Raw genomic sequence first — 57,433 nt, 5'->3', positions numbered from 1 at the left:
GAGCCTTATTATAAATAAGACATGTCACTTTTCTCTGCAAAACCCTAATCAGCAGAGCAGCTATTTCTTTCAGGTATATACTTTTCTTCTCTGTAATAATAATCCCCAAACCCTAACTTATACCTTCATGGTAGGTTGAGGACCAAAGATCTTCTCATTAAATGGGGGATCCTTGTTACTGTCAATTGCATTTTTTGCTCAAGTGTCCCGGAAACTGCTACTCATCTTTATTTTGAGTGTTCTTACACTTGTACTATCTGGAGAAAAGTACTTGAGTGGAGAACTAGAAGAGGACAATTTTGAACTGCCTACAAGGCTGATACATTGTCTACTGCAAGCGTATAAAGTTGTATATTGTTGTATAATGTTGTATACCGTGAAAAAGTGGTTGCGCGATGTAATTTAAAAATATATCTACGCGAATATAATTTTGTATGCTGGATTATACATTATTGAAAATTTCCCTACATTAATTAGAATGTTTCGTTTTTCTGATTTGATTCTATATATATTATTGTTTTATTAAAATACAAAATGTTAGATAAATAAATTGAAACTAAATAGATCAATGAAAGAAGAATCAAAATAGAATTAATTGAGATGGATCTTATACCTGCATTATACCTGCATTAATTAACTAATATATATCCTGGTCTAATAAAAAAAATTCATGCAATTTCTAGAGTATATGACGATAATAGCAGAGCAGAAAACCACAAATTAAATAACAATATATTAATCTTGATAAATAATTTTAAGTATTATGTTTATTTTTTCGTCGATTTTTTTTTATCTCTATTAGGCTAATGAACTTTACACCTTAAGTCCATTTCTTAAAAGAAATTCATAAATTCAAACCCATTTATTCAAAGAACAACTATGAGATTTACCTAAATAAAGCTGTATTTCTTATAAACTTTGTTCACTTGATTAAAGCTTATAGATCTTAAGACACTTTCTTCATAATCCAAGAAAAGTGTAGCTCCCACAATAAAATGGTAATAACTAATAATAAGTTGAAAAGGGATGGAGAATTATTTCCTAGTCGTAGGAAAAAAATGGAAGAGAGGAATACCATTAAGTTTTTTAAAAACCAAAAAATCTATGCAAACCGAACCGAACCGACAACAAGCAAATCGATAGATATTTATTATGTTTGGTTTAGTTTAATTTCAATAATTAAAAATTGACTAAATTAATTTGGTTTTGGTTCCAACCAAAAACCGACCCATGAACACCCCAAGTTACTAATAGCATATTTGGCCAGATTTCCCAAGGCCCAAAATATATTTTTTATTTGAGGTTTTTGGACAAAAAAAGTGTTTTTAAGAGGCATCAGAAACAACTTTTATACTATTAGATAACAATCTATACTGTCGACAACAATTTATAAATTTCTTCTTTTTCTCAAAACCAGAAGCAAAAAAAATATTTTGTCAAGACAAAAGTATTTTATCATAAATTTATATTCAGCAAACTATCCCTCTCTCCTGGGTTCGCTCATGCGCTGTCCATGGGGAAGAGGACGCGAAATCCATCACTGAAAGCACTACAAGCTCAGGAATTTGTTGCAATTGGAATGGGGAAACAGAAGAAGAAGGGGACAATGCAAAAATCAGTGCAATTGATGGCAGAAATTGGGAAAGAAACACCAAATACATCACCTAATCAAGTGAGGAAGGTGGTTCAGGAAGTGAGCAGAGCTCAATCTGGGTTCGACTAATAGGATTCCTACGAAGGATTCGGTCCAAATACAACTTGCAGATGCTGGGTCTAAACCACAACAGGCTGATTGGGAGGCATTGGCCCCTGCTTCCAGTAACAATAGTAAAGTTTCACGGGCAAAAGAGGTTGAGGAGGTACATGAGGTGGAGAAAAAGGTTCGATATGGGATAATTTTGATATTGCAAAGGTCTGGGTTCAAACTGGAGTATGTAGCGCCTGAAAAACAGGGCGAGTCCTCGATTTGTGAAATTGAATTGGAAGATATTAGTACAGAATTTGCATATTGGAAGAATGCTGTCGTATGTTATGTACTGGAGGCTTTTCCTCCATTTTTTGTGTTGAGTGGGTATATACAATGAATGTGGGGTAAGCATGGTATCAGTAAGGTGTCAATGCTAAAAAATGGGATTGTGCTGGTTAGGTTTGACACAATTGTGAGGAAGAATGAAGTGATTCAAGGTGGGATTTACCACTTTGATAATAGACCCTTTATTGTCAAGGCATGGGAACCAGAAATGGAATTCAAGAGAAGCTTTGTCTGTTGTGCCAATGCTGGTGAAACTACCGGAGCCTTGAATTCAAGTATCGAGTCCAAAAGACTAAGCAAGGGAAGGCTAATTGGAAAGCCCATTATGGTGGACCGAACACGAAAAAAGAAGGGATTGAGCTTTGCAAAGGCTTGTTGGTGGAAGTGGATGTAGATTCAATGTTGCCAGATAAAATCTTCTTCAGGAATGAGAGAGGTAATCTGGTGGAACAACTAGTAAAGTACGATTGGAAGCCGGATTTGTGTACTTTCTGCCATAAATATGGGCATCTTGAGGACCAATGCAGGAAGAAGCAAGTGTAGGAGAACAATCAAAGAGGGATCACGAGGGGAATGAAAAAAATCCCAAAAATGAAGTGTAAGTTGCTACTCAACACGCAGTTTGGAGATTCTGAGAGGCAGGCCCAGGAGTGGGAATACAATACAAAATAATGGAAGGCAACAAGTGGATCCAGAGGGAAATCAGCACAAGGATAAACAAAGGGATAAAGCTAAAGCAATAGGAAAAACTACAGGGTGAGTAACACCACTAAACCCTGTAAGAAATCAGAACAAACAACAGGAACAAGGTGTAGGGCCAAAAAATTCTTTCACTGTGTTGGGAAGGCAAGAAGTTAGTGTTACAAATCAACTTAGGAGTCCACCTATGAAAGGGGGAGGCAATGATGCATCTTCCCCTAATCATGGATAATAACATTATGTGCTGGAATGTTAGGGGTATGAATGCCCTTAACAAACAAAAGGAGGTCAAACTCCTTTGTTCTCAGGAAAATATTGGGTTGGTTGGTTTTGTAGAAACAAAAATAAAGGAAAACAGAATTGAACAGGTAGCTAGTAGACTGTTTAGTAGTTGGGGTTTGATAACTAACCTTGGTCAACATCTTAATGGAGAATTTGGATAACTTAGAGGCCTGATTACTTCCAAGTAACACTAAAGAGTAGCACAACTCAGGCAATTACTTGTGAGGTTGTCCACATAGCCTTACAAATAACTTTTCTAATGACTATAGTCTATGCTTTTAATACTAGGGAAGAGAGGAGATCTTTATGGAGTTATTTGGAGGGTGTGCATAGCGGAGTCACTCAACTGTGGGTGCTCATGGGTGATTTTAATGCAGTACTGAATATGGATGACAGAATAGGTGGATCACCAATTAGTATGGCTGAAGTGTATGAGTTTCATGACTGTGTTGAAGCATGTGGTCTAATGGAACTCCCATCTCGGGGAAGTAGATACACATGGAGTGATAAGCATGGGGATAATAGAATTTACTCTAAGATATATTGGGGATTTGTCAATACTGATTAGCTTAATGTACTGCCAGACTTTATAGCAAAATTTCTGCCTGAAGGGATTAGTGATCATTGCCCTATGAAACTAACCCTTCTAAATGCATCAAGAAGACAAAGAAGACCATTTAAGTACTGCAATGTTTGGGCCAGTCATCCACTGTTCCTAAATAAGGTGAAGGAAGGATGGGAGCAGGAGATTGTAGGATGTAGCATGCTTAAAGTGGTGAAGAAATTAAAGTAGTTAAAGAAGAACCTCATAGAACTAAATAGAAAACACTTTAGGATCATCTTGGTAGACGGATATGAGGATAGAGCGACCTTTGAACCTAGCGCTAATGAGAAGCATTACTTGTTGAATCTAAGTGATTCAACTTTGCAAAGAACAAAGTAGGGGTGGGCGTTCGGTTTTTCGGTTCGGTTTTTTCAAACTTCGGTTCGTTTTTTCGGTTTCGGTTTTTTGAAAGTGGACACCGAACACCGCACCGAATTAGTTCGATTCGGTTCGATTTTTTGAAGTTCGGTTTCGGTTTTTTTAATTCGGTTTACGCTTGTAAAAATAGTTAAAGTCAAGATAAAAACAGTTTGAAGTAATTACTTCTTACTTCCAATTTAAAATGCATTGTATCTTTTCTTTAATTATTTAAGCCAATATTAGATCATATTAAGCAGGTATATTCAAGTTTGATGCTAATCACCTTCAATACCCTTGTAGAGGAGGAGATATACCACCAAATAATGTGCTTCTTTTAGGACTAGATTAGCCTTAAGCAAGGCATCACAAAGCAAGTGAATTTAAATTAAGATGACTCAATCTAATGCCTCGGTAATATTGGTGGCATGTTGGATGAAAATTTTAAAAAGCCAAACTTAAACAACGATGCAATAGCATTAGCATGACCTTAAACTTTACAAAATCGGTAACTTATGGTTTCTTGCCATAAATCTTGATAAGTCGCTGCGGCTTGACAAAACACGAAAACAATTTGATTGTAAAATCATGTTGTAAAATTTAAACAAAGCGTAGCAATAGCATTATTGTGTGACCTTAAACTTTACAAAATCGGTAGCTTATGCTATTTGCCATAAACATAGCGATGCAATGACAACAAAACATGAAAACAATTTCAGTTGTAAAAATCATGTTGTAAAATTTGGGTTTAACCGAAAAACCGAAAAACCAAAACCGAACACCGAATTTGTTATTTAAAAAAATCGGAACCGAACCGAAACACCGAAAATTGAAAAATCGAATCCATTCGGTTCGGTCCGATTTTTCGATTTTCGGTGTTTATGCCCACCCCTAGAACAAAGAGGGAGCAATGTTAGAAATTCAGAAGAACTTTTTATTTGGCTGAAGTGTATTTACAACAGAGAAGTAAAGCCACATGGATTAAATTGGGTGATGACTATACAAAATATTTTTTTCTCTGTAATTAAACACAGGAAACTACAACAAGCTATTCTATAACTGAAGGACAAAAATGGTTACATGCTTTGATGTTTGTCATTGCGAGATGCAGTAGACTATTATAAAAACTTGCTGGGAAAAAAGGAAAGGGACAGAACCACAGCTTATAGTAGTCTTCTTAATAATGGCTACATACTGTCAATTGAGGATCAAATGAAACTGATTCAACCTTACCTTGCAATTGAAGTACAGAAAGAAATGTTTAGCATAGATAAGAACAAGAGCCCAGGTCCAGATGGTTATAGTAGTGGATTCTTTCAAGACTCATGGGAGATCATATGTGAGGAAGTAACTACAGCAGTACTGGATTTCATGGGAAATAGGAAGTTGCTCAAACAACTCAATTCTACTATCATAACACTGATCCCTACGGTACAAATCCCACAAGATGCTAGCCAATTTCGACCTATATCATGTTGTAATACCCTGTACAAATACATTTCCAAGTTAATATGCCATAGATTGAAGAGAGTATTGTCATTAGTGATAAGTGACAATCAGACAGCCTTTGTTAAAGGAAGATCCCTAATCCATAATATTTTAATATGTCATGATCTGTTGAGACACTACAATAGGAAGACAACACCTAGATGCATATGATATGGTAAGCTGGGACTTTATAGAGGAAGCACTAAAGGGGTATGGATTTCCTAGCTCATTTGTTCAGATGGTGATGATATGTGTATCCTCAAAAAAATTCACAGTAAAAGTCAATGGAGATGGGTATGGATATTTCGAGAGGAGAAGAGGGTTGAGGCAAGGGAACCCATGTCCCCCTTGCTATTTGTGCTTGTTATAGAGTATTTGACTAGAACATTGAGGAAGACGAGTGAAATGAAAGACTTCAGATTTCACCCCATGTGCAAAAACACAAAATTGACTCACTTAATCCTTGTGGATGACTTAATGATATTCTGCGAAGTTAATTTGGGGTCAATAACAAGGGTGATGAAGGCTATACAACACTTTAGTCAGGTGGCATGATTGGTGGCAAACATGGAGAAATCTAACATCTTCCTAGCTGGAATAGAAGAGGATATGCAAAAGAGGATTCGACATGCACGGGATTCTAAAAGGAACAACTATAAGATATTTGGGCTTACATTTGGCATCAAAGAAATGGAGCAAAATTGAGTGTTTTCAACTGGTAGAAAAGATAACAGCTAGGATTAACAGTGGATACTCAAAGACACTATCCTATGCGGGCATATTACAGATCATCAATGCTGTGTTTTTTTCCAAATACAATTTCTGGGGCGCTGTATTTATACTACCCCAGAGTGTTTTGAAGGAAGTGGACAGGAAGTGTAGAGACTACTTATGGGGAAGTAATGATGAAAAAAGGAAAGTAGCCTTTGGTAGCTTAGGATGCATTATGTGTACCTAAGAAATATGGTGGATTGAATATCAAAAGTTGCAGTAAATGGAACTTGGCTTCAGTGGGAAAGTTGTTATGGCAAGTAGCAACTAAAAAGATGTGTTATGGGTGAAATGGGTTAATTCAGTGTATATGAAAGGCACAGGTGATGTATGGAATCATGTGGTTCTCTAAGATTATAGTTGGTACTGGAAGAAGTTGAACTCTATCAAATCATTGATGATCAATTAGTACTCTAGAGGACAGTATAAACTGGCACCTAAAGGTGAGTATTCAGTAAGCTGTAGCTATGCAACTATCTTTGGGCACCATGACTAATTTGAAGGAAGCTGATTTAATATGGAGCTCTGTGTTGCTGCCAAGACAAAGGGTAGTAGTGTGGATTGTCTACAAAGATAGGCTACTAACAAAAGAAAGGATGACTAGATTGAATATGAAAGTTGATGATAGTTGTTGTTGTCTGTGTAATGCCCAGGTCGATGAGACACACAACCATTTGTTTGCTGATTGTAGATGGATTACTAAGGTGAGAATTGATCTCTCCAGCTGGTGTGGAGTACAGATCAGGAAGGCAAAGGCAATGCAAGTGCTGCAGTGGCTGAAGAGTAGAAAGTGGAAGCAACTTAAGAAGGAAGTGATAGCAAGCGTATGGGATGAAATGATATACTACACATGGCAGGCTAGGAACCGGAAGGTCTTCAAGAGCAAAACTATAAATACTGGTTTTGTAGTTACTCAGCTACAAAAAGAAATTAGAGAAAGAATAGAATGGCTTAGGAATTCAAGGAAGGCTAGAAGATGCCAATACCTAATAGGAAAACTTTGTAACTAGTGGAGTGGGATGTCTGTTTTTGTTTCTGTTGAGATCTAGCCTCTTCCTAGAAGATGGCTAAGGTTCTGGATGCTCTTTATTCTGTATTACTTTTGATGTTTAATGGTAATAATTCACAGTTTATTGCCAAAAAAAAAAAAAACAAAAAAAACTATCCCTCATTGATTCAAAACATGTATCTTTCAATTAAACACAATTTTTTTCTTTTGGTTCCATAGTGTTTTTTTTCTTTTTCTTTTAGTCTCTCTCTCTCTCTCTCTTTTTTTTTTTTTTTTTTAATCTCTGTCTTTTCTTTTTTCTCGTTGAAGTAGTTCATCATGTATATATAAATACTAGTTACTTCTCTCCGCACAAACTTTTTCTTCTTTTGGTTTCCACCGTGTTTTTTCCTTTTAGCCTCTTTTTAATCTCTTTTTCCTCTTTGGAATAGTTCATCAACTATATATAAATACGAGTTACTTATCTCCCCTTTTCATCTACTTCTCCTCTCCCTCTTCGAAACAATAAAGTATTGCTAGAAAAAATACAAGTTAATACTTTTCGCATAACTTCAAAGGCTTTCGTAATAAGCATTTAACATAATTTTTCTTTGTAAGTATAATGTGCCATGTTATTTACCTTTTCCGTAATTTGACACTCGAAAACTTTTTTTGAAAAGATTGGCCAAACACATCAATTACTACCGGGTCTCAATTTAAGTATCTTAGTTTGATCGGACACAAAGTTTAAGAAATAAAAAAGTACTTTTGAATCTTGTGATCATTGATTAAATATGCGTGTAATATACTAAAATGTAATTTGAATATTCTGTTCTTAAACTTGCCATGTACGATGTTTGATTTGTCAATTTACTAAATATAGAAAGAGATACTATTTTTGGGATATATCAAAAAGAAAAGTAAGATACTTAAATAATAAAACAGGGGCACGAAAAAGACACTCTCAAATGACTTGACCAAACACAAATTACTTTTAACCAAAAGTGTTTTTTCTAGAAAGCTATATATATATATATATATCTCAAAATAAACAAGTTTTACGGTTCGGCCAACCAGACTCTAAAATATTCACAAGCATGCCAAGAAAAAACTAGCCATCAAGACTGATTTTTACAATTTTTTGTGTTGTAAATGGGCCATTTGCACTTTGGTCCCTATTTTGTGCTCGTCTTTAATTTTTTCCCCTCAACGCCAACAGCTTTTTCGAGGGACATAAATTTATATTTTCGCATCATACTCTCTCTGTCCCAATTTATGCGATACACTTTCCTTTTTAGTCTGTCCCAAAAAGAATGATACATTTTTATATTTAGAAATAACTTAACTAAAAACTTCTCCTTCTAGAAGTTATGGCCCGCACCCTTAAAAAATTTATACCACGCTAGATATAAGTTCGATTTTGAAGGATAAAACTTTAAAGACCAGTCAATTTGAAGGACAAAAATTAAAAATCACCCATTTGAAGGGAGGCCAAACCGTTCAATTTCTTCATGTTAAATGGCATTTTTTTTGCGTGGATTGACCTTCATTTGGGGTGGTCTTTAATTTTTGTCCTTCAAATTGGTGGTATTTAAGTTTTGCCCTTCGCCTAATACCCCAACATTGTAGGTTCGAACCTCAGCTCATAAAAAAAATAAAATCCGCAAGGCAGAATTTTGCAAAATTTTGTCCATGCAAATTTTGCCTTAAGGCAGAGTTTTGCACTCTGCCTTGCTAATCCAAACTCTACCTAACGATTTTTTTTGTAAATTTTTTACTGAGCGGTGGTTCAAACCCTAAACCAAAATTTTTTTAGCGAAGGGCAAAAATTAAAGACCACTAATTTGAGGGATTAAAAATTAAAGACTACCCCCAGCGAAGGACAATCCTGCAAATTGCTCGTTAAATGGTAGTCTTTCATCTGGGCTTTTGGTTAAAACAACCGAACATATGGGCCTCGAGCATTTGCATAAATTAAGCTTTCAATAGTTACTTCTAGCTGAGCCCTATTATAAATAAGGCATGCTAGTTCTCTCAACCAAAACCCCAACTGGAAATGCGAACAATTATTGCGTTTATATGTATAAAATAATGTATCGTTGCACTTTGAGAAAAGACATTTTTTCACCCATGAAATTGCACCGAAAAATCACTTTAACAATTAAATTTTACTTGTAATTATTTACCCCCCTAAAGTGAGTTTTCGGTACAAGTTTAGGGGTAAACATGTGTCTTTTCTCTTGCACTACACCCCTATTTTGTGCCAGTCTTTAATTTTTGTACCTCATAACAGATATTGTATAATTTTTTCGCGGGACATAAGTTCATATTTTTGGACCATAATATTCACAAGTTATGTCCCGCACCTTTAAAAAAGGGATAATTTCAATGATATACAAGCCAACATCAAATATTCCATCCATGTAGCCATAATTTTAATTTACATCCGCATAGCTAACTTTTTTCCTCGCAACAGTGTTTATATACACGATATACAACATTACACACTTACTGTACACAATGTATCAAACTTAAATAAAAATGTATAAAAGGGTCATCTCGGTTAAATATTTTATTCAAATAGACATAGAGTGTTATTTTTCCCTTTAAAGAACTTATGTCCAGTTCGATTTTGAAGAACAAAATTAAAGACCAGTCCATTTTGAAGGTCAGTTCGTGCAATTTCATCCCCCCCTAAATAGGAGTCTTTTATGGGCTTTTGGTTATAACAACCGTACATGGGCCCTATTATTTTGCTGAAATTGGGCTTTAAACATTTTACTTCTAACTAAGCCCTATTATAAATACGATAAGTTAGTTCTCTTTGCAAAACCCTAATCAGCAGAGCAACTGTGTCTCTCAGGTATATACTCCTCTTCTCTGTTATAATTCTCAAACCCTAATTTCATAAAACCCTAAATTTTAGACCTGTTCTTTTAATTTTATTTATTTGTAGGTAAGGTTGGTGAACTTGTTGTAGGGTTTCAGAATTGTATCTAATCAAATGGCTCCTAAAGGTACATTTATTACTTTTTTTTTTTTTTTTGAGACTAGTTTAAGAATATGTGATGTGTATGGTTATTATGTTGTTGGAAATGTGAAAAGTTGTTGTCTTTATGTGTGTAATGATTTTGTTATCTGTGCTGTTTTTTGTTATATAATTGTTGTTGATAAAATTTCATTATTTCTGTTATATTTATGGCAAGGGCATGAATATTTTGAGGATTAGTAAAAAGACTATATTTGTCAACCAAAAGAATATGTACTGAGTATGTCTATTATGTTGTTGGAAATGTGAAAAAATGTTGTCTTTATGTGTGCAGATTTATAACTAATTATTGGAGTTAGCTCTAATCTATGATATTCTTTGTGATAATATTGGTGTTTGGTTAGACTTTTGAACAAAGATTTCAGCTTTTCTGTTATTATTTCTTGTAAGGGCATGAATATACTGAGGATTTGTATCCTTTGTTAGGGGTAGTAGTTTTACTGCTGTGAGGTTAAGAGTAATGTACTGCTTTGACAAAGATTTCGGTGTTTTTATTAGTATTTATGTCAATGGCATGAATGCACCAAGGGTTTGTATCTTTTTCAAAGTAGTAGTAGTAGTTTTAGTGTTGTGAGTTTGAGTAATGTAATAAGATAATGCTTGGTTGAAGCTGTTAAAACCTTTTCTTTTGATGTTGTTTTGGGTGTGCGGGTGGGAAATGGAGTTGAGTTCTTTTGGTGAATACACTTATTGCATGATGTTTTGTTGCACTTTGTTGAAATATTAGAAAACCTGTTATGAGTTGTTTTGTTTTAAACTGGAGCTTTAATATTTGTCGAAGCCTGAAAAAATTGGAGAGAGACAGGCCTAAGTATAGGGGGCTTGTATAATTTGTGCGTTTCTGGAATTTCTTTGGATTAATAGTATAATTCCGTTGATTATTGTTGTCTATGGAAAACTGGAATCTTAGTAGTTTTCAGAAACTTGAGAAATGAGAAACTATTATTTTTAGATAGATTTTTGCAATTTTTAGAATTTCCTTTTTGTTTGAGAAAGAAATTATTTATTAGGCTTGAATTATTTTGCTTGGCTCGCTTAATACTTTCAATGATGGAATCACTAGGGTTAGATAAGAGTCAATATTCCGATTTTGGGAGATTCTAACATCTCTCTACCTAAAGGCTTTAGAAAAGGAGGTAATTCATTTAAGACTAGGACAAAAACATAGTGCCTTCATAATCCCAAATAAACTACTCTCTGTTTATTTGATTCATGGGAGGCATATATTGATATTGGGAGTTCGCTGGTAACACCTTTATTTTTCTAGGGGGTGTTTCAATAGTACCTCTCCATACACCTAAATTTATCTTTGTCCTGAAAAAAAAGACCAGGACAGAAAATTGATGTTAGGGTTGTGTAGATAATAATATGGGTTCTAAATAGGCTTGGAGGTAAATTCAATTATAGTACTTGTTAGTATTGATTTGAAGAGTAAAGGTTGATTTATTTGCAGCTGATTCCACCAAAAAGTCAGACCCTAAGGCTCAAGCCGTCAAAGCTGCCAAGGCTGTCAAGTCAGGATCAACCTTCAAGAAGAAGTCACAAAAGATTAGGACAAAAGTCACATTCCACCGCCCTAAGACTTTGAAGAAGGATAGAAATCCCAAGTATCCTCGTGTTAGTGCACCTGGAAGGAACAAACTTGACCAGTATGCTATTCTAAAGTATCCTCTGACCACCGAGTCTGCGATGAAGAAGATTGAAGACAACAACACCCTTGTTTTCATTGTGGACATCAAAGCTGATAAAAAGAAGATCAAGGATGCCGTGAAGAAGATGTATGACATTCAGACAAAGAAAATCAACACTTTGATCAGGTATGTTTTCTGTTGTACTGCTCTTTGCTCCATAACAGTCTTAAATGATAAATTTCAAAGGTTTATCATATATAGGTAGGAGTAAGGTCTGCGTACACTCTACCCTCCCCAGACCCCACGTTGTGGGATTCACTGGGTTGTTGTTGTTATCATATATGTGATACTTTGATATGAAAATTGGTTGTCATTGACCATCATGCCAATTGATAGCAGAATGTCAACCTGCTCGAGGACTATTATATTTCCTTCAATTGTATTTTCTGTTGTTCGGCATATTGCCATTGTTATTCCTTTCTAAGCTGCTTTCTTATGTTCCCTTTGCAGGCCTGATGGTACTAAGAAGGCATATGTTAGGTTGACTCCAGACTATGATGCTTTGGATGTTGCCAACAAAATCGGGATCATCTAAATTAGTCTACCTGTTTAGAATTTTATGAGAATTTAGAATATTTTGATTTGAGTTTCTGGAAACATTTGAATGGAAGTGCCTTGTTTTTTGAATTCTAAATTTTGCATTTCAAAGACGTGTTTTGTTCCATATTATAAGAGAAATGCTCTAATTTTGTTTCTTAAATTTTTTCTGAAGAGGTTTCCATGATCCTAAATCTCAAGAGTCGAAAGGGTCAAGAAGAATGTGAGCCTTGCATTGGCTCTACGCTTTTATTGATTCACTTTTTGGGTTGCATAATTGTTTGGATGAAAAGAAAACACGTTTTCATGTGTTATTTCTTGGTTTTTAAACTACATGCTAATGGAATAGTTATATGGATGTACTAAAGATCTTGAGGACTTTTTAGTGTCTTTGTATGGTTATTAGCGATTACTGTGCTCGTTATTGGTACAATCATCATGGAAGCTTTTGTACAACACAAGATAGCCTGCCATGCGGTATCAGTTAACCAATAATTGTGTAACTACATTTCAATGTCATTTAACCTCTGCTTTGAAGTGAGCAAAGAAGTGAAGATCTTTACTCACCAATTGTCCTCACGAGTCGCATCTTAATATTATGGGCATAACTTCACTAGACTCCTTTTAGCTGATTTTGGTAAGTTTTTATTGCAGCAAATTTCAGCACTTTGCAATTTCTTTTGGGGCAGAGTTTTGATCTCTGTTCAGATGCCACAGTATATGAGTCTTACTGCATCATTCGAGCCTATTATATTGGCTACAGGTGTAAACATTTTTCATGGGCCGATCATTTTATCAAAGACCTCTTTCACAACCGTTTAACTGATTGTAGCTGATCTTGCCTCTATGTCTCAAGAAACTTTACTACGTATAGCTTCAACATATTGTTGCAGTTCATTGATACATATGCTGCGGTACATAAAGAATTACAAGGTGGACAGGGAAGACAGCTTCGTTTTCCCTTCTGTGTTGTGTATGTGCGGGAAATTGAAGTTTTGAGCTGTCTATCAAAATTCTTTAAGAAAATCAGTTTCTTAAATCTCAGGCTTGCAGTCATGTCTCGTCTCCAGTAACAAATACATGAATTTTGCATTTGATTTCAGCCCAACTACAACCAGGGACCCTTTTCCCCTTATTTCATTCCTTACAATCGACATGCTCCGCCATTGCCATCTACCAGCAGCAGAGTGTGCATTCGAGAGCATCACATATGATGAAACATCGCTCTAAAGTCTTAACACCTTTTGGGCAGCATATTCCCCTAGCTTCGTGTTTGAGTGAATCTGGGAGCCTCTTAACAATGCCTTCCAAAAGCCTATACCTGGATCAAAGGGCAAATCATGAATAAATTTCTCAGATAGCAACTGTGTGCAGCAACATTCTAGATCATTGTTTTTTAAAAGAAAATGTATGTAAGAAGCAGTCAACATTAGAGGCAATCCACTGAATGAGAGTAATATAAAAGAAAAGCAAGGCATAAGGCATACATCACTGCTCTCTTTCCGCAAACAATCACCAGGATAAATAAGCACCAGTTCGTCATCCTTCGTTCTGTTTACAGTAATCACAGCCAAATTCTCTTCCCAGTCATCCAGCATGACATTAGCACCAAACTAGGATAAACAGAAGAAATCAAAATCAGGTAATAATCCAAAGAAAGTATTATCCTTAAATCTTCACCATGCAATAAACCAGGGAAGGAAACAACAGAAAGTCAAATATCTAGACATAATTCCCTCCAAAAGAAATGAGAAAACAAGAGAAAGTTATCCACTTATGATCTATGGTGTTACGTAATAAACAATCAAAATCAATATGTCAAGACATAACAAGAAGGGCTTCAAAATAACATTCACAAACAATCTAATGGTTAACGGTAGCTATTGAATCCTGCATGGTATTGTTTTTCTGCATACCTGACAGAACAATGCCCCCACCTATCTGCACATCTGACGCAACAATGCCCACACCTTTTTCTTTTTTCCTTTTTTGATAACAGTGGTGGCCAAGCCACCTTGTGCGCACCTAGGCTATTCCGTCGAGTAACTCTGTCCACCAAGGCTTAAGTAGATGAGAAGAAATTGCCCAGTGTTTTTTTGTCTCCGCTGGGAGTCTATGTTACTCGGACTCTTCACTTTAAGTGCAACACCCGTGTCGACACGACATGGGTGTGGGTGTGGGATCCGTACCCGATCTGGTCAACCGATTTTGGATACTTTGACCAAAATCGACGGAGAAATTGGGGACAGATTCAATGATTTCTTTAATCAAAACAAAAGCTAAGGTGAAATTGAAGAAAATGGATACCTTGTATCTAGAAATTTCTATGTCACTCTTTTTCCTTTTATCTCCTTCCTGGATTCTCCCCTTTATCAATATTTTTTCCTCAAGTTTTCCACATAATATCTCATAATTTAGGTTTTATAACTCTATTTTTAGATATTTGAATTTGTTTTAGCCGAATCCCCGCACCCATATCCATAACTGGATCCGTATCCCCGAATCCTAAAATTTAGATCATGAAGGATCCGACCTCTAGATCCTCACCCGTATCGGACACCTGCACCCGAGTCCGAGCAACTTAGCTGGGAGTTGAACCCGAATGCCACACTTAACTCATCTCCAACCAAACAGAAGTCCTTGGACTTCAAAAGAGCAGCCTTACTGAAATTCCAAGGATCAAAAAACACATAGCTAGGAATACAAGATACTTTAACTATAGAAGTTCTCTCCAAATAATGGGGGAGATCATGGATGGCTTTCAGCAAGTAATAGTGTGTGCCACCACTCACACACTACGTTCTTCGGCATACAATCATCGATGGGTACTTCACAAGGACGTTATGGTCAACTGTATCACCTAGGCCAAGCTGCAACAGAAAGGGAAAAGGTAAGACGGAACATGGATGTAATATTTGTGGAAGAGTAATAATCTCTTGCACACATGACCATACTTGTTGCATCCCCAGCTATAACTCTTTCTGTCCTCTAAAATTCAAAGCAAACGATATCTTTAGATTACTAATATATAGCAAACATATATATTAACATATAGTGGCTCCCTATTGTCCAACTCTTACTAAAGCTGATCGATTTAACACACATTTGATAGTGATCAACAGGTAATATGATGTATCACATGGTTAGGAAACAAGTATATTCAAACTCACTGTCAAAAGCATATTTGCGACTCATAAAATTTCAAGAAATTTCAATTACAAATACTAGCTAGTCACAGTTGGGCAAACAATTGCTTGTACTGAGTTACATTCCAATAACTAGGTCTGAAATTGAACTAAGTGAATTCAAATTGTCTTCAAAGAAAATAAAACTCAGGTTGTCCAGTGGATCAGAGACTGAAATGCACTTCATCTTCTTGATAGTCTCGACACTTACCTGTCATTATAGCACTATGACGAGCTCCACAAGACACTACCTTGGCATTCTAGTTTTCCAGTATTGAGGCATCCACAAGCCTAGGTCATGTGTGCAACAGAAATCTCCTGTTGAGTTTCTAGATCCCTCAAACAAAAAAGGTTTACAATAATGCAGCCGCTAAACTGCAAAAATGTAGGGAATTATATCGTCTAACTAATTGGCTGTCAGAATGATCTATTATCCCTCAAGTGTCTGGGTACATTTAAAAGCCATAACACCTGGTGGAAGTCTTCTTGGATTGCAATTTAAATCCCACTTCCTGGCACATCTCGTGGTACGACTATAGCCAAACTCTTAGATGAAATTATAATTCAGCCTTAATTAGATACTATTATTGGACATTGAAACTGTTGAGTCCACGGACAAAAAAAGAAGTGATAAATCTTGGACGCACCTCTGCATGGTCAGTGCCTGTGCCTAGACCCAATTGGCCAAACTGATTTCCCCCAAAAGTATAGACACGACCATGATCACATAAGCACAGAGAATGCCATAGTCCACCTGCCATGGCTTCTATTCTAGTGTTCAATAGAGAAGACACACAAGTTGGCCTCAGCACGTCATTTGTATCACCTAATCCACACTGAATACAAAGAATGAGACTAGAGGACTGACATAAAGAAAAGCAGTGAACTATGAACCAGGCACCAAAAGGTTGAAACTGCAGGTGCAAATTTTCCGGTGTTTTACATCAATTTTAAACAACATTACATCTGTCTGCTAGTTTGAAAAAAAAACCCTATCTAGACTCGAAGTCCTCGCACTGTGGTTCTATCAAGTCTAGCTAAAGAATGACCAACTTTATTACAGTTTCTGGTCATCCCAACGGTCTCTATTCATCGATCATCCGAATAAGAGCACACTCGTCATGAAATATGACATTGGCGGCGGAGGGAAGAAGGACCAAGGGGGTTCGTCCCCCTTCGGCAGAAAATTACACTGTTTATACATGGTTAAAATTATTTTTTATGTATATATAGTAGACGTTGAACCCCCTTTTGCTTCTTCTTGTGTTTACTTTTTCATATTTTGAACCCCCTTAGTGAAAATCCTGGCTCCGCCATAGTCGAACAATAAGCTAACTGCAACTTTGTACACAACTTGTCATGACTCTATTCAACAAATTAAGTAATTATTGCACGTAGTGTATGCGTATCGGACAAATTATCTGCTCAATAATCAACAGAACTCTAGCGTCTAATGAGTGAGTCAAGTTGACCCTTGCACACAAGTTAAGGTACTTAAGCATGTGAAGTAATTTATCTCCAAATCTCATTGATCTCTAGTGAGGTACAAGTCCTCCACTTGAAGCAATGCATATATGCCTTTGTCCCCAAAAGAAAGGTCAAAAAATTCTTTTGGTTATAACAAATTAAAAGCACACTCTCAAATAGAATGTTAAGTTTGTACTTAAACACCTTAATTGTCCAGAGATAAGCAGAAAGCTCTTCCACTTCCCCACTACTCAGTATACCTGAACTTCAACCTCTCAAAGTATCAAAATGCTGATTGTATTTGTATCTCATCTATTCTATGTATTCCTCTTTCTTGTCAGAACAAGTAATTCTTGACTCTTACTATTTCCTTACTTCCTTGTTTGTATGTACAACATTTTCTTGACTTGTTTTTTTTTTCTTTTTTCATGTGACCATTGTGAGTGCAGATGGGACACAACTTATTCTAATTAACAACTGCCGAAGAAGCATATGGCCTGGAATTCTCGGCAATACCGGGAAGATGACTCCTAAAGATGGTGGCTTTCATATGAGAAGTGGTGACGAAGTAGTCTTCGATGTGCCTAAGAAGTGGGCGGGTAGAATATGGGCCAGGCAGAATTGTCACTTCAATAACACTGGCCAAGGCTCGTGCGACACCGGAGACTGTGATGGCCAGTTAAAATGTCAGGGGCTAGGAGGTAAGGCCCCGGCTACTGTTGTGAAAATGACACTAGGCGCATCGACTTCGCCTTTGCATTTCTACGATGTGAGCTTAGTCGATGGCTTTAACGTGCCGGTTTCAATGAGACCTGTGGGTGGAGGAATAGGTTGTGGCGTGGCGGAATTTGATGTTGATCTGAATATATGTTGTCCATCTGCACTAGAAGTGAAGGTTGGTGGATAAGTGGTAGTGTGTAAGAGTGCTTGTTTGGCTATACAATCAGCCAAGTATTGCTGCACAGGAAAGTTTGAAGATCCCAAAACTTGCAAACCTACTATTTTTGCTCATGTGTTTAAGGCTATGTGCCCTAAGGCTTATAGTTATGCATTTGATGAGTCTTTTAGACTAAACAGATGTAGGGCTTCAAGGTATGTCATTATTTTTTGCCCTCCCAAATAAGAGTTTCGAGAATCTGTATACAATTTTCCTGTACCTTAGGATTGAATGGAAACACATGTCCATCTAGAGGCACTTTGTTGTCCCAACTCATGTAATTCAGTTCTTACAGAAAATTAATTGAAAGCCAATGAACAGCAATATTAGTACTAGTTAGATTCCCACATGTAAAAACACATCCAACAGTTGATGTTCTAAATATACTATAACCAAAAAATACAACATTACACGAAAATCTCAGTTAAACAGCAGAGGAAAAGAAGAAAAATTGGAAGGATGACATGATGGAGAGGAAAGATGATAAATTATCCAGAAAACACTAGGCATCTAAGGTAGAGAGTATCTATAGTATCACAAGACGTATTAAACCAAAGAACCTGGTATCGCCTAAACATGTACATCATCATGCAGAGGTGTCTCTATTTTCTTCCCCAGCCATGGCTCCGCTGGTGCTACTATTATGCGCAGGAGGATCGTGTGAAGGTGGACCTAGGCCTAGCAATAAAGGAGCCTGTTTCTTTTCACTACTTGGCTTAGTATCCTCGTTCCTATTCGGAGCAAAAGCTCTCAGAACTGGTTCGAAATGCTTACTGGCAACATCAGGTGGTAATGCATCCTCTCCGGGGAGAACAACTAGGCCTTTCTCTCTAACAGAAGAAGGCTCATTGTAGCAGGTACTCCAGAGGGAATCTACAAGCTGCTTCTCTTCTTTGGCAGCACCAAGATCTTCAGCTGACACAGAGGAAATCCGGTTGATTCGGTTCTCAAGTATTTATTTGAGTTTCTCATTTTCTTCATTTGATGAGGAGCCAGCAACCTCTCCTGTCCTATCTTTGGCAAGCTCAAGAAGTCCTCGTAGGGCACCCTCTCGCACTTCTCCATCCTCACTAGAGGCTAGATGCGTCAAAAATAGGGGAAATCTTAGCTCAGTCACTACATTGCAGTCTGAATGATTCTCATTAAGTAAATAATGGATCACATTAAGGGCTTTCCTGCAAAAGAAAAAAACAATACCTATTAGAAAGAAAATATAAGAGAGATCGCTTTATTCATGGTTGATTCAGAAACATCTGGAACATGATATAGCGACAATAGTACCTTTGAAACCTCACACTCTCAGAACTCAAAGCATCTCTTAAACCTGCATAACCATTTGCGAGACGAAAAGCAGCAATGGCAGGCTTGTTGTGCCTGATTAAAGCTGGAATAAAGGAAAAAAACAAAAAGCTAATTGATCAGCGCTATTGGAAAACAGATGACATGACAACTAAAATTAAAGGACTCAATTAAGTAATGAATCATTAATCAACAGGAAAAGTACCCACATGAGATTGCACCAAGAGCTTTAGTGCGAGCGGTAACATCAGCATCTGAGGTGAAATTTGAGAGAAGAGGTTCTAGGCCATTAGCTTCCATTACCGGTTGTTGGCTCTTTGGATTGTTCTGAACAATCGTACTTACGACTTCTGCCACTTTGGCTCTAATGTTAGCATGGGAGTTCTTTAAGTAACCGAGAAGAGGCACCAATCCACCAATTGAGTGCAGATCTGCCAAATTAACAATGAAAGGAGCGAGCAATATGAGATTAAAACTTCTTATAATGGAAATAGCACATAATTAACCATCAAAGACTCCAACAAAATATGACAAGAAAAGGGGAGTAAAGAGAACAACAGCCCCAAGAAATGGGGACGGGGAGGACACAAGCAACTCCAGGAGTTAATAGTAAGGAAATAGCTATGAGCCAGTAACACTAACATTATATGAGTCTAACTGCATTCTTTGAGCCTATTAGATTGGCTACAGCTGACAGCATCTTTCATGGCACTGAAGCACCCGTGTGCCTGTGGCATAATCATTCATCAAGACCATAATACATCTTTCTCCCCATTTAACTTATCGTAGCTCATCCTACCTCGTTGTCTCAAGGAAGTTGACTAGGTATAACTTCAAACTTATTTTTGCAGTTCATTGATACATATGCAGCAGTATGTCAAGAATTACAAGGTGGACGGCCATTGAAACGTGGAGCTGTGCATCAAATTTCTTGAAGAAGATCAGTTTCTTGGCTCTTCATTGCATGCTCGAGGAAGTACCCAAGAACTTCATAAATCTCAGGCTTGTGGGCATGTCTCTTGTCTCCAGTAACAAACACATGAATTTTGCATTTGATTTCAACCCAACTACACCCAGGGACCGTCTTCAACCCTTTTCCCCTCATTTCATTCCTTACGATGGATACGCTCTGCCATCTTCCAGCAGCAGAATGTGCATTTGAAAGCATCACATATGATGAAACATCCCCGGGCTCTAAAGCCAATACCTTTCCGGCAGCATATTCCCCTAACTTCGTGTTTGAGTGAATCTGGCACCCTCCTAACAATGCCTTCCAAAATCCTATACCTGGATCAAAGGGCAAATCTTGAATAAATTTCTCAGCTTGTTGAAACCTCCCTGAACGTGATAGCAAATCAACCATACATGCATAGTGCTCGGATTTAAGCAAATTAGCGTCCTGATTTCTTGCCTGCTCGAAATACAAATAAGCTTCATCAACAAGACCAACATGATTACATGCCAATAACAAACCAAGAAGAGTAACACTATTCGGCTTAATTCCCATCTGTTTCATTCTTTTAAACAATTCAATCGCCGCTTTCCCCCTCCCATTTTGAGCATGAGCACATATTAGAGCATTCCAAGTCACAACATTTCTTTCAGGAAGTCGATTAAAGACCAAAAAACTATCTTCTAAGCTCCCACATTTCGCGTAAAAGCTAACAAGCGAATTGCCTGCAAAAACACCAAACTCACCACCCAAATACTTCACAGCACAAGCATGAAAACTTTTCCCCCTTCCCAATGCTGCCATATTTGCAGCTGCACTAAACAAAGAAGGGAACGTCGATTGATCAGGTACAACTCCTAGTCTCAACATCTCGATAAAAAGATTAACAGCCTCTTCGTTACGTCCTTTCTGGCTATACCCACTAATCATAGCATTCCAAGAAACAACATTTCTCTCCGGGATTATACTAAAGATGTCCATAGCTTCATCAAACCTCTGTTCTTTAAGATAACCACATAATAACGTTGTGTAAGAAACCACATTCGGTTCATGTGTATCGCTAAAAACACGATGACCTTCTTCAATGCTACTTAGCTTTACATAAAGATCCAAAAGTGAACTACCCACATAAACATTTGAGTTAAGCCCAAGTTTCATTGAAATGGCATGAAATTGTTTTCCTAAATGAGGGTCCCTTAGAACAATGGATGAGTGAACTACAACTCCAAAAGTGAATTCATTGGGTTTAATATCAAACTCAAACATTCTTGAGAAGATAGTTATTGCTTTCTTGTGTTGATTCAGTTTAGAAAAGTGGCTAATTAAAGATGTAGCAGATGCTACATTTCGTTTAGACAATTCATCGAACAGTTGATCTGCATTAGCATCAGTATTGAGCAAATGTGTACGAGATTTTGGGGTTCGGCTAAGGCATCTAAAAGTTGAACTTTGGACTCTAATATATACTGGCAGATGTAGTAAAGATAGTCTAGTATAAAGGAATGGGTACAAAGAATTCATGTAACTGATTCTAACTAGTATAGAAATTGAAACACAAATGGTCAATGGGCTAATATTATGGATTTTATGAGAAATGAATTATTGAACTGTTTCACAATTCAAAAACTCACAATTTCGGTCCCGTATTCCATGTTTCACAGCAATTAGTTGCTTCACTTAGGGTGTGTGTGCGGAAGGAAAACATTTTTTCTTAAGTTCGATTGGTCAAAATTTTTTAAAAATATTTTCGTTAAAAAAAGAAGTTACTCAAAAGTGAGAAACACGACTGCCTCAGGATCCTATTAACACATTCCACATTGTTTGTTTCCTTCACGTCAACCACCCTCACCCCTCACACCAACCCCATTGCCTGGCACTGGGGCTTTAGTCGTAGGTTCGTAGCCATCAATTCTTTTTAACTAAAAACGAAACCTGGGGAATTATTTAATCCAAAAATAAAATTATCTCAATTATAATCTCAAGACATATAACCATAGAATTATAATAGCGAAATTATAATCCCATTTTTATTAGAGACGTATATAATTTCAAGCTCTTAATATAAGGTTTATTTTAATTAATAATTCACAATTAAATAAATCTAATAATCTCAAAATTCATAGTAAGATAACCCCTATTTCTGTAACTTTCTATCAAACAAACAAAAACCTTATTTTGGCTCTCATTTACCAACTACTCCTCCCATGGCCGCCATTACAGTGCCTCTCACAACCCCAACCCGCCGCCGTTCCATTTCCGTGAATCCAATTCGATTCTCTTCTCCTTTCAGTCTACAATCCAACAATCTCAAATTCAGAGCCATACAGTGCCCTAATTTCCGCGTCACTGCAGCATTATCTTCAATGAAAATCGAAGCTCCTGAGAAAAGTTCATTCCTGGATCGTAAAGAAAGCGGCTTTGTTCACTTTTTCAAGTACCATGGCCTCGGCAACGACTTCATATTGGTAAATATAAGCTCAATATCGAATATTGCTTTTTCTAATTTTCCAGGAATTTGAAAAGGTAAAAGATGAAACTTTCTGGATATCTTTCCAGTTACATTGGTTAATAATATCTATTTTTTTCTAATTTTGTTCTTCCTTTTAAATACTAGTTCCACTAATGATCAAATTCACACTTGCTATGTAAATGCTTAATATCGAATATTGCTTTTTTCTAATTTCCAGAGGAATTTGCAAGTAATAGATAAAACTTGCCACATTTTGTTTCCCATTATCTTGGTTAACTGCATCTATTTTCTGATGTAAAGCTATGTTTTTTTAAAAAAACTAATTTTGTTCTTTCTTTGTGAATACTGGTTTCACTGATGATCAAATTCACAGTTTATCTGTTGAAATCTTTTGGTACTCCTTCGTTGATTGACGATACAAAGTTTAAGATGTTAATTTCCTTGTGTATGATAGAAGTGGTAGACTAGTAGTGGAAGAAAATACTTAGAATCAGTTGAAAAGTTAGTTTCTGGTTGACTGAAGGTTCTTTCCTCGATCGTAAAGAAAGCGGCTTTGTTCACTTCGTCAAGTACCAAGGCTTAGGCAACGAATTCATATTGGTAATACACACAATACACATATATATATTTGCAATGCCCAATAACGAAAATTGTTTTTTTTTTCTTTTCTAATTCCCTTGAATTCGGAAGTATGATGTGAACATAAAGATACTCTCTCCGTTCACTTTTACTTGTCGCGTTTATGTTCTGGAGAGTCAATTTGACTAATCTTCAGAGCTACATTGAATTAGATTAAATCAATATTTTAAAATTACGTTTTAGATGTTCGAAAATTTTACGAAAAATATTATAAATTGCAATTGTTCTCATATTAATATGATGAAAAAATACATCTTAAAATGGTGGTCAAAGTGAATGGGGGAGTAAAAGTTAGCCACATTTATTTCCCTTTATATTGGTCAACTGCATCTATTTTCTGATATAAAGCTATGGTTTTCTTCACGTTTTACTAATTTTGTTCTTTCTTTGTAAATGCTAGTTTCACTAACGACATCATATTGGTAATATATACACTATACATATATATATGCAACGCTCAATACCAAATATTGTTTTTTCTAATTTACGTGGAATTTGGGAGTATGGTGTGAAATGGTAAAAGATTAAACTTTGCTGCATTCATTTTGAGTTATCTTGGTCAATATCTATTTTTTGATGTAAAGCACAATATCTATTTTTTGATGTAAAGCTATCGTTCTTTTTTTTTTTTTTTTTTTTTTTTTCTTTCCTTCAGGTTTTACTAATTTTTTGTTCTTCCTTTTGAATTCTAGTTGCACTAAGGTAATGGTCAAATTCACAATTTATCTATGGAAATCTTTTGGCACTCCTTCATTTCTATCTTATATGACGGTGTTTGACATAATACAAAGTTTAACATGTTAATTTTCCTTGTTTATGATAGAAGTGGTAGACTGGTAGTGGAAGAAATTAATTAAAATCAGTTGAAAAGTTAGTTTCTGGTTGAAGAATTTGTTTGATACAGAAACATTACTTCAAAGTTTAACTTTAAAATTAAATAGTTAAAGGAATATGGATTCAATTTAAATTCTTGAATGTTGTTTAAATTATATAAAATAATAATAGTAGAATGATGTTAGATACTTTGAGACATCCAGAGTTGGAAAGAGTTCTATCTAAATTGGAACAAAAGGAGTATTTTATTATCTTTCCCGTGTTTCTTACTTTAAGTATGCTGAAGTTATCATATTCTAATTTAGTATATCCTTGGAGCTTTCTGTTTCTTGTTTATACTCTTTCTTGAATTACCTTATCCATCTTGCGATTCTCTTTTCATGTTGCTAAAATGCTGCTTCCTTATTCAATAAAATGTGAAAAGGATGGATTTTTACCTTAGTGATGGCTTGTTTAGAGATCGACCTTTGTTTTGTTGGAAAAAATGCAGTCTTTCTGAAGTGACTCAGAGAGATTTTAATCCCTCCGTACTATGGGTTGTAAATCCCATACTAGTTTGGCACTGAATAGTTTAAGTGCTGGAATATTGCCTCAATAATGTGCTCTATTTTATTTAACAGCTGATAGCTTACAGTTTAAAATGTCGAAACTTCATTATTTATCTATTTGATTAAGCTCACAATTTAAGGCACGGACACAAAAATCCTATGTTTGTGAATCATGATTAGCAGTCCATGACTGGCATTTGATATTTGGGGAAGTACATTAAAATATGAGGGGAAAGAGGCATTGCTCTTCTAGTACTTTGTTGTTTTTTCCCCTCTTTTTGGGTGTTTGATTAGATTCTTATCTTCTCTATGCTTGTTCTGAGCAGGTTGACAATAGAGATACAACAGAACCTAAGGTCACTCCTGATCAAGCTGTGAAATTATGTGATAGAAACTTTGGTATTGGTGCTGATGGGGTGATATTTGCAATGCCGGGTGTCAATGGGACTGATTACACCATGAGGATCTTCAATTCAGACGGAAGTGAGCCAGAGGTAACATTACACATTCCTCAAATTTAGAATTGATTGCATCTATGTCTCAGGAATGATAATTTGGCTTATTTTTTACCTTAAAAGTTGGGTCGTTGTGTCTGTATATGTATGATAGAGGAAAGGGCTGAATTGTGATGGAAACCATCTTGCTTTCGTTCGGTCTATCTCTATCTTCTTGGTTTCATATTTTTTGTTTGTGTCAATTATCTGTTATGCATGCCATTGCTTTCCCTTTTCAGTTCCCCCCCCACCCCCCACCCCCAAAAAAAAAAAAAAAAAAGAGATTTTAGGAGATCTGAAGAATCGTGTTTGCAGCAAAATATGCCCCCTTTTAATGGAATAAATAACAGAACATGCATCATTTTTACTTTCACGAAGTACAAAATTGCTCTAATAGTATGTAATTAGGTCTTCCTTATCTTTTCCTTCTCCTGATATAGAATGAAAGGAAGTCTGATAATTCCTCTCTGCATGAGTGACCACAAGTGCATTGTCAGTTATCCTCCTATTTGAAGTTGAAGTTTGTGATTGTTAACGAATAAATCCTTTCTCTATATGCAGATGTGTGGTAATGGAATTCGATGCCTTGCCAAATTTATAGCTGAGCTTGAGAACTCACATGGAAAACGAAGGTGTTTACATTCTTTTTGTTTCTCTATGTATAGTAATCTACTTTGTAGAGCCTCATACATCTGCCTTTATATTTACGTTTTTCGAAATTATTTTCTTTTACTTGTTTCTTTATGTTGACACCTTCTCGGGAATATGGAGCTTCTTAAAACTTACTTATTTGGTATCTGAAGGGGTACAGTTTGAATTTCCTTGATGAGTTGACGTATCTAAGATTAGCAAATATCATGAACCATCATGGAACGTGATAGTGCTTCCGTAAGTTTGGTCATACCTTTCACCTTTGAGAATTGGTCTGCTGCAGCAAAGGATTTCTTGAAAAATAATTCTCTGTACTTTTCTTCTTACTGTTACACCGTAGAATACCAATATTTATATGACCATATCTATATCTATTTCCTACTATAACTTGTATAGGACTAGGACAGTTATAATTCCTTTCCTAGTAATACTACCTCTCCTAAACTGTGTCAAATACTTACTCCTACCATAGAGCTACGTCGACCTCTCTATCATCCCCCCTCAAGCTGGACGTCGGTAGTGAAACAACTCCAAGCTTGCTTCATAGAAACTGGAACTGCTGCTTCGACAAAGCCTTTGTAAAAATATTAGCTACTTGCGTCAGGGAAGGGACATATTTCGTAACCATTGCCCTAGCTGCAACCTCTCTCTCGGACAAAGTGATAGTCCAATTCAACATGTTTTGTGCGAGTATGAAGAATCGGATTGCTTGTGAGATGTAACGCGCTAATGTTATCTGAATAAAGCACAGGCGGTGAGTCAAGAGATACACCAAGGTGTTTCAACAGATGGAGGATCCATGTTATTTCAGCGGCAAGAGAGGCAAGAGCATGATACTCGGCCTCCGCACTTGACCTCGCGACTGTTTGTTGCTTCTTAGAGGACCAAGAAATGCAGTACTTCTGTAATCCGAGGCATCAACAGGAGAGCCCGTGGTGGTGTGGAAGTCACATTTTTGAGATAATGGAGTATGGAGTGCCCTAGCTGAGTGCATCATGGTTCTTTGTAGAATATCTTGTGCATACTTAGCTTGGCTTAGATAAAGACCGTCAACATAAGGGACAACTTCAATACCCAGAAAGAAGTGAAGAGCACCCAAATCCTTTAAGGCAAATAGTGCACTTAATTGTGAGATAAGTGACTGCAAAAGGTTGCAATTACTTCCAGTGAGCACGATGTCATCAACGTACAGGAGTAGGATGACAATATCACCTCTGTGATGTAGAACGAACAGGGAGGAGTCTGCATGACTTCCAATGAAGCCTAGGTGAAGAAGGACTTCACTAAACCTCTGAAACCATGCTTTTGGTGCCTGTCGCAAACCATAAATTGCCCGTCGAAGCAGACATACGTGGTCTGGAGCTGTGGAATCTACAAATCGTGGCGGTTGCTGCATATAGATCGTTTCTCTAAGTCGTCCATGGAGAAATGCGTTTTTAACGTCAAGTTGACGAAGAGGCCATTTGCGTACTGTGGCTAGAGTTAAGACTATTCGAATTGTAGTCGCCTTAACTACTGGACTGAACGTGTCTTCAAAGTCAAGACCTTCAATCTGATTATATCCTTTTGCAACCAAGCGAGCTTTATACCTATCGATTGTGCCATCCGCTTTTAGTTTCGTCTTGTAAACCCACTTTGATCCAACTATGTTCATATGAGGTTCACGTGGAACTAGTCTCCAGGTTTTGTTTTCAAAGAGAGCCTGCATTTCAGCTTGCATGGCTTGCAACCAATGAGGTTGAGATAGAGCGTCCTTAGGGTTTCTTGGTTCACTTGTGGTTGAGGAGCTAGTAGCCAAGAGAGTTTGAAATTCTGGAGGTTGTGACATGCTTTTAGATTTGGTTCTCGTGATCATGTGATGGGTGTTTTCAGGAGAGATGGTTAATGTAGTTGGAAGGCAAGAATAGTCACTAAAATCAACATATAAATTAATACCAGAGGAATTACCATCGGAAGAATTACCGGATGACGCAACTGCGGGTGTGGATGAACATGAGGGACTGTTTGTAGGTGTTGAATTTTTTGAGCTATTGGTAGAAGGGCTGTTTGGTGTAGCATGTTCCAATGTAGTTGGTGAGAGCATTGGTGGAGATACATGGCCAGCAGGTGATGAACTTTCATGCTCAGTTGATTCAAGCCCTTCAAGGGTGTTTACTTCTTGGTTAGCACCATTAGGAATGTAATCAACACCTACAGGTGCCATAATATGGCTGTTGTCACGGTAATCAACTGGTGGAGCATTAGATTCAGATGCAATTAGAGTTTCATCAGTGCTTGAAGCATCAACAGGTGCAATGAATTCCTTGTAGGTAGACATTGAATAAACTGGATCTTTAACTTCCTGTGAGACATTACAAACAAACGGTAAACATTGTTCATCAAATATCACGTGTCTTGATATATAAACCCTTTTTGTTTGTGGATGATAGCTCCGATACCCTTTATGCAGAGAACTATATCCGATGAATACACACGGGAAGGTCTTTGGTTGAAATTTATTTTTGTTGTATCCCTTTAGGTGGAGAAAACACCGACAACCAAAAATTTTTAAGCCACTATAATTTGGTTTTCTCTGATGTAATTTCTGAAAAGGGGAGATCATTTTCAAGATTGGGGTAGGAATATACCGCCGTCATAAACGCTTCAACCCACAAATACAAAGGAAAACAAGCATTGAACATTAGTGTTAAACCGGTTTCAACTACATGTCGGTGTTTACGTTTAGCAACACCATTCTGCTCAGGTGTATGCGGTCAAGATACTTGTCGTTGAATGCCACATCGGGTTAGATGATCAATGAACACTTGGCTACTAAATTCTCTGCCACCATCACTCTGAAATTTTTTGATCTTCCTATCAAATTGATTTTCGACCAATTTCTGAAATTTAACAAAGGTACTGAAGAAATCTGATTTTCTTTTCAGCGGATAAAGCCAAGTATATTTTGTGTGATCATCCACAAAAATCACATAGCATCTCATGCCTTGAGGTGAGGTAACAGGTGAAGGACCCCATAAATCACAATGAATTTTGGCAAGATGTTCAATCTCAACTTTATTAGAAATTGCAAATGGTGGCTTACAACTTTTTCCCATCTGACATGCAGTGCAAACAGATTTTTTTTTTTATTCCAACTACTAAATGTAAGAAATCTATTTGAATGTAGAAAATTCAACGTCTTAAAATTTGGGTGCCCCAGTCGTTGATGCCAGACTTATCCGATGCTTTATTTGAGCGTATAGTGGCCAAAGCTTGATGGACCTCTCTGTCTGCACTTTTTGGATCCAAGGCATATAGGTCTCCTTTTCTATTCCCTTTTGCTAATAAATTCCTAGTTTTCTTGTCCTTAACAGCAAATTCAATGTCAGTAAATTCCAGGGAGCATTCATTGTCACTTGCTAGCTTGCTTACAGACAACAAATTTTTCTTTAATTTAGGTACAACTAAAACATCTTTTAATCGTAGATTTGTACCTTTCTTCTTATTCCCAATATGAGTAATTTTGAGTCGTTTTCCATCACCTACCATCACTGAGTCTGAACCTTTGTATAAAGTAGGATTATCGATATTACCTGTTGTCTGCACCATATGGTGAGTTGCACCAGAGTCCATATAAAGATTATTGTCCGATTGCTCATTAATTGTTAATGCAGCGAGTGCTTGTGGTGCTTCCTGTTGAGATTGATAAGAGTAGTCCCACCCGTAGAAACAAGAAATAGCCGTGTGATTGTTTCTTCCACATATCTGACAAGGATTTGCCTGTGATTGAGAGCTTTTCTGATTATCTTGAAAACAATATTGTCTGCTAGATTGTGCACCAGTGGCATAATTATTGAACTTGGGTCCAAAGTGACCTCTTCCTCGGGCATGTCCTCTACCTCTGGAGGAGTTTCCTCTACCTCGGCATGTCCTCTACCTCTGGAGGAGTTTCCTCTACCTCTGCCAAACGAACCTTGCGTTTTTTGGGCTTGAAGAGCCATAGCTTGATCCACATGATCTTTCTCATTATCTTCTTCTCTCATATCATACCCTCTCAGTGCATTTACAAACTGAGCGAAGGTCGGATATGGAGCTTTTCCTAATATTACAGTCCTCAAGGTCTTGTATTTATTTCCAAGACCTTTAGCAAAATTTGTAACTTTGCAATCTTCGTCTAAGGGTTTGTGTATAGCAGTGAGGCTATCACAAATTCCCTTGAATTCTTTTATGTATTCATCAACCGACTTTGATCCCATCTTGGTGCTTTGAATTTGTTGTTTCAATTGAAATTCTTTATCTTTACTAGCTTGTAGATAATTGTCCTCAAGACTCTCACAAATTTGTTTGGCCGAAGTGCATCCAATGATAAGGAACATTGACTCTTCAGTCATGGTTCCAGTTAGCCAACTTCTCACCAAAACGTCCTTTTCTTCCCATTCTATAAACTTAGGATTTGGGATTTCTTCATCCTTTTCGTTTAAAACGACCTTAGGTGGTGGTTCTTTTGCAATAACGTCACCAATCTTCAAGGTCTGCATCAATTGGGTTATTTGGGTTCTCCAAACAAGGTAGTTTGAAGATTTCAATTTTATGGGACATATGGTTATGAATTGATGGAGAGTAGCTGGTGAAAGAGAAAGAGCGGAAGTAGATGTACCAGTCATTGTAGAACGTGGAACAGTGTATAGGATACAAGAAAACTTAGATTAGAACAAAGCTCTTGATACCATGAAGAAGATTTATAAACAAAGGATTTCTTGAAAAATAATTCTCTGTACTTTTCTTCTTACTGTTACGCCGTAGAATACCAATATTTATAGGACCATATCTATATCTATTTCCTACTATAACTTGTATAGGACTAGGACAGTTATAATTCCTTTCCTATTAGTACTACCTCTCCTAAACCGTGTCAAATACTTACTCCTACCATAGAGCTACGTTGACCTCTCTATCAATAAGTACAGAAGGAGGCTACACTACAAATTGTGTAATGAGCTCTGGAAGTCAATTATGGCATCTAAGTCGTTTGCAGCCCTGTTGCACACACACAAAAAAGAGAAGATATACATCTGTATTTGATACTGATTGCAGATTCATGTTTGCTCTAAAAAACTCTCGCATTCCTTTCTTTCCATATAGTCCGCCATATCACTGCAGGTATGGTATTCCAAGTTTTCCTCTTCACCTTGCCAAGACCTTTCAAGTGCCAGCATTGTAGTGCAGACTTCCTTTGTTGTTCTTGGCATTACCCATTGAATTCCCAGTAAAATGAGAAAGAGACTCCATATCTGAGATGTGAATTTACAATGAAGAAATAAATGGTTGATATCTTCAGCTTCATTGTTGCAAAGCAAACATCTGCTCTGAAGATTTTCGTGTGTGAGACAAGCTTCTCTCGCAACTAACCATGCAACATTCAACTTTCATCGGAGCTTTATTTGTCCAAATACACTTCCAAGGCCAATTTTCAGTTTGGGGAGGACTTAACTGCTTGTAGCATGATATAACAGAGAAACATCCCTTAGCATCACCCAGCTTAAAGAGTCGTCTCTGGACAGAAGGGGAGGCAAACTGTGTAGCTGAGATAACAAAGAGCTAAAGTTGTCCACTTCCCTGTTCCCAATCATTCATATTACGTCTGAATGTAATATCCAGCCAGGGTTAGACCAATATTCTGATATTAATGCTTCAGAATTCTGTGCCACTGTATATAGGAAAGGATATTGATCCTTTAAAGGTGAAGAGCCCAATCAGGTGTCTGTCCAGAATCTTACTTTCGTACCATTCCCAATTTTTACTGAAATAAGTGTTTGAAAGATGTCCCAATGAGTTCTCAGATGCTTCCATATACAACATGTCACATGTGTTGGAGAGATATGGTTGTTTGGTTGTCCATGGATTGAGAAATCCATATTTTGTCACTTGTTGAACCTCCAAAGCCACTTAAGCTGCAAGCTTTTACTTTGAACCTCTTAAGTCTTTAATACCCAAACCTCCTGACTTCCTGTCCGTAGATAACACTCCATCTAACCAAATTAAAGGCCGCATTCTCTCTGTTACCCTGCCACTGAAAGTCCCTGCGTATTTTGTCTATTTTATGCACCACTGCTATTATCAAAGGGAACAACGACATAGTATAGGTGGGTAATGAATCTAGTACACTCTTGATAAGCACTAACCTTTCCCCAAGAGAAAGATCCAGCAATAGAGTTTCCTGTCACACTTCTCCAAGATGTCGTCCCAAATTGCTATGGAGTTAGATTTTGTTCCCAAATGGAGTCCCAAGTACTTTGCAGGAAAGGAACCTACCGTACATCCCAAAGTTCCTGAAATATCCAGTAGGTTAGGAACATTATTAACCAGGTAAATAACGCTATTGGAGTAATTAATATGAAGTCCCAAAACTGCTTCAAAGAACAAAAGAACCATTCGCAGATACAAGATCTGTTCCCTTTCGGCATCACAAAAAATAAGGGAATTGTCTGCATACAGAAGGTGGGTGAAATGTTTCTCTCCCTTGTTCCTCAAACTTGGGTTGAATCCTTTAATCCAGCCCTGAACTTCTGCCGCTCCAAGCATTCTACTTAGGCCTTCCATAACCAAGGTGAAAAGAGAAGGGGAGAGAGGGTCTTCTTGCCTTAGACCTTTTTGTGCAGTAAAGAAACCTTTGGATGATAATGAACAGCTTGACAGTGGAAACGCAGAAATGGATCCATCTGACCCATTTTCCCCAAAGCCCATCACATAGTCAAAAGTTTTTTTGATATCTAGTTTGCACAAAATACCAGCCTTTTTTTGCCTCAATCTGGAGTGTTTACATTCATTTGCAATGAGTGAGGCATCTACAATCTGTCTACCACTCTAAGTTGCTCGGACTCGGGTGCGAGTATCCAATACGGGTACGGATCCCTTGAGTCTGTTAGCCAATAATTTGGACAGCACTTTGTAGAAACTGCTGATTAGAGTTAACGACCTATAATCTGTTAGTTCCTTAGCACCAGCTTTCTTGGGGAGTAGAGCAATATATGAAGCACTGAGTCTTTTCTCAAATCTCTCCTGAGAATGAATGAAATTTATTGCCATGATCAAATCACTCTGGATAAAACTGCAGCATCTTTTGTAGAATTCCATATTAAAACCATCCGAACCTGGAGCTTTGTCCCCAATATACTCCCTAATTACCCCCAAGATCTCTTCCCCATCGAAGGGTCTTTGCACTGTCCCTCCTTTTTGGAAATGGCTGGTAAATTGTCCATAGATCAAGATGGTCTCCATTGGCTAGAGACTGAATAAAGTGCTTCATAGAAACTTAGGATCTCATCAGCCGTTGGATTCCAGCTTCTCGATACGATTGTATCTCTTATGAACATTGGCCATCTTGTGGAAATAACTCGTGTTTCTATCCCCATTTTTTCAACCAAAGACACCTTGATTTTTCTCTCCAATAAATTTCTTCTAACCTTGCGATGTCATCCAACTCCATGAGAAGGTCGGCTTTGAGAACCAATTCTGATTGTCCATTAATTGTACCTTGCCTAAGATCACTGATTTCCTGTTCTCTAGTCTGCCAAAGGTGTTCAAGTTCCAGTCCTTAGGCAGAGTTTTGAGCTGCTGCAATTTTTTGGCAAAAAAGAAATCTGGGTTACCTTGAAAGTGAATAGAACCCCACCCGTCCTTCACCAAATCATCAAAACCTTCGTGCTCCAACCACATATTCTCGAATAAAGTACGAAGGGTTGGATGACACGGACCACATTGGAACAGTAATGGACCACATTGTTCAAGGTTTTTTCTTATAGAATATTTGCTCTACTTGTCTTTTGAATGTGGTATCATGAAAGGCTGTACATAAAGCTCCTAAACACTAGATGGCATTTTTGTTAATTTCTCATTGACTATATAAATGAACATATTCTACTGGCTCAGAAGGTTCATGTTAATCTGTCCCTATTCAGAATATAAATGTATCTCTGGGAAGCTGCAATTTTAGCAATTGCATGAGTATGACCATGGGGTCCAAAGAAGTTTCTCAATAAAGTAAACAGTGATAAAGTATTTTTATTCTGTATGCTTAATCTGAGATATGATTAATTAATTGAATTAACTATCAAGATTAATTTTGTGGCTCACCTGTCATGTTATATTGTTAAATTCAATAATAGCATTTGATTGCATCTGACGAATATGGTTTCCTTAATTATGCTGGATTTTGATTGGCTATCATTTCTTTCGAATCTTGTAGTTTCACCATACACACTGGGGCTGGACTAATTGTTCCCGAGATTCAAGATGACGGAAAGGTAAATTCCATTTTTCTCAGCCATTTGCTAGATTAAAGAGCTATTGCATGAATAGAGCAGAATGGATACTGGAGATCATATAGCCTCTCTATTAGTTTGGGACTGACACTTTGTTGATTGATTGATTGAAGGAATTATTGTTTGCTGTATGCATTGAACACTGAAGATTCTTCTTCCTTTGAAGTTTGATGTCTGATTATTTTGAATTAATAGGAAAGCACTCACCCGATTTGCTTTGCTGTTCAAATTTATATTTTGTTTCTAATTTCAGGTTAGGGTTGACATGGGTGAACCCATTCTGAAGGCATCAGATGTGCCCACTAAACTTCCTCCTAATAGAGATCAATCTGCCGTTAAATCGAGACTAGATATAGACGGAAGAGCATGGAATGTAACCTGTGTTAGCATGGGGAATCCTCATTGTGTCACTTTTGGTACAGAACAAAGCCAGGTACTTTTCTTTGGATTAGTGCTATTTGATACTACTAGTGGAATCAAAGGAAGATAGTGCTACAATTGATTAGAACAGTTCAGCACGCTATTATATGAAAATAATAACCAAATATTGTTATGCTGAACATTGTACCAAGCTGTTCACTCTGTAAATCAGCCTCTTAAACATCTCACCTTTTATTTAAGAATTCAAGTCAATCACTATTATGTTCTTTAGATGAACCGGAGTAAAGTATCTCTTAGGGTATTAATATCATCTTTTTCCTCATGAAAAGCTAGTCATTCCGTTTACTATTGCAAGGATTTAGTGGTTATTTGTTTATTCTTTCACTACTTAACAGTAAGCTTCTGCTTGTGCAAAAATAGGAAACAAAACATATCACTGGGAGCTTGTGTGTCTCTCCCATTTACTGGGTCTTGACTGCTTTCTCTTTTCTACTTATCATGCAACAGGATTTGCAAGTAGATGAATTAAATTTAGCAGATATTGGACCAAAGTTTGAGCATCATGTTATGTTTCCTGCTCGCACTAACACAGGTCAGTTTGTAGAAATTTTACTCTCTAATGATGCATGAGTATGATCTTAAGGTCATACTTGTTATGTTCTTTTTCCTTTTCTTTAAAAAAATTAAATCTGACACCAAGATATTTGATGCCTCTATCTCATCCTCTGCCTGTGTTACATTACATTAGCATGATTTTCATTTGAAAATCTGCCAAATCCAGGGTTTTTGCCTCACGGATCCCTTTTGCTTAACATTATTGCTCTTTTCTTTGGGATTTTTATAATGAAATGCGATTTCAGCATTTGGAAATGGACTAAAAGTAGCAGAACTGGTTTACGTTGTATAATGTGGTTCTGAAAGAAATGAAGAGTGGTTTAAGCACACAATAGTTTAGTTTCTGTTATTTCAAAAAACAAAATATGAAGATGCTGACTGATAAGAGTCATTTTTAGGGGATGAAAGGTAGATCTTTGTGTAGAATATGAAGATGCTTACTGATACGAGTCATTTTTAGGGGGACGAAAGGTAGAGGTAAGGTCTACGTACACTCTACCCTCCCCAGACCCCACTTGTGGGATTACACTGGCTATGTTGTTGTTGTTGAAAGGTAGATCTTCTTGTAGCTGTCTAAGCAAGTTCTTGCTTAATCCAGTCTGAGACTAATATTAGGAGGGAATTAAAGAGAGTGCAGGTTGATACAAGCAGTTACGCTTTTCCTTCTTTCTCCTGCACGCTCTAAAACAAGTGTGTACAAACCAGTTTCATCCCAGCACTCCTCTTGCTGCCCACCGGAATAAGTTATCTACCTGCTTTGATTACAGTCCAATCTTCTCCAAGTGTCTGATGATGTCATTGGGCTTGTCCTTTAATTCAATAATATATTCAGCATCTTTTATCCGATTTATTTATCTCCATGAGTTCCTCATTGCTGGCTGTGTTCAATAACTTTTGTGACCGAAGCGGATTCCAACTGATGTACTTCTCCAGGAATAGAATTTTTTTTTCGTTTGACATGTTTTAGAATCATCCATTTGGATAGTACTCCCGGGGCAACAGAACCTTGGAAAATTGTTGATCACACTCCAAAATTTGAAACTGTTTTTTCCTTTGTGACGCTCTGTGGAGGGAGGGAGCATTTTGGGATTCTGTTTTTTGGTTAATCAGCTTGGTTATCTGTACTATACTTTTGGCAAGCCGTTCATGGTTATTGACCCGGATTAACATTTCCGATTAAAGTTACGTGACCAAGTGCTCGGTATTTGATATGCATTATCCAGTAGCAATTTCTAGAAAGCGGTAAAGGCTTTAGGTGCAGTTCCAACATCATTATAGGTTGGGGGCAGGGTCTTCAAGGTTGTCATTTATGTTCAAAATGTAGCTCGCTTATTGGGGATGCACCCGCTTTCTGTAGTTTCTTGCACTCGTAGCCATTGGTTTAGATTAAGAAATATAAATATGTGGATGCTTATGCTCATGTTGTTTCACTTCTTTCTTGTGACCATTTGATCAACTCCTTTGCTTAATATTTAGCTTAAGATTGAAATTAGTTGTTTGATTTGCAGAATTTGTACAAGTCTTCTCCCCAACACACCTTAAAATGCGCGTCTGGGAACGCGGGGCAGGTTTGTTTTTTGAACAAAAAAGAAACCTTTACCCTACTAATAATTTGGTGTATTAGATTGGCCAAGTTACTTGCTAAATATAACTTTGAATTTATCCTTTTTGAGTATAGGTGAGACACTAGCCTGTGGGACAGGAGCTTGTGCCGTAGTCGTTGCAGCAGTGCTCGAGGGTCGTGCTGCAAGGGTAAGAAGTTGATTACTTTCCGGTTTTAATGCTGGAAAAATGAAAATCATATCAAGTATGTGTGACTGTCTTTCCATTTATTTGTTACTGACTACTCCTTTGATTCATTGCTCTTCCCCATTCCCAAAGCAGCGCTGTACAGTTGATTTGCCTGGTGGGCCACTGGATATTGAGTGGAGTGAGAAAGACAACCATATATACATGACGGGGCCAGCAGAGGTAGTTTTTTATGGGTCAGTTCCTCTTTAAGCCCCTAGATGTAAGTTTATTTGTACTTCATCCTTTCTGTAAGCAATTTGAATCTTTTAGAATTCATAAATTTGCTCCAAATGTTCGCCAAGTTTTGTTGGAAATTGAAAGAAAAGCAGAAGAAGGGATCTTGGATAAACCAGATTACTTTCATTGTTGCCTCAAATTGAACTTATTCTTCTCTGCATATTCTTTTGCTGTGATTTCTCGAAGCTGCAAACTTTTACTTTTACCTGTTTAGCCATTTCAAGGAGGTGGAGAAAGTACATTAGTTTCATATTGGCTCCTTGACGTTGTATAATTATCATCTATGAATGGAGGAGGTCGTTTTTTCTCATGGCACTCATAAAATTTATGGGTTGTGTTGAGCTTAGACAAATTACGTTAGACAGAGACCTGTACATACCATGTTTAAGATCAATCCCGGGCCATTGTCAAACCTAGTTTGTGCCAACAAGCAAAATGCTAATGTCTAAAGCAATTAGTCGAAATTATAGGTTTTTTTATATTTGTGTAATTGCCAAGTGTTCCAGAGAGCACAGAGATTACATTTGATGGAAATATATATACCTTTAGTTTTTTAGTTGAAATTTCAGACACATTACACAGTCTCTTCCTAGTACAGTTTTTTTATTCTATTCGTAAAAGTAAAATGTAACTTGTTTAACCCCATGTCTGACTTGCGAAAAGTGTCAATAATCCTTTACATATACTTAACTAGCTAAATCCAGAACCTTATCAGCATATGTTCAGGGACTAAATAAGAGCTTTAAATTTTGGTTGTGGTGGTATTTCATTTTTGAGGTAAAAGCGAGAGTTTCAAATGAAGCTCAAAGCCAAATGTTCTTCTGAAAAATGAAAATGCAGACTTGAAAGAAGCAAGACTCGTTTCAAAGCTGTCATCCATATTTAATTTTTAGAATGTGCATTTTAATCAGAAAACTGACAAATCAACATGTCATTGATCTCAGAGGCAACTAGATACGTATTAGTTATTGCCTCTATATTTCTGAAGTATTTCCCGTTTGTGATATCGGGACATTCCATTTCCTGTCACTTAAAAGCAGAGAAGGAATTTTTTTTCTAGCTGATATAGCATCGTTTTTCATTTTAGATAATATGCACATCTAACGTATTAGCTTTAGGTCCAAGAGTTTTTTTTTTTTTTTTTAATAAAGTCCACTAGGCTTGTGGGCCTAGGGCTAATTTTATAAATTTTCTAAAAAGCAGGGAAAAAAACCGCTAAGGTAGAGTACAAGTAAGGGGGACTAGGCCTTACCTTACTAATCCTATGAGGCAAAGAACCTCTACACTAACAAGAATGTAGGAAATATGAACTAGAACTGATCAAATAAGCTATGATCATTACAGAGTTTATATCACACTCACACTCTATGATGATATTAGACTATTACACATGATAATGCTAAAATAATGAGAAAATAATACAAGAATAAAGATAGAATCCTTAATATCTGAACTTGTAAAATCTTCTATATTCATTGAATTTTCCACCTTGTCTTGTTCTTCATGCCTTTCCAAAAAGTCTTGAAACTTTATCATTTCCTCTTGGATTTTGTGGATTTTGTGGATTTTGTTGAAGTGGTAGAAGCTGCCACAGTCTTCTTTGCTTCTCATTGGTAGCAGCCTTGGGACAAATTCTTCAGTCATTTTACCATCCCAGCTACCCTTCCTTGCATGAGTTTTGTGTCTTTTTACACTTTCCCCCATCCCTTGCAGCATTGTGGAAATTTTGTGCAATCGACTCCTCATCCATGTCAATCCTATGACCTTCACTAGATGGTATTGCCACTTGTAAATTACTTTGAGGCTTTGCAAGCATACCTTGATGTTGTTGCTGTGTAATTGCCTTGAGATTAATACCTCCTGCTGCTGCTACTGCTTGCAAATTTCCACCTGAAGCCTGGACTTGTGAATTTGCACTAAGCTGCACCAACTGATTTTTACCATCTGTTTTACCACCTGCAGAAGTGCCATCATGTTTCTTAGTGTTGGATTGCTTTTTATTGTGAGAACTTGCCTTTGGAGTTGCACCACTATTCTGCTGCTTCATCTTATTGTTGGCCTGGTTCAACTTCACTACATCAGGTGGCTTTGTTTGAAGATGATCACCACCACCTGGAGTCTGATCATAAGCATCTGCACTTTTGTCCATCTCCTGATCTCTGCTAAGCTGCACTTGTTGCTTCTGTGTAGCTGCATCATTCAAGCCATGGTGTTGCTTGTGTGCACTTGACTTTGCACTACTCTTGGCCTCCTGTACTTGCACCTTATTACCAGTTTCCTGTACCTTAGTGCTAACTACACCATTAGGAGCATGTTCCTGAGTATATTTCTGAACTTCATCATTCAACTCTGTGCCAAACATAAGTTGAATGGCATTCTCTGATGGCTCTGTTGCATCACTGGTATGCTCATAATCCACCTTGTCCTCCCTATTAATTTGTCCCTCTTCCAAGTCTTCTTCAAATTGTTCACTCCATAATTTCCTTTCCACACCAGAATTAGAAGGTATGTCATGGCAAGATTGATTAATAGTGACCAGTTCTTCATTAGTCTTTGTTCCACCTGAAATTTGTTTCAACACAGATGTTTCCACCCATTGTTTAGCTGGTGAGTTCCTCTTCCATCCTGGTGTGTAAACAGGTGCATTAATATTTAAAGGCTTCTCCACTTCCTTAATTCCATCTGCAGTTGCTAGTGACCTGTGAACACCTGAATCATTATGTACTGCAGTCAACTGTTTTGAAGCAGCTGCAACATCCCCACCTGAATCATTAGCTACTACCAGCTGTTTTTTATTTGCATCAGCCAAATTTCCCACTTTTTGCCCTTCAACTTGCTGATTCAGCCTTTTCTCCACACCATCAATAAGCACTGGTATTTCTGAACCATGATCAGACAAAGGAACTGGTAAAACAACAGTTGCCTTAGCTGTAGCAATAGGTGCATCTGGTGCTGCAACCATCAGTTGTTTTTCTGCATTTTTTCCACCAATATCCAGTTCCTTTGCTCCTGCTGCGACCAGTTGCTTAGCTTCATCTACATTAATCACTTCAACTACTTCTTCATGATCATCCTCATCCTCTCCCAAAGCATTAAACTTATTATTAGTTTGAACAGCCTTAGAAGTAGGATTATCAGTAGCATGTTGCTTTCCTCCATTTTTATTTTCCTTTCCCTTTGTTGCATGAACTGGTACTTGCTTCTGGCCATTGCCATGCTCATTGCCCTGCTTCTGCCCAGTACCATTATTTTGTCTCTAATTTTTCCTTTGCTTAGTTTGCCACTTATACACATTCTTAACATTGCCCACAACTTTCCCATTCTGTGACACCATAGTAGCATGATTCTTCACTTTGTTTGGATAAGAAACTTATTTTTGCCCTTGTTATTACCTTTAACAGGTTTTTGAGCATTGTTAATAGTTGAGACTTCCTTACCTTTATCTCCATTATTTTCTAACTGTTGTCCAGAGCTTTGGCCTTGTTGTTCTTCACTCTCCACATTAACAGTGTTTGGTTCTTTAACACCAGTCATATCCACGACTGCATTATCATTATATTCTTCACCTTCTTCACTATTTTCATTGGTTGGAAATAATTCCGGATGAATATTCCAACAAGAACTCTCTACACTCCTTACAATAGTTGGGCTTGAAATCATATTGGATTTTCACCCAACGAGATTTAATATCACCCTTAACATCAACAACATTAATTTGCACTCTTGTAGGATGTTTCTCCAATAAATCAACCTCCACCTTGACACGAGCACAACTAGGTCTCATTTTATTTTTTAGTAGTTAGGTCAATCGTCAAAGGCTTCCCCACTGCCGAAGCCAAAGAGAACAACACTTCCTCCACAAAAAAATGAGGTGCAAGTGTAGGGAAGGAAATCCAAGCTATAGCAATACTTGTTTCTTCCTCCGGAGTGAACCAAGGATCCCCCTTCAACGTTCTCATGGGATAAGATAAATTTCTATCCTTAATCCAAAAGGAAGACTTGGACGTAAGTGTAACATAATCTTCAAATAAGCTACACCTAATAAGAACATGTCGATTACACAAATATCCAATAATAGGCTCTCCTTTAAGTTCACATTGTTTTGGAATGGCCGTACGTAATGCATTAAGATCATTCCATCCATTCGTATATTTTCCAACAACGGCGTATTGGAGATTTTCACATATTATCATAGCATTAATCTCCCCATATCATATTGTAAAGTTGGTTCACCATGATGATAAACAATAGGTTTTAGGGGGGTGGAAGCCGACGGCTTGGGTAGAGAATTAGGGTTTTTGAGAATTTGTGGGTAGTCAGGGGTTGTATAAGTTGTTTTGGGTGGTTGCGGTGGCTGGACAACCTCAGGAGGAGGTGGTCCAGTTGCTTGAGAAGCCATGGATGGCCGAATTGAGCTCAAAGCTCCATGGGAGCCGTCGCCCAAGGGAGAGAGAGTTGGGTTTTTTTTTTTTTTTTAAATAAAGTTCCGGTCCAAGAGTTTTACTTTTACATATAAAAGAATTTTTTTTTTTTTTTTTTTTTTTTTTTTGATCGAGAAATCCGTTTGGCTCAACTTTTAGGACCAATTGCAGATTTCAAAACTCAGGAAAATGAGTATGCTCTTCTACATTCTCCACTTGTATACCTGGCTTAGTTTGTATGGTGTAGAAGACCCTGTGATCTAAGTCGTAAGTTCCTCAATCTTTGCCGCTTGAACACCCTGTGATCTAAGTCATAAGTTCCTCAATCTTTGCTGCTTGAACTTGGTCCTGGGTTCTTGACCGGGAAAGAATCATACATTATTAGATCACTTAAAAACCAATTACAGATAACTGGTTAATAGTAAGTTTGGATTGGTAATTTTAACAATATGGCAATTGACCTATTATAATTGCACTGGAAATTTCTTTACACCATCTGTAATTATAAGTTTTAACTTAAAATCAAATGAAAAAGAACGTAAAAGCGAACATACTAAACTATATTTCAAATTCAAGAAGAGTAACGATCAGTTTAACATTCTAGTAACTTATGAAGGTTGTGATACTCAAATAAATAATTGGCGGAGGACTTTAATTTAGATGATGGTTCACTTCAGAGTCGCGATTAATCTCTTTTTTTTTTTTTCAAAAAAAAATAATTTGAGCCACCTTCAGTGGTGGGGGGTTAGGCAGACCCCTACCTCATATATTAAGATCCAAAAGGCCAATACATGTGCAAGAGGTATGTGATGCCTAGCCTCTTCAATGCTATCTAAGAAGATGAACAAGCTCACTTCTTTACATTTTTCAACTCCTATTCTAAGAACAACAGTGTAGTAGTTAGAAGTTTCAATCTTAATGAGAAGACTCTTCCCATTTACAAGTTTTAGAGCAAAACATATTAGAAAGAGAAAACTAGTCAACAATTTGATCATATTTTAGCTCATGTCCCTTCTTTGTCCTAATCCGAAAATTAGGCATTCTTCTTCTATCCATGTTCAAAAGCCCCCTTACCTGTCTAGATAAGTCTTCATATGATAAGAAAATCTTCTCAATCCGGAATACGTGACTCATGGATGCTAGCTTGTTTGCCACAGAATTTGCTTCTCTGAAACAGTGGTTAATAGACCAATCAATCCCCTCTAATAATCTTCTGATAGCTTTAATAATAGGAGTTAATTGCCAAGGAGTTTTGAAGACCTCCCTAATGCATGATAATAGGATCAGGGAGTCTGTTTCAATTTCCAGCTTTGTAATACCATTCTGCCTGCACCATTGGATACCAAATAAAAAGGCTTTAGCTTCAGCAACATTACTTGATCTTCCCACAAGAGAAGAGGAGAAAGCCATAACAAATCTTCCTTCACTATTCCTGATAACCCCTTCTCCACCACAAGCATCTTTAAAACTCCCATCTGAGTTGAGTTTACCAAAAGATCCAACAGGTTTGGACCATTGTACAATTCTGGAGTTTTTACATCTCATATGTTTGTCATTCAAGCTAAGAATTTCATCCCAAGTAAGGTCACTTTTAAAATTGGGGAATTGAATATTGACATAGTTGATAATACTTAGAGAGATATGGAAGATAATGCTAGGAATATATGGCTTGCTAGTACCATATTTACATCTACACCTTATCTTCCATAATTCCCAAGTAATAAGAAAGGGAGTAATATTATAAATGAAGACCATGATAGGATTGCAAGGGGTCTGGTTCCTCCAAAAACTGAAGGCAGTAACCAGAGATAAACCTTGCCCTCTGATGCCAAAAAGGACACCAAAATGTTTCCACATAGTCATAGGCATGTAGCCTCTGAAAAAAATGTGATTTATACTCTCAGGTTGAGAGGTTCTGCAGCAAATACATCTAGAACCAGAGATCCCCCACTTGCCAATTACTTCATTAGTTGGCACTTTCTTGTGCAAAATTCTCCAACTCATAAAGGAAATTTTGAAGGGTATTGTGGTATTGCCTTATTCCAAAGAGAGCCAGCCAGATGATTTTCACTTTGGACTTTTCTGAGCATATTCCAGGCACTCCTAATGGAGAACTTACCATTAGAAGAGATTTTCCAGAGAGGTCTGTCATCTTCATCAGATAAGCAAATACTAATGCTACCAGCAATGGTCTTAATAGTGTAAGGGATATTACCACATTTTAGCCAGTCCCAACCATTGTGATGATAGACATCATTGATGCATACCTTATTTGGTTTAGACCCAATAAGGAGGAAATGATATAGTGGACCACAATCAGTCCAGTTATCAAACCAAAAAGCCAAATCTCCTCTGCCAACATCCCAAACAATGTTCTGTTCTATGTCATTTTTAATGGCACACATTGATTTCCAGTTGTGAGACTGGCCATTGTACCCTTTTTTCTTAACGGGATGGACTCTTTGACAATACTTCACCATAAGAAATTGAGTCCATAAAGTATCTTCAGCTCTGAACCTCCACCACTGTTTTGCAATGAAAGCTTTGTTAATGTAATTGATTTTCCTGAAATTTGCCCCTCCTTCACCAAAGGGAAAGGACAAATTATCCTAAGAAGACCAGTGATGTCTCTTATTACCATCTGAACCACTCCAAAAAAACCTGTTTAAAGCATTTTCAATAATAATAGAGACAGTTTTTTTTTTTTTTTGTTTTTTTTGAGAAGGTAACATGTTGTATGTATTAAACACAAAACAGTACATGGGTTGTACTGAAACCATATTTACAAGTGAGCAGAAGAGAGTAAACCAGTCTACAGTTCTAACAGGAACCTAATGAGTCTAGGATAGATATAGTATCCTCTGGGTAGATCTGGTTACACCAAAAAGAAAAAGCTTAATACAGTTAAGTTTGATCTCCTGCATTGTGTTGCTGCTGTTCTCAAAGCATCTAGAGTTCCTTTCTTTCCAAATTGCCCACCAAATGCAAGCAGGGACCATCTTCCATATAATAATAGAGACAGTTTTGGGAGGGTGAATTACAGCTTGATCAATATGTTCTTGCCTCCCATAGAAAGAAATTTAGTATTCCAGCCCCTGATTCTGTTGGGAATCTTTTGCACTAGATCAGAAAAGATGGAAGTCCTCTTCCTTCCCAAATAAAGGGGACAACCCAAATATTTAATAGGAAGATGCTCCTGTTTCATACAAGTTAATCTCTTGGCTCTGTCCACTCTTCTATAGCTAGCATTAGGATGGAGAATCATGGAGCTTTTGTGTTTATTAATTTTTTGCCCAGAAGTCTCTTCATAGGAGCCAAGAACTCACTTTTTAAGGATTTTCTATTGCCACTAGTAAAAAAAATCACATCATCTGCAAAGCTAAGGTGATTGATTTTTGGACCTTTCTTGTTCACGTAAAAATTTCTGAAATTGGGGTCCTCATGAAGTCCATTAAGTAACACAGATAACATTTCAGCACTTAAAACAAATAAAGAGGGAGAAATAGGGTCACCTTGTCTCAAGCCATTACCAGATTTAAAGAAACCATATCTGCCCCCATTTAAGACGATAGAATACCAATTGTTAGAAATAAATCGGTAAATAAGCTCTATCCAGGCCTCAGCAAAGCCAAATCTCCTTAGCATACTACATAGATAGTGCCAGGATACTTTGTCATATGCTTTAGCCATTTCGAGTTTAATAATAACAGTACCTCCTTCATTAGGCTTACCCATGTCCTTAATAATCTCTTGAGCTAATAACGTACTTTCAGAGATCATTCTTCCCTTGAAAAATCCACTCTGGTTCTTAGATATGATTCTAGGAAGCAGATTGGTAAGTCTAGAATTCAAAATTTTAGAGATGATCTTACTTGTGACATTACAGAGGCTGATGGGTCTGAGGTCTGTGAACTGTTGAGGGTGCTCTACCTTTGGAAGCATGACCAAGCACGTGTGAGTGAAAAACTTTGGAAGTTCAGCACCTCTGAAGAAGCTTTGCACTGCCCTCGTAAGATCCTCAGCAATAATATTCCAAGTGGATTGAAAGAATTTTCCATTCAGTCCATCAGGTCCAGGGGCACTGTCAGGGTCAATGGACATGACAGCTTCTTGGACTTTTTGCATAGTAGGTATAGCAGTTAAAAGTTCATTGTCTTCATCAGTCACGACTGGAGTAATGTGATCTAGCATGGGATGTTCAAAATTCTCCTGTGGTGAGCAAAAGAGTTCCTGAAAATAATCAACAGCAGCATTAGCAATGACGTGGTTACCAATGAGCCAATTACCATTACCATCTTTTATTTGCTGAATGTTCTGTCTCCTCCTTTTGTCTTTAATGGTGCTATGGAAGTATGCAGAGTTAGCATCTCCCTCAGCAAGCCATTTGATGCTTGCCTTTTGTCTCAAAAAAGCTTCTTTTCTTTTCAAAACTTGAATATAAGTGGCCTTTTGTCTCAAAAAAGCGATTAATCTCTTCATTTGGAGTTTTTAGCTCATTTAAAAAAGAATATGTCGTTATAGGTCTCGGTAACACTTACCCGATTGTGCATTTACCAATTTAGGTTTCAACTTTGAATTGGTTGATAAGAGCAAAAGTGCAAAACCATATTGCTACGATAAAGTTATTTTTCGCATTAAAAACAAATTAAGATCAAGAGAATTTTTGAACTGTCCATAGAGAGCCGAAAAAGAAGAGGAACATAATATGCTAAAAGAAGTTAAGACCACATACGGCGGTCCTCTTTTGGAGGTTAAATGTATCAGTATACTTTATGAATCATTTATATAGTAGATTCAAAAAATTTTCTCCTTTACACGAATAAAAAAAACAAATGCATATTCAAGATTCTGATATCGTCTTGTCGGATCAACGGAAACAGCTTCTTAATTTAGATAATATAGTGCCGTTTAGGTTAACTTACGCGCATCTGACTATTTTAAATCATAATGGAGACGGCTTCTTTGGACCTTGGTTTTCTGAGTTCAAACTCTAGACTTCAGTTGATGTGTGATAATCTTTAAGTTTTTAATAGTTCTGTACTTCTGTTAAAGCTGATTTACAGTCAAAGCAGGACAAGTACCACGTTTTTTTAACAAATACACTTCGCCATTAAACCACAAAATTGTACGTAGCTTGATCGCATGGGACATATATAGTTTCATACTACACGGGCAATCAAATGGAATTAATCTACTAGTAGAGCGTCATTGTTTAGCTAATCCTTTCAATTTTTTCTTAGAATATGTGAAGTGGCAGATCAAATAGAAAAGGAGAGGGAACTTAATTTTCATGCTTATGCTACATCTACTTATAGTGGCAATGACATATATGGGGCTTTAAAATTAGGATGAGAATATATACGACTTTCCACGAAGACAGATTTTAAGACCAAGATCATTGGAAAAAAGAAAAGAATCTCAGTAAAACAAATAAATATTGCGAAGTAGAAAGGCCCTTGAAAAAATAGTTTAAAATTAAAAAATTGATTTAGCAGTGCGGGTATACTTTACATTAAAATTATACTGGAAGTGGGGTATGTACCTAATTTAGAGACATTCCTCCCTTTATCTGGGGCCTAAGTCCTAACTGTATATACATGATTAGGCACATAATTATTCAATCATAAATTCCAATATAGTTCTAATGATTATTGGACATGCAGCCGCTTAAACGAGTTCTTAAGCAAATCTATATTGAAAATAAAATAAAATTAATGCCTTTGTATCATGTGTGCATGAGCACGAATGCTTGGAAGGTGGCCAACTCGAAGAATAATGACCACTTTAAATAACAAAAAGAACAAATGGAGTAGAAATATAATAGTATACCTTCTTCACTTGCTCTTAATTATTACAGTAACATTTATATATAGGCCATATACTTACCAAAAAAGAAAAAATTATAGGCCATGCGTGCTAATTAATTATTTTCTATGTATTTGTGTCCTTTATCTAACCTACAACAACAACATACCCACTGTAATCCCACAAGTGGGTATGAGGAGGATAATATGTACGCAGAACTTACCCCACTTAGGTAGGTAGGGAGGCTGTTTCCAATAAATCCTCGACTCAAGGGTCCCTTTTTTTTTTTTTGTTGAAAATCAAGAGTCCTTTTTCTAACCAATGAATATACTCCCTCCGTTCCCTATTACTTGGCTCTTTTTCTCTTTTGCATGCCAGCATTCACATTTATCTTTTTTGTGATATTTTTGGCTTTTCTCTAATTTCCCCCCCAAAACAATTGCAGAATGATAAAAGATATCATATTTCAATCATTAATTACGTTATTTGGTCATTAATTTGAATCAACTAAAAGATGCAACATTCTGTATCAGTTACTCTATAGGAGGTCTTGAAGGGTTGTAACGTATGAGTTAATTTCATAACAAAAATAAAATTCACAAACTCAATGGTCGTCTCTTCAAATTAAATGGATATTCCAGTCGCCGTTTTACCCTGACTCTCTGGCTGCTCTCGCTTTTACTCTTTTATATTCCATGTTTATTTAACAATTTTGTTACTTTTTGCAAAATATCTTGGGTTCGTTTCTTTCTCCCTTCTCAGAAGTTGTCACCAAGTATCCTGCCAATGGATCTTTCCAGCGTTTAAACCACAACTAATGAGTTTTATAGCAGGCCTTAGCACCTCGCACTAAACCATATGTATTACTAACATAGTTCAAACTTTCTTTTCTTTTCATATCTTGACTTAAATACATTCTTATGATCTTACTCCAAAAAACAACACCATCTTCTCCATATTTTTGCAGCTTCATTGATTTTTTTTTTTTTTTTTTTTTTTTTTGCAGCCATGGAAGAGAAGGTATCACTTTTTCCCTTGATATATATATTTTTTTTCCTTTTTAGGGTTCAAATACTTTGAAGTTATATTTTCCGTTAGTATAAGAAGTTTTATGCTATTAGATCATACTTACATGTTATATCATGTAATCTATCTTATATTTAAGGTTATCAAATCTCATATCACTGCTTAAAATAAGTCAAAAACTGAGGGTCAAAACCGATGAATGGGTGATAAGGCAAAACCGAATAAAAACCGAAGAAATTAACAATATCTAAAAATAATGATTCGGAAGAAAAAAAGGATGGACTCCGTCGATGTAAACCGAGGGAGACCATCGGTTGTTGAAAATATATACATCTCGATTTGTATGGTCAAAAAAATTATATTTATATACAAAAAAAGAAGAAGTAATATCAGTATAATATTCTATTATATAGAAATGGGAGTTGCCATGGACGAACAAGGGCCAAAATGGAATTAAGTGTTTCCTGATATAACTACCTAAAGGAACAAGTCTTAGCTAGGTGATAAAAGTTAGAGAAATATAGTTTAAGAAAAGTGCTAATAAAAAAACGGATTAAAACTTAAAATCTAATCTATTTAGATTTTGAGGACTAAAAGAATATTTTAAAGTACGTATTTTCAATTTTTGAATATAGTAAATTAGTTTGTAAAGTTAATAAGATATTTCGTGACTTCGCGCGGTTAGATTTACTAGTCATAAATAAAAGAGATATTTTACTACCTTACCCCTATCTCTCTCCAATAAATACATTCTAATCAATATTGACTATTTTCAAGAGCATTTAATACTAAGGGTAAGATGAGAAAGATTTAATTAATTTTATCTTGATTTTGTAAATGAACAAGTAATTTGGGACATATATTTTTAGTAATGTGATAAAGTAATATGGGACGGAGGGAGTAATAATATTGAATCACCAATTTTACTTATTAAGAAGTTAAAATCCTTACATGCGTTTAAGGGCTTTAATTTGACCAATCTCGGCTTTCTTAATTCTCTCTAGCTCCAGTTTGGCAAAGCAAATAATAGTACTCAAATAAAATACTCCATATTTTCAGATCAAGAGTGGCAGAATTGTTCGACTTTTTTTTGAAGCTATTTTTTTTTATTTAACCTAAATTTGGTTTTCCTGGTACTATCCGTTGTAATTGAAATTATAAAAACTTTCTGAATTCTTGCTTCGTATAACTAGCTATCTCGATTTAATTAACTACGTTGAAACCTGATCTTCTTCAATCTTCGGAACAAAGGTGGTGAAATTTATGATATCGACGAAAAATATTGGAACTTCGTGGATACTGAACTAGAATGGTTACCATGAATGTACCTGTAGTGTTCACTAACAATACATTCTATTGGTTCACCTTGGACATGTACTTGTATGCTTATGATGTTAAGGCTATAGCAGATGGTTCAATCACAATGTCTCTATGATCAATTTTTAGATCAATATCCCGAACTGCATCATGACACCCAACTTGCAGTAGTTCCCATTTTGGTTGGCCTCTCACAAGATGGGAAATTCGTGGTGTTTCTTCCTCAAGAAAGTCATGCAGAATTAATAATGGCCTGCCTCTAGGTGGAGATGAAGCATAACTCTTTGAATGTGTTGACGGAGTTAGTTCAGCACAGTGGCGGAGCCAGAATTATCGTCAAGGATGTTCAGAACTTTCAAGTAGGTTTTTATTTAATGGCTAGGTATAGATTTTTTTTAAAAAAAAAAAAAAAATTAGACTGCGTTATATTTAGCTAAATCATAAAATACTTCTCCTTGAATCTTCAAAGGACTTGTAACGTATCAAATAACTCCACAACACAAATCATAACCCAAGCAAATGAAAAAAAGAAAAAAGAAAAGAGCTAACATATTACAATAGAGAAAAAAGGAAAAGCATAACGATTATTTTATTAACTAGTCTTCATGAGGTTATACATGGACGAATTAGGAAATTTTGAAGTGCATCCATCTTTTTAATCTCTGTATTTCATTATCCTGCCATTTCTTTTAAACTAGCACTTAATTTTTCACCTGACCCTTTTTTTTTTTTGTGGGGGGGGAGGGCGGTTGGGGTTGGGGTTGGGGGTTTTTCTAGTTGTCAAGAGATTTGAAATTGCTGTTACTCGAAAGTTTTGAAATTTCAGTACTTAGCCCTGGAGCTCAGCTGTCCAAATCTAGAAAAACGTAAAACTTCTGTTTTAAGTTGTTTGATTTCTATCAATATGCCATGAAACTTTTGGGGGTGGTGAAGATTTTGGTAATGCTTTAATGGATTTGGAGTATGATAAGGCAAGAAATTTTTCTTTCCTTTATCAGCAAAGTTGTTGTCGCTACCAGTTTACTGTGGTTGCAATTATTTGTTCTTTTTGAAGATTTTGGTAATGCTTTAATGATTTTGTAGTATGATATCCTTTAAGGCAAGGCCAAAAAAAAAAAAAACTGATCTGATTACAGCAAGTTTGCATCGAGTAGGCTTATTGAGGGATAAAATTACTACCATTTTTTTTTTTTTTTTTTTTTTTTTTTTTTTTTTTTTTTTTTAAAGTTCGAACTCAAAACTTGGATTGAGAAATCTCAACCATTTCACCGCAATCCACACCCGTCGGTTGTGCTGTACGCATTCTACATGTTAACTAGTTTGTCCTAAGCATGCTTAATTCCGAACAACTACGACGTACATGCAAATGATCAATATTGAGTTGATATAATAAATTAAAGTCAATGTTTTTGACTCTATGTATTAAGATCGCCATAGTGATTGTCTCCAATAATTTGCCAATTGCCACTAGAGGAAAGGTCAACTAGTTCTAAATATGGCTGTCAAGTGGGCCGGGCCATTTAAACGTGGGCCACAAGGGGCTGGTTCGGGGTTGGGCCAGGCCGTAAGTTAAGGCCCGGGCTTGGAGAGGGAAAAGGGTGTCCGGCCCAGCCCTACCCGGATAGGGGCTACACCTCGGGCTAACCGGGCTGGGCCGGGTTATAGTTAGTGGGCCGGGCCTTTTTTTTTTTTTTTTTTTTTAAAGTTCTAATACAAAAATAGACATTTACATTTACTACTAATAATAAAATTAACATTTACAACTAATGATAAAATTGCTAAATTAAAAAAAATTTAGTCGTCGTCAAATTCAAAAAGCTAGCCGTTGTAAATTTAAAAAACTAATCGTTGCTAATTTTAGTTGAACCCCTAAATTTATGAATAACTGCACTTTGGTCATATTTTCAAATTATAAATACCCTTCCATTCTTCTTCATTTTCACACAATTCTTTCACAATTCTCTCTTTATCTAAATTTGCTATTCAACTAGTGTACATTACTTCACCTCCACCTTCTCCTCGAGTTTGAAGATCAACTTCAAGTGCGGTGTGGATGCATTTTGAGCGAGTAAATGAGGAACATGTTAAATGTCAACATTGTGGTGACATATATCTCCACAAGTCCGGAGCGTCGGGTATTAGCCTATTGGGGGGTTGGGGGGTGGAGGGGGGTACTGGTGTGTTGCGTAGACACTTGTGAAAAGGCATGAAATTGAACTTTGAAGTTTATCTCTTCTTTATATTTGTCCATCGATGTTAGTCGTTTAATTTGTATGTTTTGAACTTTTGATTTGCAATATTTCGCCGCTCAAGTTTGTATGTTTTGAATTTGCAATGTTATCAATTTAAGTTTTAAGTTTTATTTTAAATTATTTATGTAGATGTTGATATGTCTATTTGACTGGACACAAAGTTTAAGAAAGAAGAGAAGACTTTCAAACTTGTAGTGTTCAATAAGTCACATATATTTTGGTGTGGCTATAAATCATTGCATAAAGGTAAATTGTTTCCAAATATAGAAAGGGGTCATTCTTTTTATCACGGACTAATAAAGAAATAGGTTCACGTAAATTGAAATGGAGGGAGTATTATATTTGATATAATCTACGTATTCACAGTATATATGACATGCTAATGAAATTTTACTTTTATATAAAACTATCACAATCTAACATATACTGAAAATGTATCAAAGGTATATTTGTTGAGAAAACAAGATTGTCTAGCTTTAAAATACAATTTAAAAAAAAACTAAAGTGCTCCGTAAAAAGAGACTCCTAATTTATTGGGATACAATGTTTTTAAAATACTTATTATTAGTAATAAATGTAGTACTTATCTTTTTTTTTTTTTTTTTTAATTTGAAGTGGGCTGGGCCGGTGCCCTGGTGGGCCATCACCCGGGCTGCTGGTGGGCTGTCCACCTTGTCCGGCCCAGCCCCCTAATAAAACCCACCTAGCCCAGCCCCTTACACCTCTTAGTGGGTCCTGGCCGGGCGGACTTACTGGCGGGTTCGGCCGGCCCGGCCATTGAGCTTAGTAATTCTAAATAGTGGAGTACTATTTAGAATGAGTTAGACCTAGGGCTTCTTATCGGGCGGATTGGGCAGATAACTACACTTAACGGTTCGGCTTAACGGTTATCGGTTTTTAAAATTACAAATCCGCTAGCCAACCAATAAGATATCGGTTGGTTCGGTATCGGGTTAGCAATTATCGGACAGTGTATCGCTTAAATTATATATGTAACTATCTTTTTTGCCTTGAAAGACGAACGTTTTATTCATAATTTAACAACTAGGAAGCCAAAATCATCATAGCCAGTTAACAATCCACAAGTTTAATCTCAACACTTCCGATGGTGATCACTTCGCCGTCTTTCTTTGGAACCACGATTCTTTGCTATAGTAACTTCATCTTCCAACACAAAAAACATAGACATTATGGTTGCCTTACAAAAAAAGGACATCTTGAAATCCTGAAAATTGAAATAAGGATTGCTATGTGCTTAGTACTATTTAATCAGTTAACTGGAAAAATGAATCGATCACACAAGATCTAGATCATAAATCAAACCCAAGACTAACCTAACCCATAAATTCAAACAAGTAAATTTCTTCAAGTCATAAACAGAAACCCCAAATAAGTATGATTATAGGATTCTAAAACAATAAGAATTTACTCTAAAGGACAAAATTGAAGAAAATCACACGAATCAAAAACACCAATAAAATGCAAGAGGGAAAAAGGGGAAATTCTAAAAACTGTAAAATAGAAGAAACCCCATTAATCAGGAAAAAAAAACCCATTATGATCATAAGGAAAAAAAAAAAAAAACTCCAAATTTATCTTGCAGAACAGTACATGCACGCAGTTGTTGTGCTTTAGGTAAATTAAGGTTATTTAACTAATTAAGAGAATAGTAATAGTTCTTTGTCTTCTGACTTACTGAATGAGCCTAGCCAATTGGGGCTTAGCTTTAGGTTTGCAAATTACAATTACAATACATATTATATATGTTTAGGGGTAAAATTATAAATATGATAAATCCTTAACGGTTTAACGGTTTACCCAATAACAAAATTGAGTAATCCGTCCCTCAACCGATAAGTCGTTAATTATAAAATTTTAATCCATTCCCCAACCGCTAATCCGATAATCCAATACCAATAAGCCAATTTTACGGTTGGGTTATTGGTAACGGACGGTTTTGAACAGCCCTAGTTATACCACATGTTTCCTATCTTTTGACTTAAAACCACAATTCATTTTAGGTAACATTTACTAGGAATTCGTATATCGTCAGGCGTCAGCTCATTTGAAAAATAAAAATAAATTGTCATCTCATTGGGAACAAGTCATTTGCTAATTGCTGTTGTTGTCTTCAATCTCATCCTTAATCTGAATTCTGAATGTATACTAATAATAAAAGTCTTAAAGTCAAAACCCCAATTGGCCTCTACCTTGCAGCTAGTTTATTCAATACTACAAGTGTCTTTCATTTAATTTCACCATGTAAGACAATCCCATTTTATTTAATTTTCTTTCAAGCTGCACAAGATATCGTTGAACTACACAGTTTACTACGATTCTACGAGTTATAAAGATTATATTCTCCATGAAATGAAATCAATGAAATCAAGAAAGATTACATATATTGAAGTACGTAATCATCTCATTTAAAAGTTTAAACTGTTAAATCTATATATAGAACAAATTAAAATTTTATTTATTTAATTATGTTTCCAACCGTAGCAGTTCTATATTATTTGACATATTTAACAATTTATATGTGTGATCTCTCCGTGGTGATAATTTAGTGGTAAAAATGTCTGTTATTTGAATCACAGTGTTCCAAGTTCAAATACAATAATCATGTCGAGTTGTTGAGTTCCATATTGGTTGGGCTTGGATTATTTGTCTCTTCGCATGGAGGCGTTGTGCGTCCACCTCCAACATGAAAGCGGACACCGCTAATACTGACCCACCACAACCAAGATCACCATGGCTAGCATATGTCGCGGCCCATGTGGGGCTGAGCCATTTTCAGGGTGGGCAGGCTATTAAACAAAAAAGATAACTCTTCCCGAGGGTCTCGCCGACGTCTTTGGACTTGCTAACGTTGCCGTCAACCGCCACGTCCCGCTTGCTTTTTGATCTAGCTTTGTAGTGGAGGTAGTCCCAAGGATCATTTCTTATCATGCTATTAAAGTTAGTTAATTCATAATTTACCCGATGTTAGACCCTATCTTATATTATCCACGCTCCATATGTCCAGTGGTAGACGTGTGAGAGGTATCGAGTCTCACATCCATTGCGGCTTAGGTCATTTGTCTCTTTATGTGATCTTGGACAATACTCACCTTTTAAGCTAACTTTTTGAATTAAATTAGATCCAAGGTTCATTTCTTATCTTGAGTTGAGTTTCCTTCATCCCTAGCCAAATTTAAGCAAAAATAAAAAAATAAAAAATTCATATGTAGTTAAAATGTCATTGAAATAAGTCATTTTAGATTGTCGCTTTTAGTTAAAATTTCATTGAAATAAGGGTGTGTTCGGTATGGAGGAAAATGTGTTCTTGAAAAATAAGTGAATTTCTACTTATTTTCTCATGTTCGTTTGGGTAGTGGAAAATAAGTGAATTTCTTACTTATTTTTTCATGTTCGTTTGGTTGGTAGAAAACATTTTCCGAAAAATACCCACCCAAGCCTCACCAACTCCACCCCAACCCCAACCCCCACCCCCCCCCCCCAATTTTTTTTCTCCCCCCACCCACCCCCACCCCCAACAAAAAAAAATTCTTAAAAAAAGTTTAAAAGTTACTTTTTTTGGATTTTTACACCACCCACCCCCGCGACCCCTGACACCCCACCACCTCCTCCATAAATTTTAATTTTTAACCTCGAAAACTTTCAATTTTATAATTTTTTTTATAAAGGTAAAATTAAATATGAAGTAGAAAATTCTGGAGGGGGTGGGTGTAGAGAATCAAAAAGGAAAACTTAAAAAAAAAAATTAATCTTTTTGGAGGGGGTGGTGGAGTGTCGGGGAGGTGGGGGTGGGGGGAGGGATATGGTGGTGTAGAAAACCCAGAAAACAAATTAAAAGTTTTTTTTTTTTTTGCATGGGGTGGGAGCAGGGGGGTGGGGTGTGGGGTGGGAAGGGATGTGGTGGTGTAGAAAACCCAGAAGAATTTTTTTTTTTGGGGGGGGAGGGGGTAGGAGTTGGGGTGGGAGGGGGGGGGGTGCATGGGTTGCGGGAGTGGTTGGGGTTTGGTAGTTGGGGGGTTGGGTGATTGGTGAAATGTCACTTGTGAAATTGTTTTCCCTATTTTGATTAGAGAAGTCATTTTCGCATTTTTAAGGAACTTGTTTTCCTAAGGGAAATGTTTTCCAAAATTTTTGACCAAACAAACATGAGAAAATTGAAAAACATTTTCCGGAAAATATTTTCCTCCATACCGAACACACCCTAAGTCATTTTAGATTGTCGCTTTCTTTTCTTTTTGGATAAATTTATTTTCTGTTAGGTGTATGAGACATGACATAAATGTATCCTTTAAGGAACCCAGAGACGGTGGAAATTGAAATGAATCTACTCTAAATCCAGCAAAACATTTCAAAATCTAACACATGGACAAGTTGATGTCACATGGATTAGTTTATGAGAACTCTAAAAAAAAGTACTAAATTAAAGACGTTATACCTAAAAATGAAAGAAAGAAGTACTAAAGAAAAACAATAATGTCTTGACAGTTGCCCAATCGATTGTAGAAAAAAGTTGCATATTACTAATTTTATCAAGCCAATGTATTTGTCATTAGCTTAGTCACTGCTAGCTCTTTTAATAGTTAAATTTATCTTGATTAAGATTCAAAGGTGCGTTTAGTTCCATATAGTTGCCACGTTAAATACTCAGATGGTAAATCAAACAACCTGAAAATTTTAGTACTTTCAATTTTAATTATGTGTTTAACTTGAATACTCCGTACTGGGTCCAATTTTACTCTGAATTCATCGCACTTTTCAAACTAACTAAATTGACGTTTAACATAATTAAGTAACCTTGGCAAGTGTCTTCCGGTTAATTAAGTCACAGAATACAGCTAATCCCCATCATATTTTTGCTCTTTTTCTTTTTATATTTAATCCCTGTTGGTAACTATGAATCTGTGAATAAATCCAAGCTATCTAGTATTCATTAGACATATGGCATGGATCAAACGGAGCATTGAATTTTACAGGACACATATTCTGTTTGTTATTTATTTAATCTACCACACGTGAATGAAGAATTACACTAAGAACGAGAACTATGAGATTATCTTGAACAAGAAGAAGAAGAAGAAGAACACACAAGCATTGTAGAGAGAGAATTTCTATGATTCATTCTTATTTCATTAGTTAATGAGATATGTGTTATCTCATATAGATACAAGTACAAAATGATTAAGAGTCTAACTATCATTAACTAACTAACAACCTTCCTAACTACAGTTAAGGACTTACTAACTTTTCATAAATCTGTTACTAACTTTTAGATGGACAGTTTGGTCCATTAAGTTTT

At 36.6% G+C, this 57,433-nt stretch overlaps 3 protein-coding genes, 1 non-coding gene and 2 pseudogenes across 4 annotated transcripts; 4 read left to right on the top strand and 2 right to left on the bottom strand.

Annotated features, from left to right (window-relative positions):
* Window positions 1–10,100: 10,100 nt before the first annotated feature.
* On the top strand, window positions 10,101–12,661 carry LOC132057189 (large ribosomal subunit protein uL23). The gene is made up of 3 exons (XM_059449665.1): window positions 10,101–10,238; window positions 11,724–12,087; window positions 12,412–12,661. The coding sequence occupies exons 1-3, from the start codon at window positions 10,226–10,228 to the stop codon at window positions 12,494–12,496; spliced, it is 462 nt and encodes a 153-aa protein (XP_059305648.1). The 5' UTR covers window positions 10,101–10,225; the 3' UTR covers window positions 12,497–12,661.
* LOC132058684 (small nucleolar RNA snoR83) lies at window positions 11,449–11,569 on the top strand. Its single transcript, XR_009415400.1, has one exon. It is a non-coding gene; the product is annotated as a small nucleolar RNA snoR83 (small nucleolar RNA).
* Window positions 12,662–17,288: 4,627 nt separating the features above from the next.
* LOC132058501 (thaumatin-like protein) lies at window positions 17,289–18,436 on the top strand (annotated as a pseudogene).
* A 144-nt stretch (window positions 18,437–18,580) lies between these two features.
* Window positions 18,581–20,049, bottom strand: LOC132058587 (uncharacterized; annotated as a pseudogene).
* A 165-nt stretch (window positions 20,050–20,214) lies between these two features.
* Window positions 20,215–21,922, bottom strand: LOC132057188 (pentatricopeptide repeat-containing protein At5g42450, mitochondrial). Its single transcript, XM_059449664.1, has one exon. It carries the CDS (start codon window positions 21,857–21,859, stop codon window positions 20,309–20,311), a length of 1,551 nt encoding a protein of 516 aa, XP_059305647.1. The 5' UTR covers window positions 21,860–21,922; the 3' UTR covers window positions 20,215–20,308.
* Window positions 21,923–22,542: 620 nt separating this feature from the next.
* On the top strand, window positions 22,543–37,424 carry LOC132057975 (diaminopimelate epimerase, chloroplastic). Its single transcript, XM_059450550.1, has 9 exons — window positions 22,543–22,803; window positions 25,156–25,323; window positions 25,885–25,955; window positions 34,199–34,256; window positions 34,528–34,707; window positions 35,163–35,247; window positions 36,779–36,838; window positions 36,949–37,022; window positions 37,155–37,424. The coding sequence occupies exons 1-9, from the start codon at window positions 22,543–22,545 to the stop codon at window positions 37,269–37,271; spliced, it is 1,074 nt and encodes a 357-aa protein (XP_059306533.1). The 3' UTR covers window positions 37,272–37,424.
* The last annotated feature ends 20,009 nt before the right edge of the window (window positions 37,425–57,433 follow it).

This window comes from Lycium ferocissimum, chromosome 5, assembly GCF_029784015.1.
Source record: "Lycium ferocissimum isolate CSIRO_LF1 chromosome 5, AGI_CSIRO_Lferr_CH_V1, whole genome shotgun sequence".
In the NCBI taxonomy this organism is placed as follows: Eukaryota; Viridiplantae; Streptophyta; class Magnoliopsida; order Solanales; family Solanaceae; genus Lycium; species Lycium ferocissimum.
The sequence above is the reverse complement of the archived record's forward strand: the minus strand, read 5'-3'. Positions and strand labels throughout refer to the sequence as shown.

Coding starts and splice junctions, on each gene's coding strand:
- LOC132057189 (XM_059449665.1), top strand. Junction 12,088..12,411: donor AAAATCAACACTTTGATCAG/GTATGTTTTCTG, acceptor TTCCCTTTGCAG/GCCTGATGGTACTAAGAAGG.
- LOC132057188 (XM_059449664.1), bottom strand. CDS start 21,859: ATGAATTCTTTGTACCCATTCCTTTATACTAGACTATCTTTACTACAT.
- LOC132057975 (XM_059450550.1), top strand. CDS start 22,543: ATGGCCGCCATTACAGTGCCTCTCACAACCCCAACCCGCCGCCGTTCC. Junction 22,804..25,155: donor TCGGCAACGACTTCATATTG/GTAAATATAAGC, acceptor TGTTCTGAGCAG/GTTGACAATAGAGATACAAC. Junction 36,839..36,948: donor CGTCTGGGAACGCGGGGCAG/GTTTGTTTTTTG, acceptor TTTTGAGTATAG/GTGAGACACTAGCCTGTGGG.